This window comes from Diplotaxodon limnothrissa, unplaced genomic scaffold, assembly GCF_057381915.1.
Source record: "Diplotaxodon limnothrissa isolate DT_005_m unplaced genomic scaffold, D_limnothrissa_male_GT1.1 unmapped_scaffold_1, whole genome shotgun sequence".
In the NCBI taxonomy this organism is placed as follows: domain Eukaryota; kingdom Metazoa; phylum Chordata; class Actinopteri; order Cichliformes; family Cichlidae; genus Diplotaxodon; species Diplotaxodon limnothrissa.
The window spans coordinates 625,123-697,211 of NW_028188555.1; the positions used below are offsets into that span (position 1 = coordinate 625,123).

Sequence of the window (72,089 nt, forward strand, 5' to 3'; positions counted from 1 at the left end):
GGCACGTTTGGTTCTGGAGAAGAGTTTTACTGCCGGTGCAGGTGAAATGATCAGAGGTTACAGCCTCTGGTTAAAGTGGAGGCAGCGATCAGGACGGCTGAGCAGCAGAGGTCTCGAGGGTCCTAAAGTGTAAAAGCATCAGTGTTAGTAACACAAAGATGACAGAATGGGATCATCCACACAACACTAACATCTAAATCCACGGCAGGAACTCTTCCAGTGTCCTGAAAAATCTGTGTGCACGATGCTGAGATTAAAATCTGTCTGCTCATCTTAATGCAATATTGTGAAGTTACAATTCTTTTCTGTAAAAAGAATTTTCATTTTTGTATATAAATAAATGTTGATGTTGTGCTTTGGGATCGTGTGCTTCAATTTGACTTATAATGTGCCAAATGACTGCAACAGGCGGCTTAAGGCGATGCCATCCAGAGTAAGGATCTTGTTAGCCACAGTGTTTCTAAGATTTTTACGCCCCGTTACAATAACCTCAGTTTTATCTGAACTTAGAAGCAGAAAATTAAAGCTCATTATGTGTCTAAGACATCCTGGCAGTTTAACCAATAAAAGCGGGTATCATATGCATAGCAGTGAAAATGTATGCTATGTCTTCTAAAGCACGTATAATGTAAACAGAACTGGTCTTTGCACAGAAGCCTGTGGAGCTTCATAATTAACCTCAGTGTGTGAAGAGGACTCTCCATTTAATAATAGCTGTAATAAAATGTTCTGGCCAACGGTGTTAAACGCTGCACTTGGGTCTAGCAGGGAAGATTTCAACTTTTCAATATGAATGAAGGCTGAAAACTGATTAGATTAATGTCTGATGATCTTTTCTGTGCTTCTTCAAGTTTGTAACACCGAACATATTAAAGGATGATATAAGGTTCACAGGAAGAGTTTAATTAGACACACATTTACTATTTTTCTTTATACTCTTTCTTTCTTGACATGTTTAATATGCTTACTATCAGAGGAGAAAATGAACCTTGTGTAGTTTAAAAACTTTTTATTTAATCAAACTGTAATGTTGTTGAACTCTGACGGACGTGTCTTTTAATCTTGTCAACAAATCCTTAATCACCTAAATGTGCCATTTATCATCTTGTAAAATGTTCCCTCTGCTTCTGTTGCACATCTCCCCCGACACTCTCTGCTTCACCAGCCCTGTGCAGCTGGTCCAATCGCTGCGTCCTTAAACTGGTGTGTTTAAATCTCTTTACCTCTGTTGTGAACTTCACACAAAGTTTGTGGTAACAAAATCAAACTGAGGAGGATCTGGTTTGAAAAACACACACTCGCGAGACAAAATAAAAACAGACTGCTCAAAGCAAAAGCAGAGCTCACAGCTGGTAGCACAAAACACAGTGACAACGTGCGTATCAGATACCCTCAGTGCCAAAAGCATAAATATCAAAAAATGGGATCACCAAGAATATCCTAAAAATGGCATTGAGGGGGTGTTACAGTGAAATAAAATGAAACATTTTCAGATGAAAATGTTTCATTTTAGTAAAAACAATTCTCTGTAGTTTGATACTGTCGTTACAGACAAAGCGGATGTTTAAAGCCTTTGGACGCACATTTGAAATGCACTCATTCTCCTTATCAGCTGGAAACATTAAAGCCGTAAAATGACACACCCGCGTGTAACAAACCATCTGTTGGGGGTTGTGGATTTGACACCTCAGCATTGTGAAAGTGGGGAAACATGCTTCTGGCTGAGCTTAAGATTTCTGCTTACAACTTAGAATCTCAGCTCTAAATGTAATTCAGATGTTTTTTTTAAGTAGGGCTAATGTATTATTTGACTTCTAAGGCACACACACACACACACACACACACACACACACACACACACACACACAAGAACAACAACAACAACAACACAGAGAAGAAGAAGAGGGGGTCGTTTTACTACACATCAGAAAAACGCAATCATTCATCTTCCAACTGTATCTTTCTGTTCTGGATTAAGAATCATTGGTTGTTTACTGATCTGTACTTTGGGAGTCACACTGTTGTGATACTGGGGAGAAAAGGGTAAGGTTTGATAGACTAAACCATTACACACAAAACTTGAAAAACCTAAAGAGTGTGTGAGACTGCTAGCTGTGTCGTTCAGCAATAAACTCATCTATAAATGTGTTAGTAAAGAGTGACTTGTACTTCTGTCCCATTAAGCAACGGTTTAACAAATTTCACTGCAAACTATAAAAGTAATCTGGATTTAAATAGAGTGTGCCGGGTGGCGGCCAGGAGCGGAGGCCCTGGCGGACTGACCCCCGGCTGCCAAGACTGGCAATAGGGACATGGAATGTCACCTCTCTGGTGGGGAAGGAGCCTGAGTTAGTGCGTGAGGTTGAGAGGTACCGGCTAGATATAGTCGGGCTCACCTCTGCACATGGCTTGGGCTCTGGAACCAGTCTCCTGGAGAGGGGCTGGACTCTGTCTCAGTCTGGAGTTGCCCCTGGTGAGAGGCGGCGGGCTGGGGTGGGTATTCTAATATCCCCTCGGCTTGCTGCCGGTACGTTGGGGTTTTTCCCGGTGGACGAGAGGGTTTGTTCCCTGCGCCTTAGGGTCGGGGAACGGGTCCTGACTGTCATCTGCGCTTATGCGCCGAGTGGCAGTTCAGAGTACCCAGCCTTCTTAGAGTCCCTGGGGGGGGGGGGGGGGTGCTGGAGGGTGCTCCACCTGGAGACTCTGTTGTCCTGCTGGGAGACTTCAATGCTCACGTGGGTAACGACAGCGAGACCTGGAGGGGCGTGATTGGGAGGAACGGCCTCCCTGATCTGAACCCGAGTGGTGCTTTGTTATTGGACTTCTGTGCTAATCACAGTTTGGCCATAACGAACACCCTGTTCGAACATAAGAGTGTCCATAAGTGCACGTGGCACCAGGACGCTCTAGGCCGTAGGTCGATGATCGATTTTGTAATCGTATCAGCAGACCTGCGACCATATGTTCTGGACACTCGGGTAAAGAGAGGGGCTGAGCTGTCAACTGATCACCACCTGGTGGTGAGTTGGATCAGGTTGGCGGGGGAGGACGCTGGACAGACCTGGTGCACCTAAACGCGTAGTGAGGGTGTGCTGGGAACGTCTAGCAGAGGCCCCAGTCCGCGAGATCTTCAACGCACACCTCCGGCAGAGCTTCAACAGCATTCCGAGGGAGACTGGGGACATTGAGTCCGAATGGACCATGTTCAGCGTCTCCATTGCCGAAGCTGCTGCGGCCGCAAGGTGGTTGGTGCCTGCCGCGGTGGTAATCCCCGAACCAAATGGTGGACACCAGAGGTGAAGGGAGCCACCAGGCTGAAGAAGGAGTCCTATCGGGCTTGGTTAGCCTGTGGGACTCCGGAGGCAGCCGACATGTATCGACAGGCCAAGCGGAATGCGGCTCGGGCAGTGGCTGAAGCAAAAACTCGGGTGTGGGAGGAGTTCGGAGAGGCCATGGAAAAAGACTTTCGGACTGCCTCGAAGAGATTCTGGCAAACCGTCAGGCGTCTCGGGAGGGGAAAGCGGTGCTCTACCTGCACTGTGTATAGTGCTGGCGGAGCGCTACTGACGTCGACTGAGAAAATTGTCAGGCGGTGGAAGGAATACTTCGAGGACCTCCTTAATCCTACTGACACGTCTTCCGAGGAGGAAGCAGAGTCTGGGGATGAGGGGAATGACCCGCCAATTTCCGGGGGCGAGGTCACTGAGGCAGTTAAACAACTCCTTGGTGGCAGAGCCCCTGGTGTTGATGAGGTCCGCCCCGAGTTCCTGAAGGCTCTGGACGTTGTAGGGCTGTCCTGGTTGACACGCCTCTGCAATGTTGCGTGGAGATCAGGGGCAGTACCTGTGGACTGGCAGACCGGGGTGGTGGTCCCCATCTTTAAGAAGGGGGACCGGAGGGTGTGTTCCAACTACAGGGGGATCACACTCCTCAGCCTCCCTGGGAAAGTCTATGCCAGGGTGCTGGAAAGGAGAGTTCGTCCGCTAGTCGAACCTCGGATACAGGAGGAACAATGCGGTTTTCGTCCTGGTCGCGGAACACTGGACCAGCTCTTTATCCTCTCCAGGATACTTGAGGGTGCATGGGAGTTTGCCCAACCAGTCTACATGTGTTTTGTGGACTTGGAGAAGGCATTCGACCGTGTCCCTCGGGGTGTCCTGTGGGAGGTGTTGCGGGAGTATGGGGTGTCTGGCCCATTGCTACGGGCCATTCGATCCCTATACAACCGTTGCAAGAGCTTGCTTCGCATTGCCGGCAATAAGTCGGACTCGTTCCCGGTGGGTGATGGGCTCCGCCAGGGCTGCCCTTTGTCTCCGGTTCTGTTCATAATTTTTATGGACAGGATTTCTAGGCGCAGCCAAGTGGCGGAGGGCTTTCGCTTTGGTGGCCTCAGAATCTCATCTCTGATTTTTGGGGATGATGTGGTTCTGTTGGCTTCATCGGGTGAGGGCCTCCAGCTCGCACTGGAACGGTTCGCAGCCGAGTGTGAAGCAGCGGGAATGAGGATCAGCACCTCCAAATCTGAGGCCATGGTTCTCAGCCGGAAAAGGGTGGAGTGCCCACTCCGGGTCGGGGATGAGTTCCTGCCCCAAGTGGAGGAGTTCAAGTATCTCGGGGTCTTGTTCGCGAGTGATGGGAGAAGGGAGCCGGAGAGCGACAGACGGATTGGGGCTGCGGCTGCAGTAATGCGGACGCTGCACCGGTCCGTCGTGGTGAAGAGGGAGCTGAGTGTAAAAGCGAAGCTCTCAATTTACAGGTCGATCTACGTCCCTACCCTCACCTATGGCCACGAGCTGTGGGTAGTGACCGAAAGAACGAGATCGCGGATACAAGCGGCAGAAATGAGCTTCCTCCGAAGGGTGGCTGGCCTCTCCCTTAGAGATAGGGTGAGAAGTTCGGCCATCCGGGAGGGGCTCAGAGTAGAGCAGCTGCTGCTCCACATCGAAAGGAGCCAGCTGAGGTGGTTCGGGCATCTGACAAGGATGCCCCCTGGGCGCCTCCTGGGTGAGGTGTTCCAGGCATGTCCCACCGGGAGGAGGCCCCGGGGCAGACCCAGGACACGCTGGAGAGATTATATCTCTCGGCTGGCCTGGGAACGCCTTGGTGTTCCCCCGGATAAGCTGGAGGAGGTGGCTGGGGAGAGGGAGGTCTGGGCCTCTTTGCTTAGGCTGCTGCCCCCGCGACCCGGCCCCGGATAAAGCGGATGAAGATGGATGGATGGATTTAAATAGAACATAGTAGTGCAGGAAACACTAGTATAAGGTGTCTATGGAACAAATCTCCTTCAGCGTTCAAAATGACCAAAGTGAGGCCTACAGGCGTTTCTCTTAGTTGGTTGTGTTCAGGGAAAAAGCAGCTAAATACACTGAGACTGCTCCACATTGTTAGTGAGTTAACTCTGGATATCTGTAGGTTTGTCAAACTTGGAGTGAACAAAAGCAGAAAACAGTAAAAGATGCAGACAGTGAAAGTCTGGTTTATTTCATGAACACAATGAAACATTTTCGGCAAAGTAGCATACATGATAAATAGATACACATAACACGGACAGTGAGAAGTAAAACTCGTCGTCTTACCACATGTTATATTCTGTAAACTTAAAATAAACCACAGAAATGAGTGTTTAGTGTTTTAAAGTCATTATTAAAAACATGAGTCAACATTACTGAAGTGACACTTTAACGATGCTTCACATCACCGTGTTTATGATGATAAAACATGTTCTCTCGTTAGTAGATGTCTGCGCTGACACTTGTCATGAAAATGTCCCAAGCCAGGGTTCCTCTTCAATTACCATTGATCATTAATAGGGTCACAAAAGATTTGTCACATTATCCCCATAAACAAAATGCTTTTATAGAAATCATTGTGACACAAATATTTACAAAAATATTGCCTTTGACAAGATGGCGCGGCCACGTCCAGACGCCTTCCTGACCGCTCCGCTCCGACTATCCACTTTTCTTGTTTTTTACTTATTTTTTGCTCTGGTTTACATCCCAAAATCCTCTAGCCTTATAGTATACGACAGCGGATCACTTGTAAACATCGGTGCCAAGGTTGCACATCTAATCTTGGACACTTTTAAACCTGACCCTTCCTGGCCGCCAGAGATTCTACGCGGCGCGGAGAACAACAAAGGACGGGCCGCTCATCCGAGGCGCAGAACAAAGAAGCGCCGGGGAAAACGCGCTGGTATTAGGAACAGACTGAGACAGCAGGCGCATCGCGCACCACTGCCCAGTATCCTACTGGCCAATGTACAATCCATGGAGAACAAGCTCGATGACCTAAGAGCAAGGGTCACCTTCCAACGTGACATGAGGGACTGCAACATTCTGTGCTTCACGGAGACATGGCTGACCCCCACCGTGCCGGACCAGGCCGTAACTCCGTCGGATTCATTCTTTGTGCTCCGCGTGGACAGAACGGCAGAGTCGAACAAAACCAAAGGTGGAGGAGTGTGTTTCATGGTAAACAGAAAGTGGTGTGATGCCAGGAGCATTTCTACTCTCTCCAGCGGCTGCTCGCCACATCTGGAGTTCCTGAGCATTAAGTGCCGCCCTTTCTATCTGTCCCGTGAGTTCACCTCAGTCATCGCCACGGTGGTCTACATCCCACCCCAAGCGGACACAGGTATGGCTTTGTCCGAATTACATGATGTGCTGAGCTCGCTTCAAAACAAGGACCCGGGCGCAGCCCTCATTGTAGCAGGAGACTTTAACAAAGCGAACCTCAGACAAGTCATGTCAAACTTTTACCAGCATGTCTCGTGTCCAACGAGAGGGGATCGGATTTTGGATCACTGCTACACGCCATACAAGCAGGGCTACAAAGCTGTCTCACACCCGGCTTTTGAGCATGTTGTTTGTGCTATTCTGTTTAAAAACTATTAGCCTGTGAAACTATTAGAAAAGTGAAATCAAAAAAGTGTAGGTATTACTACTAATGGGAATTGAAGCAGTTGTAGGAATTGAAATTGATACTCAGCCCTAATCACATTGTCTCCTGTTATTTTTCTTGCAAACCAGGCGAAACAGGATTTAATGATAACATGCAGCAAAACTGAATCCTAAATCATCAAAGCAGCCGTAACAATAACACAAACAACATGTTTAAGCAGTAAAAAATATTGCGAAATAAAGAAATCACAGGATAAAATGATTAATTAGGCAAGTTTTTCTTTATTTAAAATGTTTTCTTTAAAATATTTTGTATTAATCACGTTACAATCGAACAAAAAAGGGAAAAACTAACATTTTAAAGGTGTTATTCAGTTTTTCCTCCTGCAAATCTTTAGATCTTTTTTAGAAAACCAAAGTCTTGATGAAACTGCATGAGTGCTCACTGTGTATGTTAACAATGATCAGATGAGTTTCTTTCTTGTTCATTTAAACCTGTTTTATATTTAGTTTTTTTCTAATTTGACTCGATTCACAGAAGATGAAGCATTTGAACTGAAGTTCAAACTAGAATTTCTTAGAGAGACTCCGCCTGAAAGAGTGAAACCCGCATGTGAGATTTTGTGGCCTCTGTGTGACTGTTGGTGGGTCAAAAAGGTTTCAGCTGCACAGCCAGACGTTATTGAGCGAGCCACCGGTTGAGAGGCACACTTCTCGCAGCTCCTTCCTTTCGTCAGACTTTAAAAGAAACATTTATAGGGTTTAGAGATATTAATATTGATACCACCTCTGGAGAGGTTACGGTGTTGTGCCAAAAAGTGATTTCCAATGTTTCTGTGTATTTTTTATGTGTAATATCTTTACGTACGTTGGTAAATAGACTTCGGTTGTCAGGTTAAGGCTGTGTGCAGGCAAGAGTGGAAGTAGAAGGACCCAAAGTGCAGACACTCGGAGGCGGAAAGTAACTCAAAACTCAGCTTTTATTACTGGATGGCAAAAAGTGGCAAAACGTAGTGATGTGACGTTCTGTATCGAGGCTTCGAAGCGTGTGTCGAGTAATGGAGGGGGCGTTTCCGCGAAGCGCGTATCGAGGCTTGCTTCATTTATGGGAGGAGCTGAAAATGATGACGTCCGAAGCCTCGCTGCCCGGCTGTACCACGTGACTGGTTCAGGAAGCGGTTCGAACTTTGCCGCGAGCTATGACAGCGATATAAAACCCTCAGACCCCATTCAAAATGTGGGTGTTTGATGGAGAGTTGCGGTTAGTGAGAGTTAGAGACAGTTTGGAGAGAGGTTGGAGGTTTAGGAGAGTGAGGAGAGAAAGTCAGGAGAGAATGGAGCCAGCTAAGAAGAGGAGGATGTCCTCCCCTGTGTGGGAACATTTTGATCTTATTCCTCCCAACAAGGTATGTAAATTTCCACAGAAGATGTATTTTCATAATACTGATGGTGCAATAAAACCTATGTGAAGCTGTCTGTACTTTTGTACAAGGTGAAGTGTTTGCTATGTGCCAGGGAGCTGGGATATAACAACAACACCTCATCCATGCTTAGGCACTACAGAGCTTTGCATGAGAATAAGGGGAACACCGATTGTGGAGCAAAACCAGGTGAGCCATCAAATGCCATGATAATATAGCATGCTGTAATGTTACTAAATGATATAACAATATTATACAATGCAATAAGTTATGTGTGTGATATTTATATTTGTGCTTTGTCTTTATTGTCTTTCCTCAGGAGAACAATCTCAAATAGATGAAGACCTGGTTAGCATGGTGATTGAGGACTCCCAGCCATTTAGCATTGTGGAGGACAAAGGATTCAAAAGATTTGTTAAATCATTAAATCCTAGCTATGTTCTCCAGACTAAAAAGGTCATAAAAGCAGTGAAAATTTAGTTTTTACAGAATAAAATGTGAACAGGCAGGACTGACGCCTCAGTGTGTAGCTGTCCATACCTCAACGTTACAAAAGCACAACTACTGTCCACACCCCAACCACACCTCACCTCACAGTAAATGATCATTTCCATTTTAAGCATTTCCAAATAATCATTTTCCATACTGCCACTATAAATATACACAGTATACTGCCATCACTACAATATACATGTTTTACACACTCCTTTTGTTGTTGACATTTACAGGCTGTGTGCAAAAGGCCACACTCTTCAAATTCATGCCAGCTATTATTTTTACGTCCAGTAGGTGTCCTGCTAGAGCAAATGAAGCTTCATGAAGCTTCGCGTTGGGGTGAACCAATTGGATGAAAAGCTTCAGTGCTTCATGAGGCTTCATCTGCCCATCACTAGCAAAACGTAACAAAAATCCAAATAACGTTACATGACCAGGCAGCCAGAACACACAGCATAAATGAAAGCAGATCACGACACCGACACAAAGAAACACAGGGCTTAAATACACAGAGGGAGCAATCAGGGAATGGGTAACAGGAGGGAAACACAGCTGGGGCAAATCAGGCCTAACGAGACAAGGGGAAGCAAAACCAGACACATTAACATCAGACATGGACTTTCAAAGTAAAACAGGAAACATAACACAGACTCAGGCAGGCTCTATAACAAAGGGAACAGAGACGTGGGACCAGGGCAGACACAGACACTGGCTGTATCCCAATTCAGGATCTGCAGCCTTAAAGTACGCAGCCTCAACGATCCTCAAGGGCCGCGTACTCAAAGACCGCTAAGGCCGGAAGTGCGAGGCTTGTGAAATGGGACGGTCTAGCCTCCATTGCGCTGCCCAGGTTGCCTAGCAACCATGATACCAACAGCTGGAAACGTGTCTTACAGCTTTGTTTGACAGAAATGAAGGAGAAAATCTTTTGTGCATTTGTTTGTTTGTTTCTACATGAGCTTTGATCATTCTCTGTGAGATTAAGCTCAGCTATTGAACGGCGTATATTTGAAAGTAAAGGCTTTAAAACCAAGTTAGTACAAACGTCACTGATGTCACATAACTTTGCCGACATGTGGCCAACAGTAATGTTTTAATGTTCTTCGTTATTAAACATTTGCACATAAATAAGTGACATAATATTCAGTACTTACTTAAAGTTTACTCTTCGGGCGCCCCTCATCCGCCGTTTTATTTCGGCAAAATTATCCACACCCACCGCCGCGCTATGCATTCTGGGATATGTTGGGCCACGAAGTCTACACTGCCACGTCCTTAAAATTCAGGGAAATGAAGGACGCATTTGGGGGCCTCATTTCGAGCAGCCTTCGAATTGGGACAGCCTTCGTCGCGTCGCTCTGACGTAATCGGCCTTAAAATGCGGCCCTTAAGGCTGCAGACCCTGAATTGGGATACAGCCACTGACTGGACGTGGGGATACAGCAGATAGGGGAGACAGCAACTATGGAACACAGACAGAAAACCAGAACACTAAAACTCTAACCAAACCCCACCCAGAGAACCTAAACTAAGAATAATCCTAAAACCCATAAAGCAAAGCTAGAATATAATGAAATAACAAAATCAAAGAACCAAAAACACAAAACACTGGGTCAACGACCCAGGGACCCTAACATCGGTGAACAGGGTTTACAAAGAGGTTTTATATAGAATTAAAAAAAATCTGTGTTTCAAGTGTCTTTACAACTCTGTGTTATTGTACTTACATTATAACCAATCCGCTCCTTTATCCCCACTTAAAATATTTTTACTGAACTATTGTAATATTTCCTCTTGGCCAACTTACTCTTACAAAAGACATGTTTAATGTTAATGAGATTTTTTTTAACTACATAAATAAAGGTTATATAAAAGTCGCTGCCAAAAACTGATCGCGGCTTCTACCTTGTTACACGAATGTTGTTTGTGGCTCAAGATGACTTTATGTCATCCATGAGGGAAGCATTTGACATATGTTTCACATATTATAGCCCAACAAGTTACTTATCGCAGTTTAAATACGAGCAATCACTTTTTGGCAAATACCAGAAATCAGTTTTTGGCAGACAATCACTTTTTGGCACAACACCGGTGTCTAGCAGGTTTTATATTTTAGAAAGTTTAAAGCTCAGCTTAATAGAAGTAGTGTGGTCGTGAGTTTTGCATAAACAAATTTGTGCAAACCTCAATGAAGTGAAGCAACATTATAAAGAAGAGTGAGCCTAAATGACTCCCCAATGATGTGAGAGACTGATAGTCATACAGAAAACAATGACTTTGAGCTGTTGCTGCTAAACGTGCTTCTACAAGCAACTGAATCTTGGAGTGTACTTTGGTTTGTCTGCTCATAAATTGGTGGTTCATGATGATAAATGAACTTCTGAACTGGTTTAACATCAGTGCAGTGGCTGGTCCATTCCTTGATGTATATGTCAACGTTCAAAATGAGCCATTTAAATCAGCTGTGTTGGATCAAGGACACATCTAAACCCTGCAGGACAGCGGCCCCGAGGCCTGGAGTTCCCACCCTCAGTGCAGTGGAAATAGTCTCGTGCCAGTCTTGGTGCTGCCTTTGAGTCTATATTGCCGAACACTGTGTGCACACATTTTTTTCCTTCCTAAACAAACACACATTTGTAAAGGAAAATTTAAATTGAACTCACAGTTGGCGGTTAATCGTTATATAGTTTAGATGTACACCGAGAGACGCATTTAGTGGGACTTTTACACCGCCACAGATTTTCTTCTTCTTTTTTGTTACATTATTGACATATACTAGATATTTTAACCTAAGCAGCAACAATCATGTCTCTGGTACAGGCACTTTCCACCATGCAGGTTAAGCTAAAATGTGACTTGAAACAAATTCTGGGTTTCCGTTCCATAAAGGTTCATTTCATCTGGTAAGTTAGCCCCTGAGGTAACAGTCTATGTGAACATAACATACTCACTGACTCACACTCAACTTGACTGATAGTGATTTCCTGAATTAGGCAAAGCGCACAGAGGAAATTCATTTGCATATGTTTGTTTTCACAATCACTGAAATCCAAGTTAGGCATGTTTCCCTTTGTTGTTGTTGTTCTTGACACGAGTGCTTCAGTTATTTTCTCATCAGTATGTTAGGACAGAAAGGATTCTGTTGTGGATTTATGATCATCTCACGTGTGTCCATCTTTCAAACTCTTAGATTGTGTAGACATTAATGCAGCTGTCAGACTGTAGGCCAGTTTCTTTGCACTGTAAGCATTGATTGGATGCTACTGTAGCAATCAGTGCTTACACAAAACGTCCCTGCGTAAACCCTCAGACACACAACAAACAGATCAATAGTATCTGAAATTCAGAGTACGGATCTTTTTACACATTTCTCACAGAAAATCACCTAAATCGCTTTCGTGTGAGATGCACATCATGTTTGCCTCATAAAGACTTGCCCTGTATGTATTCATTTCTTTTGACTTTCACGTGGAATTGTCACCTAATATAACAGGTCCATCAGTAAATGGTGTCTATCTTCAGTTTCTGTCTCCTAGACTTTGTCCCTGTCAGGTTACAGCTGAATAGATAGTCATATCATGCAGAGACTGCATCGTACTATAATGCTCGTATGATCGCGTTTGTCATAAGTGGACTGGTCTTGTTGAAACGTTGCATAAACCTTGCCCAGTAAACTGTGAGTGCTAACATTTCTATGGCATATGCAAATACTTTAGACAAATCCCACAGTTGTCTATATTTGTATATTTGACAGTTTAATGAAGCATTTAGAAATCAAAGGTCAGATTAAAATGCTGTATCACAATAGAATGTGATATCACACAATACAATATTTTTAATATCACACACAGCATGAAAGTTTGCTAGTGTATATTATAAAAATATTACAGTATGTTGGTATAACTTTATCCCCTCCTAGTTTTTAAGATACAAATTTTGGCCCACACTGATTTGTGATCATATTCCTCTGTCCACTAAATGAAGATGGAGGCTCTGCTCTTTATTTCTGTGTTTCTCTGGAGAATCCTGGTAACATGATGGCTTTCTGTCTCTAAACACACACGAGCTTAACTCCGAATGAACACGATCAGAGTTCATTGAACCAACTCTGATCAGTCTTTTCTAAGGGTTTCAAGCCTTTCTTGTTCGAGCCTCTCTTTGTTGTTGCTACAGTTATGTGTAATTATTAATAGTATTGCAGATGTTAGCCTCTGCCTGCAGTGTTGATGTGGGTAAAGGCTTTAACCATGGATTAGCGGCAGGTCCCAGCTTGTAAATTGTGGAGCATTAATGCCCACTCCAGCTCCTATAACCAAATATAAACAGTTGGGATGAGAGTTAGCTCAAGCCACTACAACAGCCAGCAAGAATGATCTGTTCATGCTAGCATTAACAGTGCCTATACACATAGCGACACACGGGGGAGGGGCCTAACTAATAACCAAGATGACTACAGGCTTGGAGGTGCTAAAAGTCAGATATACCAGGAGCAGTTTGGGCTTTAGAACAAATTTTGTGTAATTATAACAATATGTAAATTAGGACATGGTTACATATGATGCTGCTGATTTTTTAAATCTAATTTTTACGTTGCATTAATTTCTTTTTGTCAGACAGGGAATCAAACAAGTTCTGTTTTCTCGAATGAATCCCACTGTTATTTGTTTGTCCTACCAACAGGGATGTTTACATGGTATTCATGACTGCTGCACCTGATGACTTTCACAGCTTGAGGACTGCAAACATTTCCCAACAAGACATGAGTGGTGGGGTGATCGTTGGTATTCCTGATCAGGTGAGGATCTGTTCCCATCAAACCACCAAAACCAGTTGTTCAGGATGTTTACAGGATGAAGAATCCCCAGTTATTCTTTGTGGTTGGAATGTGCCTACATATGGCTGTGTGGGATTCTGGCTTACTTTAGGGTCAGAGCAGTTGGTATGTGGAGCAAATACTGACACAGTCAGAGTGGGCAAACCAGCAATAGGCTTGTTGTCATACCTGGAAGTCTGAAAGCTCCCGATGCTGGATGGTCTTTCTAGTTTTTAATGACAGGTCGTCTAACAAAGCTTCCATGAGGTGCTATAATGGAGACTGTCCTTTTCAAGGAGTTTCTCATGTCTTATCCTACTTTTTTCTTTTTTTTAATTAACAGGAGTGAGAATTTGAAATCCTCTATATTGACATGATTACATTTCTTCTATTAAATGAGAAGTACATTTTGAACACAGTATAGTGAACACAATATCCAAGAAGCTAAATCTGGTGAAATGGTTTCTTTAGCTGTCAGCTTGAAAGGCTGATTGGGGTATTTTTGTCACCTTGCATGCGGGTGGCATGGACACCCGACTTTTGTGTGCATTTATCAAAAAGCTTGGATGATTTTGAAGATCAGTGGCATTCAACTCATGATCAGCGTTCAAGTTTTCTTAAAATCTTGTAACATGATAACTAGAAAGAAGACAGCTAGGATTTTCAAACTGATCCATAGATGGATCTACTATGAAGCTGAGGGACAGCACTGCTTAAAAGATCCTTTTTAAATGACTCCAGCTGTCTGATTTAATGAGACCACGTGTGCTCAAGTTTCCTGCTCTGACTCGGCCTCAGAATGTCTAGAGGCAGAAATCAAGCACACTCAAAGGAAATAAGCGTATCAGTGGGCATGTGCTCAGCACGCAGAGTGGGAGTGACTAAAGGTGCCACTGCAGAGCATCGCAGTTGTTTCGTGTGATTAAGTTGTGTGTTTATGAACCTGTGAGTGTTAGTCCTTTTGGCAGGATGACTCGCATGAAGCTGTTATAATTGTTTGTGCATGTTAAAGTTATGCCTCAGTTCTTTGATACCATGTTGGTAGGATTATTTGGCACTAAGTTAATAGCAGTGGCTGTAATCTCCCGCAGTCATTACATCCAGCGGTATTACAAATAAAGGACTTTTCTATTGTTTAGTTTAACTGTGGCTAGCTTGCCATGTCCGTGCCTTATGATTGGCAATTTGTATGACGTGCTATTTAGGCAATATATGAGCTATAGTGACCCCTTGTGGATATTGTGAGATATTGCTGTGTTGAGTACATTATGTTTTCAATTGTTTTTCTAGTTATTTGTGACTCTACTAATGATAAAATTGCCTGTTTCTGTTTCCAGAAAACCATTGCTCATAGTCCCACATACTATACAATGATAAGTTCAAGTATGGCTGTACCTAATTTGGATTAAGCCTGGCAAGCACTTTGATGTAAACATTTCTTCTGTGGGACTTAAAGACAGTTAACCCAACTCCTGGACTGCTGCAGTCTTCCTGACAGAAAGCTTAGGCCAGGCTTGTATGCCCAGTATATATATTCTATAACGTGTGTAACTACTTCGTTTAGTTGTTTTTGTTTGGATTTAGTTTAGTTGTTTTTCTTTTCAGTGTATTTCAGTGTCAGTAATTTGTGTAGTGCTCACTCACATTTTCAACTGGAAAAGACCTGCAATAGAAACGTATTTAGGAGCAAACAAGTGAATGAAAAGTTTGACATCATTAAGGCCAAACAGCACCTAGTTTTCAACAAAAACACATAACATAAGAGCAGCAGTGACGATGCAGCTGACACAGATGAACCCATTTAAACTGGTCCCAGTGTTTTTAGCCTAACTTGAGCCTTGAACCATTGGGGCAAATGAAAAATTCCAGCAGTTCTTGAAAGCAGCAACTCTGTGCTTTTTTTGTGATGTTAGGGACATTATGGTAACTCGAGGCAGAACACCATCCAAATCTTGGTAAATAACACATGAAAGAACAAAACAAACAAACATGGTAAAAAGAAGCCAAACGTGTGATAACATTGTTCCATCACGCTCACTCACTATTCTCTCAACCTTTGCCTTCACGGGGCTGCTGCAACAATGTACCTGGGATTACCGTAATGATGCAAATATTAATGAAAAGTGCAGAGTTGCTGCTCTCAGGAATCATTGGACTTCTTTTAATTGAGGAAATGGATCAGGAGTTACGGTAGTTACAGATGTTTAATACAACCCTAGAAAAGAGCTTTCTGTAGTGCTGTGCGATACGGAAAGATGTTTTATGTATCCGATACAAGTAAATACAGGGCTGATATGATCTCTACTTTTTAATGTGGATGATGCATCATCAAAATGCCAAATTGTTTACATTTTCATGACCTTTACGTTGTTTTTTAGGGGGCTTCATCCTAATGATTATTAATGAGTTAAAACCGAGGACAGAAATAATAAAAGGATTTAGTTTGTAGCCCATAGTTTAAAAACAGTAATCACACATTATCCCTTTCTTTAACAGCAACACAAAAGGATCATTATATTCCATTAAATCTGAGCCATATTATATTCAGTATATTTATTTTAATTTCAGTAAATGTTTTTATTTAAATGACATGTTTCAGTGAGATAAATGTGTTATTTCAAGGTCGTTGCATCATTTTTACTTTTCGAGTTGGCTAAAATAAGAATTAGCCAGTTGCACTTTAAAGTAATATAACCAACATATCGCCACAGTTATCTACCTGGATATTCTTCAGAGCATGCTTTCTTGCATGTGACAACAAGAGACCTCTCGGTTGTCTGGTGGAGCATTTAGCGCCTCGCTACATGTTTCCAAATCGGCATTTCTTCTCAGTGAAAGCTGTCCTAGAGAAGTAAAGCAAGTTTGTAAGTTTCTCTCTCAATGTTTGTAACGCATTCCCACGTTAAGCTTAACAACCGATATATGGAGCGACTGCCGCGTCTCCTCTCCCCCTCCCTCTCCTGCTGCTACTTCAATCATGAAACTAATCAATGATCAGCTGATCGCAAGTTCCGTCTCTCTTGTTTGTTTCCCACTTTGCGCCAGAAAGAGGAAACCAGCAGATAAACCACAGCAGCACGTTTAAGCTTGATAAGCTGTTGTTAGAATTTATTTAATATTACTTTAATGCCTAATGCTATAAGTAGCTGACAGCTGGTAACTGTGCAGGGGCGGGTCTAGCACGGTTTTGCCAGGGGGCCAGCTGGGGCATTAACAGGGAAAAGGGGGGCACAAAGAAATACTTTTCTTTCTTATTCTCGTTTAAAATGTCTCGCTTTTAATAAATAATTATCTGAATCTTACAACCAAAGTTTTTATCTAATGTAAAATGTATAGAAATCTAATATTGTATATAGTAACTATTAAGTCTAATATATACCCTGGTAAGTTATAGTACTTTTTCCTTTGGGAAGATACCATCTGTGCAGTCTGCAGTTCTGTTGAAGAAAGATGTTGAATCTATTTAATTGTTGTTGAAAAATAATTGATTTCTGTGCTTTTTTTTTAAATACATGCATTAAATTAAAGTCGATTATGTCGATTAAGCATCACGAGGCAGAGGGTGGGCGATGGTTCCCTTTAGTTTTTTTTTTTGCTGGGAGTTTGCAACCCTATTAGTTAGGTTGTTTAATATTTCTGCTAAGTACTCTTTAAAATACCAGAATAGGGAGTGATAGGTTTTGTATTGTTGATTGTCATTTATGCTTAGAAATATTTACTTATATATGCTTAGAAGTATATAATCATTTGTAGATTGAAAGAATGTCTCATTCTAGGAGGTCTGTAACAACTCTGTGTAGCATGAAGAGGGGGGTGAGTTCACTCCCCTACAGAGGAGAGGTCGTATCTTCTTTTGCTGATTTATGGTATAGCAAACACATGTATATCTGTTTAAGTATAAGAGCCTTTTGTTAGATGGACCCAGACTTCTGGCACCAGCTTTGGGGAGTCTTCACAGGGTCACATCTTGACCTCACACAAGTCACACACACACACACACACACACACACACACACACAGGCAAGGTACTCTTTGTGTGTATGTAGACGTCATATGTTAATGAACCTATGCATATTCATGTAACCTCAATAAAAGAACAGTGGTACGGGAGGACAGACGAGAGTGACCGGGGTCAAGCGAAGGAATGGCGCTTTGTCCGGTCATTTCTCCCGTGCACGAGAAACATGAAGTCTTTGCCTACTTGTGTCTTGCTTTGCAGTGTAATTATATTGTCTTCAACGTTCCAGCGGATGGGTTCAAGCTACAAACCTATCAACAGAGATGCACATCACCTAATATGCTTAATTGGTAGTAGGCTTTTGAGCCTATACAGCTTGGAAGACAGCATGCATGAAGAGGATGATGTGGACAAAATACTCATTTGCCTAATAATTCTGCACTCCCTGTATGTGTGTGCGTGTCCAGGGTTCAGCTGAGACAGTGTCCTTCGCCCTGCCAGGCTAAGTAAACAGTCTTCCAGCCAACCCAGGTGGCCTTGCATGGAATAGGAAGGAACAGACTCAACACAGTCGTTATCAGGGTGTTTTTGTTCGGCTCCAGCCTTGAGCCCACAGCTGGCGCCGAGAGGGTCTCCGCATAAGTGATGGTGCTTTTTACTTTAGTGCGAACAGCTCATATGAATTTCAAAGCAGTTCTACAGTCCAACACTGGTCTCTCAATCTCCCGTTGGAGAGCCGCGAGCTTCGCCATACTTGCGTTCTGTGATGTTGTCATTCTTGTGCTCAAGGAGCCGATTCTGAGAACTCACGGCAGTGTGCCTCCCCGAGATGTCATCCAATTTGCGCCCAGAGATGTTATTCTGAGCGAGCCCTTCCGAGATGTATCCAGTCTGCAGTCAGAGATCTTATTCTGAGTATTCACAGCAGCCGTAGCCTCTCCAAGATCTTATCCGTGCTGACTCAATGAGCCCATTTTGAGAAACTCACGCCTCTCCCATCGTTCCAATCCCAGCGGGCAGCCTTGTGGGGGTTTGAACAGCCGGTTCCGCTTTCTCAAGCCAGCTCCGATCAGCCAGAACCCCGTTACCATGGTTCCGAATAGGTAGATATCTTCAGCACGCAGACTCACCCGAGCCCAAACTTCTCGTTGAGAAATTGCATTTAGGGACCAGTTTTCAACAGGACAATGACCCCAAACACACCTCCAGGCTGTGTACTAGAAGAAGTATACTAGATGGCGGCGCGCACAGACGCAGCGGCTCTATGCTCTCCACTTGGGTGCCTTTCTTTTTTGTTTCTCCACTTTTTCTTCTTCTTTTGTTTTCCTTATTGTGAAGCCAAATTTTCCTACAACCATCTGGAATTATGCAAGATTGGATATAACAGCCAGATCCCCATTACCAGTGATTATCAGAGGGTGCACAACATCCCCCCAGAGATAGCGAGAACATCGGGTGCTCCGTGGATTGTTATCGGCTCTGCCAAGAAACGCAGGCGGCGGAAGGAACGCAAACAAAAGCGGGGATGCCTGTCGGGCCTGCTGGCCAGGCTAAAGAAGCAGCCTTTCAAACCACCGCTCCCGAGCATCTTTCTGACCAGCGCACGGTCGGTCGTCAACAAAATAGACGAACTGAACCTACTTCTCGCCGCACAGCCAATCGTCCGTGACTGCTGTGTCCTGGTCGTCACGGAGACATGGCTCACTCCGCGAGGCTCCTGCCTACGACAGCCGTAACGCTCCGACAATCCATCAAGCGGTGGTAGCTTAGCAAAGTCGTACTGAAACATCTGACAGATTTTCGAGCGCCGTGCACATAAAATCGTTTCGAGGTCAGTAAACACAACCAGAGTTCATACATAAGGCACACGGGGTTATAAGGGGCTCTGTCGACTTTCAGAAAAATCAAAGGATTGATTTTAAGTGCGCCGTATTTTCCAAACAACACGGTAATAACGACGGCCCGCTAGCATGCTCTACCAAAAATAGTGCTTTGTTGTGTATCTGACGGACGAAAGCTAAACCAGTTCCACACCACTGAAGCTGCAGCATTTTTACAAACCAGTTCTGGTTCATCCGTTTCATTTAGCGATCCACTTTCGCTCTTCTCATTCTGCGTCATCATCCAATTCCACCTGTGATCTTGTGTCACCATTGCTCTCTGAGCTTTGTGTTGCTTCTTCTGTCACCTGACAAATAGGACATACATGACAATAAGAATAAAATGTGGAGCTGCTTCAGTGTGTCTGTCACTTTGTGCAGATCTTGACTGATCAGTAATGTTTGTAGGCTGAGTGCATTTTTAAAACAAGTTGTGCAAACTGCACTACAAGGTGGAATATTTGCAAAATCATAACTATGACCTATGAATACGTCAGTGCCATTAAGATGAAATTCTTGTGTCACCAACATTTTAACGTTAGGCATATAATTCTAACAGCCTCTGTAAACTAATATCCTGGCTGCTCGAGGCTGCTGTTTTCTCTGACAGCTTCACTTAGATTAGAATTAGAAACGCTGCTCTGAGACTGAGAGAACTAACAGTGCTGCATGTTGTGCTGTTAGTTTCCAAAACACGTTATTCATGGTTACATACAGTTTTAGACTGATGTGGGCCAAAGCCTAGCATAGCCTGCAACGTTATTGTGACGGACACATTTTATGTGTCAGACCCAGGACCCTGAGCAGTTATGGACTAATATTATGGTAAATGGCCTGTATTTATATAGCGCTTTACTAGTCCCTAAGGACCCCAAAGCGCTTTACATATCCAGTCATCCACCCATTCACACACACATTCACACACTGGTGATGGCAAGCTACATTGTAGCCACAGCCACCCTGGGGCGCACTGACAGAGGCGAGGCTGCCGGACACTGGCGCCACCGGGCCCTCTGACCACCACCAGTAGGCAACGGGTGAAGTGTCTTGCCCAAGGACACAACGACCGAGACTGTCCGAGCCGGGGCTCGAACCGGCAACCTTCCGATTACAAGGCGAACTCCCAACTCTTGAGCCACGATACATTAATATTATAATGTATGTATTTTGTATTGCTGTCCCTCGTTCTCCCTGCTTGTAGACGTGTGTGTGTGTGTGTGTGTGTGTGTGTGTGTGTGTGTGTGTGTGGCCCTGGCAGGTGATTGGCCACACCTGCAGCTGATCAGGCCTGTCGGAGGAGCTATTTGAGAGTGTGGTGGAGCTCTCTCCGACGCTGGATCATTGCGTGGCTTCACGTCAGTCTCTCGACCAGTTCCTAGTTTGAGTCTGCTGCATTATTGTGTGTCTGACGGCTTCCTCTCTCTTATGTCCCCAGGAGTTACGGGGAGACGAGAGGACAGCGAGCACGGGGTGCTCATCACGGAGAAGCGGAGACAGGAGCACTAGCACTGGGAAGAGGACACGTCACGGGAGTCGGGAGAGCACGGGATTTATTGTCATGTCTGTCCATCGCTGTAAATAAACGCACTGCTTGTACATAGAGCACCGCGCCTGTGTCCTCCTTCCCTACACCCCCACGGTCTGCCAGCCAGACCGTGACATTATGAGTGAACTTGGCTTTAAGTGACTTACAGGTTTCTCTGAAAAATACTTTCTTATATCCAGGTTCTTCCTCTTTGCTGCCGTCCTCCTCTCCTCCTGGGAGCGCAGGCTTGCCGCTGCTAAAACTCAACAGAGCTCCCTGAAAGGTTCAGCCAATCACATTGGCCATATTTGTCACATGAGGTAGGACTCCAGTACAGGACGTAATTTAACTCTTTCGGCACCGCTGGGTGAATGAGACGTTGACAGATCTTTTTTTTTTCTTCTTTCTATCAGGTTTGCTTTTCTTTACTCGAAGAGATCAAATTATTGGTGAGGACAATTCAATAATCGCTGGATATTGGTGGGGACATGTCCCCTCCGTCCATGCCAAATCGACGCCCTTGCCCGAATCGATTCAATCCATGATTCGATTCGATTCGATTTGGGGAAATTTTGCCTCAGACAGTCAGCAATATTATAATTTAGATCATACACCCCCCCCCCCCCCCCCCCCCCCCCCCCAATGACTCACTCAGCTCACAAGAACAGGAATGCAGAGCATTATCAAACGTTAAAATGATACACATCTCTCACTTGTTCACTTACATTTAAACGAAACACATAATTGTAAACATCTCTAACAGCCTAAGCCAGCTTTGAATAGGGCCTGAATGGATAACTTCAGAGAATTACACATCCAATCTTACACGAGGTCTCACCGCTCGACCAGATCTGGTAACAGTCCCTGTTGGTGTGAGGTGGCTCCTATTTCTCCTTAGAAAACCTGTCTGTCTCTACCACATAAGATCTGGGAGCACTGGCAGGTCCAACTACTGCTCCAGTGGTTCCTTCAGTAGTAATCCACACCTTCTGTCCTGACTCTATGTCTGCGGTTGTAGTGTTTTGCCTGCTCACGCCTCCCCTCCTCATCCTTCTCGCGAAAAGCCTGTAGGTCGGGCCACTTTGGCACCAGCTTCGCAGCAGCTTGTGGCAGAGAGGTACGCAGGTGTCTCCCCATGAGCAACTGTGCCGGTGAGAGCCCATGTTCCAGTGGGGTGGCCCTGCACGCTAGCAGTGCTCTGCTGTAGTCACAGTCCTTTCAAGTCTTTAATGGTACGATCAGCGCGTTCTGCCTCCCCGTTGGCTTGGGGGTACCTGGGGCTGCTCGTTTCATGTGTGAACTGGTACTCTTTAGCAAAGTGCTTGAACTGTTCTGATGAAACTTGCGGCCTGTTGTCCGATACCACAGTCTCGGCAACTGCATGTCTTGCAAAGGCCTCTTTTATAGCATTAATAGTGACCTCTGCTGTTGTGTCTCTCAGTTCACCAAGTACCAACGACCAGATTTGGTGTGTGGTAGTAACAGGCAAATGAACTTTTTTTTTTTAATGATTTGAATATATATGAATGCTTGTGCATAAATACACAAACAATACACATATGCTTTCATGCTTTCAATTGTGTAATTTACGTGATCTAGGTCAGCGGTCTCCAACCTTTTTTGCACCACCGACCGGTTTATGCCCGACAATATTTTCACGGACCGGCCTTTAAGGTGTCGCGGATAAATACAACAAAATAAAACTAGTACCGGTACCGAAAAAGAAGATTTATTCATAACACACGTGAAAAGACCCAGGAAAACCGAGTTAATGATAAAAACGATAACAAAATAACGCTGAAAAGCGATAAAAACCCTGAAAACCAGACATTTCACACCTGAGCCTCAACTCTCGCGGCCCGGTACCAAACGACTCACGGACCGGTACCAGTCCGAGGCCCGGGGGTTGGGGACCGCTGTTCTAGGTAGCTCTGTTTTGGAAGTTCAGTTCAAGCTAGAAATGTGCTTTGGAGTTTGTACGTGTTTTGTCTCTAGGGGCCACCACATATATTTCTATTTACATTCAGGTGACAGCAATCCATGGATGGTTTCGACATGCAAGAGGATATTTTCCCCGGTGCCCAGCGGGAGAAGACACTGCTTGCGATGTCGATGAGGTCCTGTGGCCAGACCCCAACAGACGGCGGGATCCATGAGCCCACGTATGCACAATTGTCATGATTTTTTGTGTGTACAGTATAGTGTTTTTTCTATTACTGTATTATGTTTGTGTTTTGCTTTATCTGAATTGATGGTGCTGCAGTGGACAATATTGAGTAGGCCTATTTGCTTTTTTTGGTTGTTTGTGTCTCCTGAAAATGTGCCTTCAGAATAAACAATGACAATGAAAGACTGCAGTGTTTTATATGAAGTAGACTAGTGTGTCCCCCTGATCTGATCTGCATGTGATGCAAGTATGTGTCATTTTGTCAACAGAGTTACATCTTGACAGAGGAATGTTAGGTTTTGACAGCAGAGTTTCAGTTTGGCACAGATGTGAATGGTATATTTTGATGTGTCATGTTTACTTGTGTTTAGAGTTTTGGCACAATGAGCGACGTTTTGCAAAATGTGTTCAAGCAACGGGCAAAAACTGTAACATGTTTTTCACCAAAGATTTCAGCAATTATAAAAATTCAACTCAAGCTATTCAGCTATTAGCATTCACACTGCATTTTCTACAGGAAGTACATTTTATATACCAGTTTCAGTTCAAAGTGCATTAAAAATAATAAATAATTATTAAAAATAATACCATCAATATGTTACTGCACTACACTTACTGGACTTGTGGAAGTATTTTGAGAACCATAAGAGATTCTTACAAATGTTTGAAAGAAAAAAAATCTTTAACATAGCTGGAGACTCGTGTAGAAATATGAATGAGTTTATAAAGTTTCTGTCATGGTGTGCTGTGACAGGCAGGTAGTAGGACCCAAACACAGGACTCTTACGTGGAATGAAACTTGAATCGGCAGCTTTTATTGCTGGAAACTCAGGTGGACTCAAGAAACTACAAACTAAGAAACAAGAACTAGGAAAACAAATCAGGAACTATGAACAAGAATCAAGTAAAGAACACGGAGGAGAAAAAACACCCAGCCCACTGAAAACTAAAGAAACCCCCAAAAACATGAAGAACAATCATTAAGGAACATATTTACATATTTAGAGTTACTGCAACACCAACACTGGGTCACAGCTTCAGTGTCAGTCGGTGACTTTTGGTCTGCAACAGCAGCAGAACAGACTTCTCAGTCTTTTGAAGAAGCCCTTTTTCTTCTTCTTGCTCTGACGGTCTTCGGACTTCATGCTGGCTTCAGGTTCTGGAAAAGGTTCCTCAAAGGGAACATCAGGAACCGGCCCAATTTCAGAACAAGATCCGTTGATCATATGATCTTCACCTTCAACACAGGATTTGGACTCGCCATAGGGTTCCTCACAGGGAGCGTCGGGCTCTGCAACACTTTCTGACAGAGCTCCTTCGATCGTAAGGTCTCGAGTACTCAGACTGGATGCCCTTTCAGAAAGAAGTTCCTCACAGGGAACGTCGAGCTCTGCAACACTTTCTGACAGAGCTTCTTCGGCTGGTGGAACATTTGCCACTGAAAGGCCGTCAGAGGAGCGCTCACCATTTGTGCTCTTCACATCAGGACTTGAAGGGGGCTCAAAGATTTCACATATCCGGATCCTTGCTACATCAGCAATGGTCTTCAGCAACAGGGGTGCAAAGTTTGCAACTTGGATAGACAGAATTTCTTCAGGAAATTTCTGTCTAATCTCCGTCAGGATGCTGTCGACCAGATCGTCTCGGATAGAGCGGGTGAAGACGGCCTGTGTTTCCATCGCCGTGAGGCTCTTGGAGACACGATCTAAAGTGGCCTTGGTGACACTGGTGGAGAGGATACTTAGACTCTGGGAGGCCATGTTTAGGAGGGGACGAGGAGGAAGCTCCCAGAAGCCCTGGAGAACGCGGGGAACTACCTCGACCACTACCTCCTGCGCGGTGAGCAGTTTGCTGTTAGGCTGTTCCTGCTGCTTCTTTTTCAGGATTTCAACGTAATCCTTCACCGCGCTGAGGAATTTAGGTGCTCTGTAGAAAAACATGATAAGAGTTATCTGTTAAACATATTCAAAGCATCATTTAAATATTGAAACACTGTAGCTGGACTGTTAACCCTGTAACCACCTTTGTATCATACATGAGTTTCTGAGACCTCGATCTCATCAACATGATCAATACTTGCTATAATTTCTAAATGTTGTGGACAAAACTCTTTTTTAGTCTAAAGTTAACATTGTCGTTAACACAAAGTTGCCAAAAACACCCAGTGTATCAAATGTGATACAAAAAATAAATACACAATAAAAGTAAATCATACACAACATGACATAGCAAAGAACTCATGTGTGGCTTTTGTTTAAAGGGTTGATAAACATCTCAGTTCCAAAGAATCTGAATTTTCTGGCTGTTTTTTGATGGGTTGGGTCTTACAGGGTTAATAACTGTATGTTACATGTGACTCACTGAAATTTAGGAGGTACGGCCTCTGGGAACTGAAGAAGCAACCTGGCTTCAAATTCAACGTCCCTCATTTTATTGCTGACGTTCACCGCCCACACCTGAAACAGAAAACACATTTACAGTGCGCTTATGTGTAAAGGTTATGTGCACGTAATGAAAAAAAAGTCTTGTGGGTTTTCTCGTCTTACCAGCCTTAGAAGAGGTTTGGCTTCCTCTTCGTCAAAATCCTCTAACTCAAACTCCCACAGCCTTCAAAAGAAAGCAAAGCAGAGGTTTTCTCTCAGCACTTACACGTCACCACAAACAGACTTTCAGGTGTGACAGTAACTCACTGCTCTCTGAGCGTCTCCCTGCTCTTCTCCACCAAAAGATCTCTCAGATCTTCAGCAGTGAGGTTCGGTGGAATTAGATCTTCCTGCTGAAGTCTGAGAAACTCCGTCATTATCGCAACCTAAAAGTAAAGGAGACATTTAATCACCACCACTCTCAGGTCCTCAGAAATGACCTGATATTTTCTGTCAGCTTTGGTTTGCATGAATCTGGGTCTAACCTGAGCCTTGTAGCCCGGAAGATACCAGCAGATCTTTACAGCTGTTTCATAAATCGGTGTGTTGAACAACACCTGTCAAAGAAATAGCAATTTAGTCATTGTTACTTAAAATGATTTTCAGTTTGTCAACTTTTAAAACGACATCAAATTCTTCAAATTACTGAAATGCAGTAAAAGCAAAAGCGTCACATACCCTGATAGGCTTATAGATTCCTTGACTCTTTTCCATTTAAACGTGTTCAAATCAAAGTCAGGAAGAAAAATGTCAACTGCTCTCCAACGATGGCGTACGGGGGATCTGGACCTGAAAATGCTCTCAGCTCGGTGGTCTCGCACAGATGAGCTCTTTTGACAGTCTGATGTTTATTTATGAATGCAGAATTTCTTGAGCAGTCACCATGGAAACTTGATGCAGCTTCATGTTGTTAAATTAAAAGTAAACACTGTGTATTTTGCACTCCACTCCACTAAACTTATCATATAAGTAAATAAAGTGTGGGTTAGGTCCCTCCTGTGGAAAGAGCCACACAAACCGATGGATCAGAAAAGACAAAGTCAGCTACAGCATGCCTTTTCATATTATGTGCCTGCTTATCTCCATTTCTTTACAGTAGATGGGAACTTTTGCAGTAAAGCAATGGCTTACAAACAGTGGACTGTGGACTAATGCAGACATCTGAAGCCTGACAGCAGCTGGTATATACACAGCTTTGGACAAACTGGCCCTTTAAACAGCCCAGAGGAAGAAGAGACCTCTGCGTTATCAGTGCAGCCTAAAGCACAATAATAATAATACTATTAATATGATTTTTAGAGCAATAATGCCCCAAATAATGAAGTCATTAATTACACATTCATCATGCTTCACAGGAGGTCAGGAGTGACCGATGAACGTGATGCTACATTAGAGTCTGTCCTATGAGTTCAGCAGGAGGAGGTGAACCCACAGCTGGGACCAGTTCTCTAGTGGGTCCAGTATCATACTTGTGTTCATCCTGGTCTGAACCTGGTCAGAAGAACTGACTTCACTTTTGAAAATTCAATACTTATAAAAGGTAACCCCAAACAGTCTACAACGGCTGTTTTCTGTCCACCGAAGCAAATTTGATTGACGAGGTTTTTGTACCTTCACTTCTCCAAAAAGCAAATAAAGAGATTAAACAAAGATTTACTGAACGACCGTCAGAATTCCCAGAGCTAACGTAGATCGCTTTATGCTCTTGAGTCAGGAGGGATAAGAAAAGTGACTGCAAACATTGTGGAACGATTCATAGCGTTTGATTGCTTGTGTGAATGTATTAAACAGGAAACCAGGAGCTGCAGAAACCCAGTAATGCTGAAGACGCATGCGTGTGCGTTTATTACAGGTTTTTCTGAATGCTTAAACCCTAACTGTGATTCTTACAGCACAATTCCTAAAACTATTGATACTTATAGCAAAACCACTCACTGAGTGTGCAAAACTAAAAGCACAAACACTGCTTTGCACTCAGTTTGCCATTTTGTAACACACACTTTGCAAACCTGTAGCTACAATCCACTGCACAGCACTCTTTTTGCAGAACTGTAAACACAACTCACTGCTTTGCACTCAATTTCCAAATGATCAACGCACTCCTAGCAAAACTATACACATTTATGGCCATTATTTACACTATTTTGTCAACTGTCTGGCACACTGCCACATGTGAAAGCTTTTTTAGATAATTAGTTCACTTTGCAATCAGCCTAAGCACTATGATACAGGTAAGCTCTGTGTGTGGAGTACAATGGAGGGAGCAGGAAGAGTGAGAGGAGGCCGAGGAAGAGGACGTGGAGGTGAAGAAGTAGGATGAAGAGGACGACAAGGACAAGGAGGAGCAAGAGGAGGACGAGGAGGGGGGAGAGGACGGGTAAGAAGAGTAAGAAATAGAATTGCTGATGACATCAGAGCTACAATAGTGGACCATGTCATCAACCGTGGAGTGACCCTGAGGGAAGCTGGCCAACGGTTTTTTTGGTTTTTCTCAAACTTAAGTAACTGAAACCTTTCATTGAACTACAGCAGAAACAGATTGGAAATGCCAAGTTATTCTAACACTAGTGGACTTGTTAAACAAAACATTTGTTTCACTTCTTTCTCAACATGCAGCACCATTAAGAACAGTGGACCAGCATAGTTGGTCTGCATGAGCACACTTACTGCAACAGTTGTACATGCTGAAACTGGTTGCTGGCAGCTGATGTGAAGAAATGTCTGGACACATCAAAAGTTTTCTTTTTCATTTTTTTCCTCCCTTGGATAACATACACATGGCAAATAAAAACATGTAACTAGGGTGACGTGAAGTGTGTATCATCAGGTTTAACTAAAATATAATGAGGCTGTCCATCTGTGAAGTAATCGTTCCTTCAAAAACCACTGTGACAACAGATTTTATTTCATTCATTTGATGGTTTTCTATTCTGTATACTGGAACTTTTTAATAGCCCCCCTGTCCACACATCCTTGACATGAGACTTTCTGCAGAGTTGCACATGATGAATGCACACAAAACTTAAAGTGTTGCTGTCATATTTTTTTGGATGTGGTTTGTTGTCATAATCAAGAACGTGTCTTATTTTTTTATTTGTTTTGTTGCTGATCGGCCATTGGACTGCTGAGCCTGCAGTGAACAGCGAGTCACTGACTCTTGATGCTAGAGCAAGGACAACTGAGCTCTCTCTCTCTCTCTCTCTCTCTCTCTCTCTCTCTCTCTCTCTCTCTTTTAAATAAATAATACGTTCGAGCTGTTTATGTTTTTGACTTGTTATGGACTATGACTGGCAATGGGAGGGCTGGCGGACTCATATTATGGAGGTGGAGGGTAGACACATTTTGTGTGCAAGAGACCACATACTACAGTGGCGATTGACACAGACTTCAATGGACATTTAGGTGAAGGGAACAGAGGTTATGAGGTGTTGGGTAGGTGTGGTGTTTAGGAGAGAAATCTAGAAAGACAGATGTGGGGCAGATTTTCCAAGTGGAAATGGCCGTGGTGCACACATACTTCAAGAACAGGGAGGAACTTGTAGAAATATATGAAAGTGGAGGAAGCTGCACACAGGGCAACTAAATATTATGCAGAAGGTGAAATCAAAAAGACAGGAGACAAGGAGGTGTCAGGGAGAATGCAGCTATGCAGCATCAAATGGTAGTTTGAAGGATGAGTTTGGACATCAAGAAGAGGAAGTGAGTGAAGGCAGAGACATGCAGGAGTATAAACAGGCTCTGGGTAGTAGGGAAGACTTACCAGATGGCTGGGATAGTACAGCTTTATTGAGATAAACTGCCAAGAAGGGGTTTGACGTCTTCTCTGCACAGAAGAAAGGGAAAAAAGAAAAGTGATTTTGAAAGTATTTGAAGGAAGAGATTTACAAAGAAAAAGAAGTGTAGTTAGTGAAATGAAGAAAATAGACCAAGAAACTGGGAGGCTAGGCATGTAGCAGAAAGAGGTGACAAAGGAAAAGGCTCAGTGCCACGTATGTGAAGCTGGACCCCAAGGAAATGAGGGAATGAGACTTGCTAGGCAGAGAGTGAGTTTGAATGGATGTTCAAACCCCCCCAAAAAAAGATATATTCACATAACATAGATTGAAAGAAGCTGCAGGTGGCACAGCAGCTTTAATGTCTTCCAGACAGGAAGTTTTGGAAAGAAATATCATCATTTCCCAGATTTTACTATCTTAGTGTTCTGTAACAAAATCACTGTTGTGCGCATGGTGTTAGAGATGATGATGATTACAAAAAAACTTAATGTGCTAGTCGTGCTTTTCTTGAGGGATTTGTCCTTCGACCAGTTTTCATGTCATTGGAATCATTTGTATTCACTGATTCTGGCACTTATTTCATCAAACCAAACTCCAAGTAAATACTTTCGGCTTTTTGGTTTTGTCAAACGAACTAATGTAAAGAATGCCTGGCTGTGCACTACACCACGCAGTGGGAATTTGTCTTCTCCAGTTAAATTCAGGATTAACTTGCTTTATAACACAGACCTCAAAAGTAACCGTTATAACCCCAAACACAAGAAAATGTGATCTACAGCACAGTGAGAACTGGCAACGCTTATCTGGAGGGGTCAGAGTGAATGAACTGGACACCTGTAGAAGCAGGATTTGATTTCCACTGATTTCCTTTCCGATCCGATACCAAGTAAAATTCAGGGTGGTATCGACGATACTGATCTGATACCGATACTCTGAACAAAAACGTATTTTTTTTACTCTATCTTTTATTTTATCTCAAATTATAGCGTCGTAATGATCACAGGACATCAGATTACTTGTTCTTATCACTTAATGATGCAGAATTATCATATAGAAATGAAAAACCTGAAGTTGTGGCTATTTGTTGCCTGCCTGCAGCATTAAAGGACTCCGTGAGAGACGTCTGTCTCGCCCTGGCAGCACCTCTCCCTCTCCTCCTCTTCAGTTCCCCTCAACATACGCTCGTCATATTCTGTGATATGATTCACTCTGAGGTGTTTGACCAGGTCAGCGGTGTTACCACAACACCTCACATTCTTGCCACATGTATGGCAAACCACGTCTCAGCTGTTCGTGGAGGTAAAATACGTCTGCACATGACTCTGTTTACGCTCAGCCATTGTTGTGAGTGTGCACGCCAAGGGGCCGGACACAATGACGGGTATCGGAGGAATCGATATTTCAGTATTGATCCGCACATCACTAGTTGAGATACGTTTTAAACTGGTCCAAAAAACAAATGCATATTTTCCCGAACCACTGTTCCTTGACTAAGGTGGATAACGTGATGAGGTCAAGGAAGGGTGTGACGGAGATTTGATTGAAAAACTTTGTCGTCCGTTAAAGTTTCACGTTGGCTTTTTCATCTTGAAAGCCCTCTCTGCTCGTGTCCAACCCGTGTGAACAATCACAGATGTGAGAAATGTAAACAAACCGTCGGCAGAACGCTGATCAGGTTATTTTAAGCGCAAGAAAACAAAAACGTTGCGCTCACCGTCGGCGTCACGGACGAGGCCTGGGGGTCCGGGCCCGTCCACAAAGGTCATTGTAACACAAATCATACGATTGCTAATGAAAATGCTATAAAGCTACATCGCAGATAAGTCTCTGGAGTAACAATCAAGGCCATGTTAGTTATTTGATGAATAGTATCTGTGCCACTCATGGCGCATGACTGAGGAGGACGTTGACCTCTGCAAGTCAGGAAAGTCTGCTACTCATTGTATAAATATGAGATTTTTTTCAAAAACCAGCCATCATCTCGGAGGCTGACTCCAAAGTACCATCTCACTTCAAACTTGCAAAACAAGTCGAGTCGATGCGAGCGCACTGCTTGTTTCTAGTTAGTCTTTAAGGATGACAGCATTAGTCTGCTCCTTTGTATGAAATAAAGTGAGTCGAGTCCATGTGGTCTGGCACCCACCCACATTTCTCTGCTAGTGATCCATGAGGACTCCACCTTGTTGCCAGTTCTCTTGTGTGGAAGCTTCAGGAAATGACAGCTTCACTCTGACGTGTGTGAGCTGTGTGAGGTCTGTGGTTAGAAGTTTACAGTGTTTGCTCTTTGTGTCGTCTGTAATATGCTCTATGGCTTTAAAAAAATGGCCACATGTTTCTGTAGCTGAATTTGTCCATCTCTGACCTTCTGAGACTGTATTTTCAAATAGGGACGTTCTGACTTTTCTTCACCTTGTACTTCATTCTGCAAATGTTTCATACTCTATTAGAGTTATTACATTATTCTGTTATGCTATAAAATCAACCCCCATATAAGATCGTACTTAAGAAATACATTTCAAAAACCTTCCTGTGCAAATAACCCAAGTTATCTAGAAGAAATAAAAACTGCACCGCAAACCAAACTCAGGTGTTCGACCTGTTGAGCTCGGGAAACTAACTGGTGTTTCATTTTAGTGAGTGCTTTGTTAGATTCCTTCATTTGAACCAAATGAAGTTGATTAAAGTTGATGCATTGATGTGTTTGAAGTGTTTTGTTAGTTGCGATGGATTTCCTGCTGTCTTTTTTCCTCATTATTAAAAGAGGATTTCTTTGAATTTCAAACATCCATTTCCTGTTTATCTGGTCCCGGGTCACAGGTGCAGCAGTCTAAGCAGAGAATCCCAGACCTCCCTAAACAACCACTTCCTCCAGCATATCCAGGACAATACTGAGGCATTCCCAGGCCTGCTGAGAGATATAACCTCTCTAGTGTGTCCTGGGTCTGCCCTGGAGACTCCTCCTCATGGGACATGCCCCAAACACCTCACCCAGGATATTTTTAATTAAAACATCACAAATAAGTCGTCAGGTCTGATGGTCACATTTGTGAGATTCAACCACCATAAAGCAGAGATCACACAGGACACACTGTGTAACCCTCAGCTCAGGTGTGTTCAGGACATTTGCTTGGAAGAAGCCGTCTGTGGATAAATCCTGCTCTCCACCTCAGCTGTCAGGTTTATCCAGAGAACGGCCGTCCTGACTTCCAGCAGCCCCACAGTCCTCGTTTCTAATAAACTGGCATCACTGAAATGAACTGTCTGCCTCGCTGTTCAATAATCTGCTCTTTGCCAATTTCCCAGCAGAACCTTCCACTCATATCAGCATTTTTCTGTGATTCTCACATGAACTAAACATAAAAAGCTGAAGCCAACCTCAGAGTTCCCCGTAGTGAGGAAGAGTTTCCTCTGAGCCACAGCTGAGTTTGATGCGTCCACAAAGGAAGACTGACGGGAGGACAGACTCTGGGAGAAAGGCAGATATTAAAAGATATGAATACAAAGTACGGTGCAACAAACAGGACAGCAGATTATGAAGAGCGGTTAGACCTTCATGTGTCAGTCATTGAAATGTGATCAAAGTTACCTGTTTGACATCCTGATAGAAGAAAATCAGCTTCTTGGATCCGTTTGCAGCAAAGAATTCATGGATCAGACTGAACTGGAAGAATCAGACATTAATGACTCAAAGGTTCAACTCTGAGGAAGGATCACGTCTCTGAACTTACTCTGTCATCAGAGACGATGGCGTCTTCCACCGCCGCCTCCTCCAGGCTGCCGGCGTCGGCCAGCCTGCTCATCAGGTATTTATGTCGGGCATCCAGAGCTGCCCGCCGTTCCTCCTTCACGGCTCTCGCCTGTTTGGCTACTTCTCTCCTCGCCTCATTGGACAGCAGCATCGTCCTTTTACCAGACACCTGGAGAAACATCAGCTCAGTCTACAGACGCAGAGACCAGTGAGAGCTTGGCCCAAACATCTGCAGGTTTCTGAGGACCACGTTTGACCCTGACTGGAGGCATCGATTCTGAGTGTGACTGCCTAAACTGAGCTACTGTCCCCCCTCCACTGAGACGTTGTCCTGTGATGTGTCATGGGGGGAAGTGTTCCTCACGGTTGGACTCGTGAGAAGTTCAGTCAGTTTATTCAAACTTTAAAAAGACGCATTTTCAGTCTCTGGATTTCAGCAGAAACAAATGTGAACACAGCACTTTTTGATTGAGTATAAAAGGATGAAAGAGTCAGTGATTAGTAACATTGTTGCTGACTGATGCTGTTGTAGAGCTGTCTTTGGATCCTCACCTTCCTGGAAGCCTTCCCTGGATTGCTCATATATCATTAACTTGTTTGTGTTCAGTAGAATCAGGTGTTGTGGATGCAGGTCGTAGCTGTGTGAGGCCTGTACAGTCAGCGCTGTGTGAGCGCTGTGTAACGTTAGCTTAGACTTCTTTCTGTTGTTATCATCCTTCAGGTTAATGTTGTTTTCATTATGCATCACAGGAAGTGTGGGTGGCTGTTAGCCTCACAGCTCATGGAGAGTTGCTGCTGCTCTGCCTCCTTTTTGATGTTTCTGCTCTTTGTGGCTTTGTGTTACTTTGTGTCGTGTCTGAAACAAAGTGAGTCCATGTTACTAACTGTAGTCGGCTCTCTGTCTCGTGCACAGCTGACTGTTGTCTGAATGAAAGTGTTTTTGTACTTTGTGTAATCTGTTGGGTCTTTGAGCCCTTTTTAAACAGCATATGAGCCATATGTATGTGTGTATATGAAAGGTTGTTTGTAATACATCAAATTGTTGCTTATTCTAGAGCTGCTGCTGTGCCTGATTGGTCTACTCGCTCGAAACTGAAGGTTGACTTGATTCTTTTGGTTTTTTACATTTTGTCAATAAACCAACTTCTTTATGATTTGAACGGCGTCTCTGACGTGTCACAGGCCTGTCAGCTTTCTTGGTGATTGGTGTAGTTTTGAGCTTCGTGCTCTGGCTGTTGTTGGGTTTTCCTCTTTCATATTAAAGCTTTTGTCCTACATTTGGCTCTAAAGTCTAATTCTAATCCCAGCACTGTGTCTGGGTGTGTGATGCTTGTTTTCCTGCTCTTTCTCATGAAACAGTCACAACATTCTCAGTCCAACTTTCACTCTTTGCTGCGTTTGCTGCAGCTGCAGTGAACATGGTGCCGTTTGCCTTTAAGAAAGTTGTGCACAAAGGCTTTTTCTCTAGCAGACAGCTGTGTGGCTAAAAGTCAGATCATTTTTTACCACCTCAGTCACACTGGACTGAAACAAGAGTGAAACTAGGAAGAATCAGAGTTTGTCCAGTGACTGCACTGATTTTCTTCATATTCACAAACTGATTCTAAGTAGTTGCATCAGCTAATCACCCGGACACTGAGCGTCCAACACGCTCCCTGAAGGGAAACGATTACATCCTCCAAACAATCACAATCTGTCTCTGAACGACTGGAATTATTCTCTGATTTGTGAATAACTGGAGTTTATCAATGCAGACACGTTGCCAACATGATGAAGTCAGTCTGAGTCGCATCTCTTTGGCTAACTTAACTCAAGTGGTTGCCGACTATTCTGGTTCTATTCCCATATAACAGCAGGGTTGCTGAGCACCTCTGTCACTCTGCACTTATGTTCCCAGTTCTCTTTTGTGGAGGAATTTTCCAGGAATTCCTGGGACCAGCTTTCCATGAGAGACCCGATCAGGAGCGACTGTCCTGGACACTCCCAGCATCACAGGGACTCACAAACCCGTCTACCACAGTGAGAAGACTGATGGTCACAGGCCCACATGTAGCTTTAGATCACACGTGTGCACTTCCTGTGGTCACTGCTGTAACTCTAGACTCACCGAGGGGCCAGTGGTTGGTGAGGCGGCAGCAGCTGAAGTCATGTGACTAATGGCTCTCAGCTTCTGTCCTCCTATTCGCCGGTGTCCTTCACCTGTCACACCTGGTCAAGAAAGAGTGAGAATGTTCAGAGCTTTAATGGAAAAGAATATTATTACATATAAAAGGCCTCTAACAAGTATTGTAGTGTTAATCAGGATGAAGTCCATCATGAACACTTCAGAGTGGTTCAGACAGTCGGTGTTTCATCCACAGAGCCTCCAGTCTGCATATCAAAGGATCCTGAGGAATGACAGTGAACCCGAGTTCCCCTCATTACATTCATGTGTGTGACTGTGAGGAAAAGGTGATTGTATGAACGTGTGTGAGCGAGTGAATGAGGCTTGTATCAGAGTGGAGATAATGTCAGCGGCACAAGCTGGACGCTGCCAGGTGTCACATGTGAATCTGTGCATCAGTGTCTGCACCTTTGTGGAGGTGAAGCTCAGGAGGTTTGGATTTGTTCAAAGCTCTGTCTGCTCCATCTTTCTTTCCCTCAGGCCTCTCCAGATCAGGAAGGAGGTCCTGTTCTCCTTCTCCCTCCTGGATTTCTGGATCCAGGGAAGGATCAAAGTCTCTCAGCCCAGCATCAGAGCTTCTGGCTGGGGGAGGACTGGAAGTTTCAGCTGGAGGCTGAGAGCCTGGATCTGCCATCTGAGTCACAATTCAAATATTCTCAGTAATCTCAAAAAGCAACAGAAAGGTGCCATTTTCATGAGCAGTGGGTTATCCAGCAGTTTGATTCATGTCAGCAGCATTTAGTTTGTAACTGCTGACTCACCTCTGGCTGTGTCCTGCTCTCAGGGTCACAGTGGACACTGTACCTTTGACCGAAGCTGCAAAGACAGTCAGCAGGGGTCTGGATGCATTCAGCACCACGTCCTTGTTGGGCAGACACCTTCAGTGACAGGACAGTTTATTATGCTGGTAACGTTAATAAGTCTGTTCACCTGTAGAGCTCATTTAAACACATCAGCTGTAGAACATCATGTGTCATGGCGTGTCCAAACTCACAGGCTGCATCCTCCTGAGGACCCGGCCTTCAAGGTCTACGTGGGCCGGGTCCTCCAAAGGTCGGGTAGGCGGGAAGTGAGCGGCTGTGACGGTCTGGCCTTCAGATCCGCGTCACCGCTGTCTCGGTGGAGTTTAATAAACTCAGCCGTCTGCTCCTTGCTGTCTAAAATCTAACAGGACACTGGAGTAAACTCTCGACCGCCTCACACTTCTGTTTAATCACTTTTCTGTTTGACGTTTATTCAGCTGTGTGAAAACTGTAACTTCAGCCAAACCAAACAAACAACACTGAAAAAAGGCAAACGATAACATTTTTACGTGATCTAAGTGACTTATATATCATGTTTAAACCTGAACAGCCAAAGGCCGTGGGGGTCCAAAAACGATGTGCCGGGAGTCCGCTGTTCTCGCCGGCTCTAATGACCCTCGACCTCCCGGTTAGCTATCAAGATGGTGGGTAACAGACGTCTCCAAAAACGTCAGAGCACTTTTGCAAATATGTGATATCTTGACAAACCGAGCAGATATTTGAAATTTACACTCCTACATTCTCAAACAGGAGCCCCAGCAGAGATGGATGGCTGGCGCGGCTCTCCGGAGCCCCCAGTCAGAGCAGATGCAGGGCCAGCAGGTGTGGAGACCCCTGGCTGAGGCAGCTGAAGCTGTGGGTGGCTGTCAGCCAGCTCAGGATGCCTTTTGGGCTGCAGCAGCATAAAATCCTCAGCAGGCTGGGTAAGCTTGCGTGAGCTCTCTGTGGAGGCTGTTGCAGCTGAGATGGCTCACCCGAGCGGTGCAAACTTAGTTACCTTCAAGGCTCCAGAGTCAGCTGAGGTCAGCAGCTCAGCCTCTGGGGAGGTTACAATCCCTGGAACAGCCAGGTCTCTACAACCAGAAACAGTCTTTGCATGTGCAGCTTCAGAACCAGACTTGAAGTTCCAGTTAGTGTCCGATGTCCCAGAAACACTCAGGTGCTCACTGAGCAATCTCTTGAGGCCAACACTCAGAAAATCAAACCGTCTTTGAGCCTTTGTGGGAACATTTATCGTCTCTGCTGGAAACATCTGGGAGATGCAGCCTTAACACACTGGGCTTCACAAGTCCTTGGAGGCAGCTCATTAAACTCAGGGATGCAGACAAAATCAGCACTTGCAGGAACACAATGTGCCCTCTCACAATGAGCTTGGAAGCATAAACTGAGTTTTCCTCACTGACTGTTTTAGACAGGATTGTGGGAGCAACACAAAAAGCAGCTTCAGCTGGAAACACACAGTTTAGTGTCTTTGCTGCTCGCTTTAAGTCACAATAAACAGGAAACTCATTGTGTCTCATGTCAGAATCACTCATATACAGGAAAGGAAGAGGCGGAGCTTATTTCCTGCAGGGAGAGGTTAGCAGTCGGTGTCTTTCTCATTTCTGACTCCTAAAGAGCTGAAAAACACAGGCTGTTATTGGCTGGCTGACACTGGGATTAATGTCCTTGAAGCCAGCAGTCTTTAATGTCCAGGTTCAGAACGGGCAGGTGAAAAACAGTCCTTTATGTCCTCTGATGTTCAATAAACTGTCCTGATTACTGAGGGAGCAGAGAAAGTGTCTCCATCACTCACCACAGCTGGATGCTCTGAAATCCTGGAATCCAGCTGTGGAGAGGAGCGCCGGCGGCGTGGACACAGTTTAGTAATCAGGGAACGGGAGGCAGGAGGGAAACACAGCTGGGACCAATTACACACACGAGACAGGAAACAGTAACACAGGACTGTCAAAGTAAAACAGGAAATATAACACAGAGTCCAAAGTAAGGAGACGTGGGACACAGTGAAGACACAGAAACAGAAACCAGAACTATAATCACAAAACAAACTCAGAAACATAGTGAATCAGCTGATTCAGTGTTTGTGACAAAAACATGGATCCTGGTTAATAACTTTTATTTGTTTGTTTCTGTATTATTTTGTGTATCGTTCTTATGAGCTGTTGTTTTTTCAGTGAAATATTATTTCATTGTTTTAAGCTTTTTGTTGACTTTGAAGTGCTTAAGTTGATATTTTTGAACATTTAATTTGTTCGATTATTGTCGAGTCGATAAAACTGTCAAACGCACAGCTGCTTCCAGCACGGCCGGAGGAGAGGTGGCCGAGCAGACGCACAACACACACAGCTCACAGGTTTGCATTTCTAGATATTGCAGATGTTGCAGAAATTGAGAGTAAAGAACTCAGAGATCCAGCGCTGTCTCCTGCCCCTTATTTATACACCACAACACAACGACAGGCGTAACTCACACAAACGGGTAACATGAGGCTCAGATGCTTTGGACGTGTTCACATATACTGGACACAGAATGATGAAGATGGAGCTGCAGGAAGGAGGAAAAGAGGAAAAACACAGAAAAGATTCACAGATGTGGTGAAAAAGGACACGACAGCTTCTGTTTGTTAGTTTGGTTTTTCTTTATTTGGTAAAGATTCAGAAATAAAGAGAAGATCACATGTTTGAATATTATATTAACGTTCTGTAATTACAACAAGTTGTAAAATCTTTCCAGAGTGAGACAGAGACTGTGCAGAGACTGTAGAAGGACAGAGCAGCAGCAGAGCAGTCCAGATACACTGATGATCCTCTGTCAGATCCAGAGGGACACACAGGGCTGATGCTGGACTCTACATTGTGTCTGACAGTGGAGCTGTTCTCAGAGCAGTTCACTCTGCAGCACTGACAGTCATCTGCACTTCATTCCTCTGTCAGTCACTGCTGGATGAAGCTCTCCTCTCCACCTCCCAGTAACATGGCCCAGTCAGAGCGTCTCTACACACAAGCTGCTGCTGCTTCAACCTCTCTGGATCATCAGGACACAGCTGCTCCTCTCTCAGCACACACACCGTCCTGTTTATTGCCACGACCTCCACCTGCAGAGAGAAGGAGGAAGAGCAGAGGAGATAAACGAGTGTTTCCAGAGACTCTTCATCAGCTGTCAGTCAGTGATGCAGCACATCCAGTATAAAGAGCAGCAGGGACGTCAGTGCTGGGACTGTACTAGGACTCATTGTTGCTTCACTTTTTCTAATCTTTGGATTTTTATTGAAGTTGCTGAAAATGTTTTTCCCTCCTAGTTTGAGTTTGGACTTTCATTCATTAGAAGAACCTTGGTGTGTCCACTCTGAGCTCTGTAGGAACCCCAACAACAAGCCCAACAATCCAGATGGACGGTTCCAGCTGTTAACTGGAGGAATTCCATCCAAACATCTGCTCTCACTAAATTCTTCCTCACCTACAGACTGTGTTCTTCACTGCTTTAAACTTGGAAATCAATGCAGTCATTGGTCTGCGTGCTGCTTTGTTCAGAGAGCTGATTGGCTGTTGACAGTGTTTGATCAGAGCGTGTCAGCCGTTACTATGGTGACCATAAAGGTGAGAAACAGGAAGTGTTTGTGTCCAATCCTGAAGCCTGTCACCGTTCTCCTCTCACAGCTTCACTGAGAAGCTGCAGCTTTACAGGAAACACTGGATCTTTGTTTCATACTGACTGTGTTTAGTACAATACTGCTGACAGCACCACCCACTCACTCCATCACTCTACTGACCTCAGAGTCTCCAGTCTGTAGTCTGGACTCTGCTGAAGATCAGACAGCTGCTTCACATCTGGATCCTTCAGGTTGTTGTATCTCAGGTCCAGCTCTCTCAGATGGGAGGGGTTGGACTTCAGTGCTGCTGCCAGATAATCACAGCTGATCTTTGACAAACCACAGTTCATCAATCTGTATAAAGAATGAAAGATGTAAGTTTATTAGACAAAGTGCTTGAAATCATTCAGTGTTTCATCATCTGTTCAGAGCTGAAGAAGGTTCAGAATGTAGAAGTTTAGAAAATGGAAACTCCAAACAGCTGAAGCCAACAGGAAGCAGCTTCAAACAGGAAACTGTGCAGAGTTTCAGACTATATGTCCTGATGCAGCCAGTTGGATTTTGGAGATTTGAATCTCTGTTCTGTGACTAAGTCCTTGAATCATTTCTTCCAGTTGGTCCAACAAGACAGACTAAGTATTGGACATGTGTTGTGGCTCCATCAGGGGAGCTTCTAAATGTGATGTGATGGCCCCTCTGGGTCTGTCAGGTCACAGCACTGAAGAGAGCTCAAACTGGGCACACAGTTGTTCCAGTCTGGACCAAAGACTCTATACTGGGACTGAGGGACTGCTTTGACTGCACCCACTGGGACTTTTGAAAGGCTCATGTTCTCACTTAGATCATCGATTTCTACTGACATTTCTTTCTGGGAAAAATGGGGATTACTTTGGAAACAGGAAGTATTTTCCCCAATAAGCAGCCCTGGATTAGTAAATCACTCCAACATGTTCTCAGGCAGAAGAAGCTGTCTTGTTATGAGGGAGAGAAGAAAAAGATTGAGGCACAGAAACCTGTTGAAAGAGAGATAAAGCAGCTAAAATCAGGTGTAAAAGTAAAGCAGAGGATGAGCTGAATAAAGGACACTCAAGGCTGGCTTGGAAAGGAATGAAGTCCATGGTGGGGATGCAGAACAAGGAGCAAAGATGAATGTGATGCTGAATCAGCAGAAGACTTGGACTCATTTGATTCCAGCTTTGATATCATTGATTTCAATGAAGAGCTTTGTGATTGTAGCAAAGGGCTGGTAGCTCTGAGAGTCCCACTGATGAGGTGTTTGTGTGGAAATCTCTTAGTGGGACCAAAGAGAGAAAAAGCCCTGGTCCTGATGCTGTGGGAGGGAAATGATTGAAGTGTGCTGTGAGGAACTGACTGGGAGATTTTCACACATTTTCCAGTCCTCCTTGGAACAACAGGAAGTTCCCAGCATATGGAAACAAAGGTTAAGTGTCCTATGGCACTCAGTGATGATGGTGCTGTGGCCCCACCACCTCCACCTCTTTGTAAAGGAACTAACTGTAATCTGAAGCTTCAAATGGAACTAAGACTTCCTCCACTAGGTGGCAGTGTCTGATGAGAAAGTGTTAGTGGAGCTGGCCTGGAGTCAGAAACAGGAAGATGCAGGATTTGGGCTGAAATGGGCAAAAGTGGTTAGCACTAGTGCCTTAGAGCAAGAAGGTTGTAGGTTGAAGCTTGTTGGTCAGCTGGGCCTTTCTGTGGAGGTTGGATGTTCTCCCACAGTCCAATGAAATGCTGCTTAGGTTCATTGGTGCTTCTACATTGGCTGTAGGTGTGGATGTGAGGGAGTGCTTCTCTGTCTCTCTGTTGGCCCTGTGATGGACTGCTCACCTGTGCAGGTGGACCACGCCTCTTGCCCTATGACAGCTAGGGCACAGGCTGCAGCCCTGTGAGCCTAAGCTGAATAAACAGTTAGCAAAAATGATCCATAGATGGCCTGAAATCCCCCAGTTAGCAGTTTGGTAGATAGCTATGACATGCTAATCCCATCCAGCAGCTGTATTCTACCTGTAAGCTGATCCCTGCTGAGCCAAAGCACTTTTTCATATACAAATTACAACCTTTAATAGAAACCTATTGGTCAGCATCTTATTAGCCTGCTGTTAGCTTCATTCCACAGAAAACTGAGAGAAACTAACAGAGTTGATAAAGAATAAAGAGAAATGTGCTGATTTAAAGCCTTTGAAGTGCTTCAGATGATCTCTGTCCACTTCTGTCCACTCATTCATTCATGTAAGCTTTCTAATGCAGCTTTGATCTTCACAGTCTGCTTGATGAAACTCATTCTAACCCTGAATGTCAGAGTGTTCCTCCTTCTCTTTCCCATCATTCATGCTGGCAGTGGAGGAGATTTGGATGTTGGACTGTGTTTTGGATGATGTGTGTATGTTTGTGTTGGACTGCTGTCTGTAAAGCAAACGCACATTTTGCTTTGGATTTCAGTGTCAGACAGACTTTAAGGTGCAATGAAGAGTTTGAGAGTTTCACAGTGAATTTTCCAGTGGAGGATTTTTCTTCTTCTTTGAAGGTTTGAAATGTGAACATTGTTCTGCTGCAGTCAATGGACTAAACCAGAGAAGAAGAAAACAGACTTTACCATGAAGATCCTCAGTGTGGATCAGTATAATATCAGCCTGATGTCTGCAGTTTAGTGTCAGCACAACTTTCACATCATATTCATCTCAGCACAACTAAAACATGCTGACTGACCTCAGAGTTTCAAGTTTACATCCTGGACTCTCCAGGAAACCACACAGATGCTTCACTCCTGGATCCTTCAGGTTGTTGTTCCAGCTCAGCTCCAGCTCTCTCAGATGGGAGGGGTTGGACTTCAGTGCTGCTGCCAGATAATCACAGCTGATCTCTGACAAACCACAGCTCTCCAATCTGTATAAAGAATGAAAGATGTAAGTTTATTAGACAAAGTGCTTGAAATCATTCAGTGTTTCATCATCTGTTCAGAGCTGAAGAAGGTTCAGAATGTAGAAGTTTAGAAAATGGAAACTCCAAACAGCTGAAGCCAACAGGAAGCAGCTTCAAACAAACACAACAAGAGAAAAAACTCTGAATGTTTCACATTAAACTGTGAGGAAGAAGCTACACAGTTAATCAGGGTCCCCTCTCTCTGAATCAGGAAAGGTGGGCAGGCCGCGTGTGGGCCGCGGGCCATACGTTGAGTATCACTGTTTGAAATGTGAACATTGTTCTGCTGCAGTCAATGGACTAAACCAGAGAAGAAGAAAACAGACTTTACCATGAAGATCCTCAGTGTGGATCAGTATAATATCAGCCTGATGTCTGCAGTTTAGTGTCAGCACAACTTTCACATCATATTCATCTCAGCACAACTAAAACATGCTGACTGACCTCAGAGTTTCAAGTTTACATCCTGGACTCTCCAGGAAACCACACAGATGCTTCACTCCTGGATCCTGCAGGTTGTTGTCGCTCAGGTCCAGCTCTCTCAGATGGGAGGGGTTGGACTTCAGTGCTGCTGCCAGATAATCACAGCTGATCTCTGACAAACCACAGCCCCTCAATCTGTATAAAGAATGAAAGATGTAAGTTTATTAGACAAAGTGCTTGAAATCATTCAGTGTTTCATCATCTGTTCAGAGCTGAAGAAGGTTCAGAATGTAGAAGTTTAGAAAATGGAAACTCCAAACAGCTGAAGCCAACAGGAAGCAGCTTCAAACAAACACAACAAGAGAAAAAACTCTGAATGTTTCACATTAAAGTCGTACATTTCTCATAAAAACAGGACAAAGACTTGAAAAAGTCGTGTTTTTCCTTCCAGGAACCACATGGCTTCACTTTTAAAGGTGAAGTGTGACAGAAATGGACATATTTGAAGTCCAACACCTTTTTCCAGTCACATTATTAAAGCAGACAAACTACAAGCTCATTTTCATTCCAACAAGTCATCTTCTGACCTGGACTAACAACACTGGTCTCTATGTGCAGCTGGCTGTGAGACCAGTGCTCAGGGAGCGTCTACAAAGTGCAACACTGAAAGAACATCACACACTCATTTGCTTCCAGCACTTTCACACAAACATCTACTGTCATTATTGTCACCAAACTCTGTGGATCCTTTATTGCAAATTCAAATGGGATCAAATGGTCAGACAAAAGAGGGTTATGAGGAAATATGATGAAATGTTGTGTATTAGCAGCAAGTTATTGAATCATTTTCCTCAGAAACCAAACAAACTGATTGACAAACATGTTTTTACAAACTCAGTGTTGGACTTGGATCAGCAGGATAAGCTGATGTTTAAAGGCATTTGAGTCTCGCTGTATGAGAGTCCAGTTCTTACTCAATATTTATGGATGATGTTCTTTCAGTGTTGCACTTTGTAGACGCTCCCTGAGCCTCACAGCCAGCTGCACATGGACCAGCTGACATTACCCAGCATTAGAGGCGGCTGTAAAAAATTCATGTTCCCATTTAAATGGTTTTAATTTGAATAAAACGATGTTGATTCATTCAATCCTGAATCGATGTTTCATATAAATGTATTTTGCCAGAATCTCAGGTTAAAGCTCACAAACTATTTCAACAAGCAGCAAACAGCTAAAACAGTAAATGAGAGCAGCTAAACACACAAAGATGGAAACACAGAGCGTGGATCGTTCACTCGACGGCACGTACACGGACACGCCGTCGGGGCTGAAAGTGGACAGCTCACAGATCCTGAAGCTGCAGGTTTCATCTGTCTCCAACCAAAACTGAGTGAAGCAGCAGCAAAAGAAGATCCAAACTCTGCTTCACGTTTGATAAATATGCTCATGAATTCTCTCTGACTTTGGCTGTTCCTGCCTGCACAGCTCTCTCTCTCTCAGTGTACTCCAAGAACAGCTTCAAACATCTGTTTCTGCATCATTCACTGTTTATTAGCCACCAGTCTGCTGTTGTGTTCAGTGCTGTCGGCCTCTGACAGTAAAGCCTCATTTCTGCTGTTCCATGGAAACTTTTTAAAATGATGACAGATTACAAACTCTCAGCTGTGTCTGTAATCAAACCTCTGTAACTTTGCTTCACTTCAGCAGCATCAGCTCATGTTCACATGTTGCTTCATGGTTTGCTTCAGTTTTTGATCGACTGCAGAATATTTTGAAGGTTATCTGCTATAAAAAGCCAGAAGAGGAAAATCTGCTTCATGTGTTTCTGTTTGATCCTCAGTGACTTTGACACAAAGGCCTCTGCTGTGATGATCACACCTCTGATCAAGTCTCACAGTGTCACAACTGATAAATGATCAGAGTTAGAATATTTCTGACTGTCTGCTGTGTGCCGTGACCTTTGACCTGCTAAAGACAGTCAGCTGTGGATTATTCATTGTTGTGTCTGATACTTAGAACTGTGAGGAAGAAGCTACACAGTTAATCAGGGTCCCCTCTCTCTGAATCAGGAAAGGTGGGCAGGCCGCGTGTGGGCCGCGGGCCATACGTTGGGTATCACTGTTTGAAATGTGAACATTGTTCTGCTGCAGTCAATGGACTAAACCAGAGAAGAAGAAAACAGACTTTACCATGAAGATCCTCAGTGTGGATCAGTATAATATCAGCCTGATGTCTGCAGTTTAGTGTCAGCACAACTTTCACATCATATTCATCTCAGCACAACTAAAACATGCTGACTGACCTCAGAGTTTCAAGTTTACATCCTGGACTCTCCAGGAAACCACACAGATGCTTCACTCCTGGATCCTTCAGGTTGTTGTTCCAGCTCAGCTCCAGCTCTCTCAGATGGGAGGGGTTGGACTTCAGTGCTGCTGCCAGATAATCACAGCTGATCTCTGACAAACCACAGCCCCTCAATCTGTATAAAGAATGAAAGATGTAAGTTTATTAGACAAAGTGCTTGAAATCATTCAGTGTTTCATCATCTGTTCAGAGCTGAAGAAGGTTCAGAATGTAGAAGTTTAGAAAATGGAAACTCCAAACAGCTGAAGCCAACAGGAAGCAGCTTCAAACAAACACAACAAGAGAAAAAACTCTGAATGTTTCACATTAAAGTCGTACATTTCTCATAAAAACAGGACAAAGACTTGAAAAAGTCGTGTTTTTCCTTCCAGGAACCACATGGCTTCACTTTTAAAGGTGAAGTGTGACAGAAATGGACATATTTGAAGTCCAACACCTTTTTCCAGTCACATTATTAAAGCAGACAAACTACAAGCTCATTTTCATTCCAACAAGTCATCTTCTGACCTGGACTAACAACACTGGTCTCTATGTGCAGCTGGCTGTGAGACCAGTGCTCAGGGAGCGTCTACAAAGTGCAACACTGAAAGAACATCACACACTCATTTGCTTCCAGCACTTTCACACAAACATATACTGTCATTATTGTCACCAAACTCTGTGGATCCTTTATTGCAAATTCAAATGGGATCAAATGGTCAGACAAAAGAGGGTTATGAGGAAATATGATGAAATGTTGTGTATTAGCAGCAAGTTATTGAATCATTTTCCTCAGAAACCAAACAAACTGATTGACAAACATGTTTTTACAAACTCAGTGTTGGACTTGGATCAGCAGGATAAGCTGATGTTTAAAGGCATTTGAGTCTCGCTGTATGAGAGTCCAGTTCTTACTCAATATTTATGGATGATGTTCTTTCAGTGTTGCACTTTGTTTGGCACAAAATGAAATTATTTGGCCTCTCAGATGCTTTTAGAGATTCCCAAATGACTGATGATGACATCTCTGGGGTCTGATTAATAGAAAAAAAATCTCTTTGAGACCTTTTGTAACTGACAAACTCTTCATCTGCTAACAACACTGAGTTGAATCTCCATGGCTGATAGTTGGAGCAGGCATCAGGAATACACATTGAAAAAACAAGAGGAGAAATCACCAGAGTCTTATAATCACATTCTGTAACTAAAGGGAGACGTTTTTCTATACAAATATATGTTTTATGGACATTAGAAAAAAAAAAAGAGTATTGATGTGAAGCAGGATTATGAAATCTCCATACATCAGCCAGCCCATAATTATCAAGAAAGCTCTGAATGACGCATGCTGAGTTTGGACTAAGTGTACTTTTGTGTGAACTGTGGTCCATAGCAGATAATGAGCAGTTTAGGTCTCCCTCAAAGATGATATTGTGTGATGACATATTGGGGAGCCGCGCAAAGACATTAGTGAAAAATCTGTGATCGTCCCAATTAGAGGCGTAGATATTTGCTAAGATCAAATGAAAACCATAAACTATATTTTCTGCACTTAAAATCCTGTAATTTTCTCATAAATCGACAGTGCGCCTTATGGATGAATTCTGGTTGTGCTTACTGACCTCGAACCGATTTTATGTGCTACACGGCGCTCAGAAACCTTTCAAAAGATGTTTTGGTACGACTTTGCTCAGCTACGAGGCCGCACCGCTTGATGGATTGTTGGAGCATTACAGCTACGAGGAGCCTCGCGGAGTGATACGTACTCTGCTTCAACGTAATATTACTGTATTGAGTGTGTATAAGGACCATAAATGGCACCTGTAAGAGACACGGTTACAAAGAGGGTTTCAAACTCCAGGCTGTCAGTCACGCAGTAGAACCTGGGAACAGAGCAGCTGCTTGTTATTATGCTCAGCGTCTGTTTACATTTTGACTGCACGATTGTGAGCTTTTTGTTATGCACAAAAACAACATTGTTTTCTTTTATTTATGGAGCATTATTATTTAATAAATGCTGATCATTTATTCCTGAGTAATTGTTTCATGTACATCTACGCTGTATGTTAATAAATGTGCCTGTGTGAGATTTGGGACACAGCTTTGACTAAGAACTCTCTTTTTGTTCGTACTTTCTGGCTTTAAAAATATCGAGATATATATCGTATATCGCCATCCAGCTAAAGAATATCGAGATATGAACTTTGGGTCATATCGCCCAGTCGTAATATTGCAATAGGTTGTCCGTTAAACTCAAGCGGGGCTTGGGCCCTGGCACGGCGTAGCCACACAATCCTGGTAGTAGTGACGCTCGGCTATGACGGCGTGCGGGTCACCAGCTGGCTTTCTCAGGATAGGGCTCCTGTGTGAGCGGTCGACAATAACGTCTTTATCCATACCCAGCACTTCACGTAGTAGCACGGATACGGCCGTGGAGGAGCTCGAGTCCAGGCCCTCTGGGATCCCTATGATGTGGATGTTAGCTCTCCGCTTCCTGCCTTCATCACATTTATCCTTCAGGTCAGACAGCTCCTCCTTCATACTCTCTACTGTAGACTGCAGGGTGGTCACCTCATCGCTCCACATTGACAGCCCATCCTCAGCTTCTTTCACTCTAACCTTTACTCCATCAACTTCGCTGCACGTCGCCGCCATGCTGTTAGCGATCTCATTTCTCAGTCCTTGCACGTCAGCCCTTATATTGTCAAAATCTTCTTTCAATGCATTTCTGAGTTCTTCTTTTAACAGCGTACTAATGTCCTCTTTAATGGATTGAAGAAGCTCCAGTTTTAGAGCAGTAGGATCCACATCACGCGCGTGTGACGCCCACAAGTGTATGGTCACAATTGTAATTTTGTTGTGAATTGTTTTTGATGTAAAAGACCTGATTTTATGGTGGTATTGCACTTTTCATTTAGCGTTATGGAAAATGTAATTACGTGGCATTGCCACAAGGGGGAGATAGTGGTGAGTGCGATAGGCTGTTGCAACGCGTCTCGGCCTCAGACGAGGAAGAGCCTGCAGACCGAACGCAACTGATGTCTCCTGTCTCTGCTTTTCTGTTAAAAAAACAGGTCAGTAGTTCAAGTTTGCTCACCACAATGTACATATAAAGGCAAGAAACCTTTTTCTGTCTTAGTTTAAAGACCGCAAATGTTGTGAGAGAGTGTGTTTTCACTGATTGAGAGAAAGCTAACTATACCGCCATTTGTAATGGCAGCCGCCATTTCACTCGTAGTCTAAATAGGCAGCTGGTCTTATTACCTGTTTTATTTTGTGACAAATGGAGCTCTTAGACACTTCTTTTATCCTGGCATTATTGGAAGTTACAGTTGATTAGGACCTACCCAGTTCTTATGTGTCAAATGTAAATAGTCTGATGTATACTGTTTGTGGATGATTGTGAACTGTTTGTGAGCAAGGGAAGAATATTTTTGTTTATTGGTTACAAATGTAATATATTGTTTGAATCTGTTAAAGTATAAGAAAAGTATAAAGGTGACATAAGCGGGTTAATTGCAGTGTTAGTGGTGCTGCACAGAAATGTTTTGATGCTGAAATGCAGTAAAATTGGTTACAGATTTATTGTAAATAAGGACGTTCATATACAATGATTATTTTGTAAGTTTATTCTTGTGAGAGTGCAAGGTAACCAAAAGGGTTTGAGCTATGGACCTAATTGAATGTTTGTGTTGTTAAAAGCGAAATGTGTGTGTCTAAATGAAAAGAAAAGGACGTTGTTAAACTCTGTTAATAACTCAGACGAGGAAGAGCCTGCAGACCGAACGCAACTGATGTCTCCTGTCTCTGCTTTTCTGTTAAAAAAACAGTTTAAAAACAGACCCCATCGAAGGCCTGTAACATAATTTTGGTGGCCCGTACGGGGATCAGCATGCTACGTGGGTGACTGCTGATCCTTTAATCAACGAACCAGAGACAGCCATCACAGGGCAGGCGTGTTGGAACAGCAGACGTGCAACTGAGGCAGCAGCGGGACCTGTGTCGAGGAGGGGAACCCCTGCTGGAGAGGTGACGGGCTGCGTGTTTGAGCTGACTGCACTGTGAGGAGTGCTAGCCAAAAGACACAGAATGGAGGACAGTGAAAGAAAAGAACTGGCTTGGCAGATCAGAAAGAGTCTTTATGCACTGACAGCAGAGGAACTCTTCCAGATTGCTACAAACATCACACCAGTACCTGATGTGGACCCCGCAAGTGTAAGACGTGGTGATGAGGAAAGTTGTTTTGATTATGTTTGTGCTTATCTACGCTGTAAGACATTGCTTGACTTAGAGGATCAGGGGTTTTCACACCTACTGCTGTTGAAAGATGCTATTATTCATCTCATTGATAGTCATGCCGCTGAAGTATCTCACCCTGTAGTCTCAGAGGAAAATGTTGTTACTCTCACAACACTTAAGCACCCGGAACAGAGTGATGTACTTACCTCAGCTATATTGCCTCTTGAGTCTGTTAATCCACAAATAACAGAGTATGAAATGCTAAAGGCTAACTACGAGGCACTTGGTAAAAAGTTAGCAGATTTACAAGTGACATCTGCAACACAAGACACACCCACCCCCACTATTACACAGTCACTCCAGCCTCGAGCTGAGAGCGTGACAAACAGCCGCTCCACCACAGACATGCGACAATCTAAGCCTGATCACATGGTTTCCCTAAGAGACCTGCCATTTTTGCAACGCAGAGAGTTTAAAGTACATGGTGGTCAGGTTGGGGACATTGCATCTGACATTAGCTACCATGGACTGTGTAAGCAGATTGAGGAGGGGCTCAAGGTGAAGCACACAGAGGGAGAGATCATTCAAGGTGTGCTCCGTATTATCAAGCCTGGACAGTTTAAGGACATGTTGATCAGTAAAGATGACTTGACCCTCATTGAACTCAAAAGCTTACTACGTTCACACCTGAGTGAGAAGAGTGGGAGTGAGTTATTTCAGGAATTGTTGAGCACTAAGCAACATGACCATGAAACTCCACAACAGTTCCTCTACAGGATGATTGGACTTAAGCAGAAAGTCATGTTTGCATCCAGGCAGGATAACATGGACGTTGCGTATGAGACACGTACGATCCAAAATGTATTTCTACGCACCATTCATCAAGGTCTTCTACCAAAATATAGTGACATTCGTAATGAACTCAAGCCACTACTATCAGACTACAGTGTGTCAGATGAAGCCTTGATAAGGCAAGTGAACAAAGTGTCAAGCGAAGAGAGTGAGCGACAGCGAAGACTGGGATATTCCACTCGACAAAAGGTAACACATGCTCATACTGCTCAACTTGAACCTGCTAAAGACACTGAAATGACTGACTGTAAATCTAAGAGTAAGAATAAAGTCATAGAAGAGCTGGCTGCGAAGGTGGAAACCCTGACCAAAGTGGTTGAGTCTCTCACAGCCAGTCAGGCTCGTGAACCCACTTGTCAGTGTGCACACCCAAAGCAGAAGCCCAGACAAACTGGAAAACAGTATGGCTGTCCCAAGTGTATTGAAAGTGGGGCTACTTCATGCACTCATTGTTTTATCTGTGGGGAGACAGGTCACAGGGCAGTGGGATGTCTCAAACGAAGCCAACCCAGAAGCTCTAGTTGGCCTCCTGCTGATACACACACGCCCAGAACCAGTGGACAGCCAGACCCAAAATCACGAGGTATGTGCTCAGAAGAGTTTGCTCATGTCAGAAGTAGTTGGGCGACCCTTCCAACGAAAAATGCAGACACAGGGGCAAGTGAGAGAGTGGCACAGCTTGTTGGGAAAAAATGTAAAATCAAGTGTTACATTCATAGCTTTGCAGTGGACTGTTTATTGGACACAGGTGCACAAGTGAGTCTCATTGATCGCCAGTGGGCAAAAACCTACCTCTCTGACCACAAACTCCGGCCACTGACAGAACTTATTGGAGATAAGGCTCTTAGTGTGCTTGGTGTTAATGGCCAGCCATTACCCTACGACGGCTGGGTGGGCGTGATGGTGAGTCTCCCAGAGAATAGTGACCCAAACTTGACTGTACAAGTCCCCTTTTTAGTAAGCAGTGTGCCCATGGACTGCCCCCTGATTGGTTTCAATGTAATTGAACAGCTGATACTGGGGCCAAATGCTAGTACAAACCTCATACCCACCATTGTGAGCCTCCTGCGCAGCGCGATGAACCTCCAGGATGACACAGCGACGGCACTGGTCAACTTCATCCAGACCAAGCTTACCAGTGATAACGTGGTCAGCCAGAGTGTCCTAAAAGTGGGCCTGTATGATGTAGTAATTCCAGCTGGTCAAGTTAAGTATGTTAAGTGTAAAGTCTCCTCTACGGTTGACAGGTCCAACCCTCTCGTGCTCTTTGAGCCAACTGAGAGCAACCCACAACTGCAACAGCTTGATGTTGGCAACAGCCTCCTCACACTTTGTGATGCCAGAGTCCCATATGTCAAAGTACCTATTGGCAACCACACTAAGCATGATGTGACCCTCACCGGCAGAGCAGCCCTTGGAACTATTGAACCAATAGCAGGAGTCGTACAAACTGACTTACCAAACCTCAATGAGCCCAAAGTGACTCAAGATGTCGACCCTGATGTATCTCAAATACCCCAGCAGTGCGGTGAAGATCAAGCAACACAGGAATGGGATCCACCTGTTGATGTTAGTCACCTGACTGAAGACCAACAGACTGTTGCCAAGAAAATGTTAAGGGAAGAGTCAGGGGCTTTTGCACGTGATGAGAATGACATGGGGTGCATTCCCAGCTTGGAAATGACAATAACACTCAAAGACACAACCCCAATTCAGAAATCGTACACCTCAATTTCAAAACCCCTCTATAAGGAGGTTAAAGAGTATATTGAGGACCTCTTGGCAAGAGGATGGATTGTAAAGTCTAGATCCCCTTACTCTGCGCCAATAGTTTGCGTGCGGAAAAAGGATGGCTCCCTAAGGCTCTGTATCGACTACCGTCTCCTGAACCAGCGCACAGTACCTGATCGCCACCCATTACCAAGAATCCAGGACCTCATTGACACCTTGGGAGGGTACAACTGGTTCTCCATTTTGGACCAGGGAAAAGCCTATCACCAGGGCTTTATAGCAGAAGGATCCCGCCATCTGACTGCATTCATCACCCCCTGGGGCCTTTATGAATGGGTGCGAATTCCCTTCGGTCTTACCAACGCACCTGCTGCATTCCAACGCAGTATGGAAGAAATGCTGGCTCCCCTTCGGGATGAGTGCTGCATTCCATACTTGGATGACATCTTGTGCTACGCCAAGACTTTTGAGGAACATGTGGAAGGGCTGAGGAAAGTCTTGAGAGCCCTGCAGAACTACGGAGTCAAACTCCGGCCGACAAAATGTGACCTATTTAAAAGAGAAGTGAGGTATGTTGGGCGCTTAGTGTCAGCTGAAGGAGTACGCATTGACCCAAAAGATCTCGAGGCAGTGTACGCCCTGAAAAAGGAGACACCTGCCACAGTGGGAGATGTGAGGAGGATTGCTGGGTTCCTGAGTTACTATCGCTCATATATCCAGGATTTCTCGAGAATAGCAAAACCCATCTATGAGCTTTTGCAACCCAAGAAAACCAAAGAGGAGCATCTTCTGGGGAAGGTTACAGGACAGAAGGGGAAAGGCGCACAGTTACCATCCAAAACACCAGTTGAGTGGGCAGAGAAGCACCAGGGTGCCCTGTGTAAGTTGATTGATATGTTGGTAAACCCCCCTGTACTTGCCTACCCGGATTTTGAGCTTCCCTTCGTCCTTCATACAGACGCATCTGATAAAGGACTTGGGGCCGTTCTCTACCAACATCAGAGTGGGAAGCTAAGAGTGATTGGATACGGCTCCCGAACACTGACACCGGCTGAAAAGAATTACAGACTCCACTCGGGCAAGCTTGAGTTTCTCGCCCTCAAGTGGGCTGTCTGCGAGAAGTTCAGGGATTACTTGTTCTATGCCCCGTATTTTACCATCTACACAGACAACAATCCCTTAACTTATGTCATGAGTACCGCCAAGTTGAATGCGGTTGGGTTCAGATGGGTGGGAGAGCTATCAGATTTCAGGTTTGATATAAGGTACAGACCTGGCAAAGTAAATGTTGACGCAGACACCCTGTCGAGGAGTCCCCTTGACATTGACAGATACGTCACTGAATGTACAAAAGAGCTCTCCAAAGAAGCTGTTGCCGCTACTTGGGAGGGATGTGGAGCAGGCAAGCATGGAGATGTCGCATGGATCGCTGCTCTGGTTTTAACGCAAGGTGACCAGCTTGAACCAGTAATCCAAGAAATGGTCACGCCCATCAATTTGGATGAACTACAAAGGGCTCAAAGAGCAGATCCTGCGATAGGTGAGATCATGAAAATGAAAGACTCAGATCAAAAGCTGACAGATGACATGAGACGGAATGTGAGAGGTCCGGCAAGGAAAATGATGCATGAGTGGACAAAGCTGAGCTTAGAAGACGGAGTTCTGTATCGTAAGACTGCAGAAAAGCGCCAACTAGTCTTACCAGCTAGCTTCAAATCCCTGGTCCTGAAACATCTGCATGATGACATGGGGCATGTCGGGGTAGAAAGAGTTCTCAGCCTGGCGAGGCAACGGTTCTACTGGCCATACATGAGGCGAGACATCGAAGCCTATGTCACCCGGCAGTGTCCGTGCATCAAACAGAAGAAACCGGTGACACATGTCCGAGCTCCCATGTCCAGCATTACCACAAGCTCACCAATGGAATTGGTTTCAGTTGATTACCTCCACTTAGAGCCAAGCAGGGGCGGATATCAGTATATCCTAGTTGTGGTAGACCACTTTACTAGGTATGCCCAGGCCTATCCAACCCGCAACAAGAGTGGCAAAACTGCAGCTGAAAGGATTTTCAGTGATTATATCCCCAGGTTTGGCTACCCTTTAAGGCTGCACCATGATCAGGGGCGGGAGTTCGAGAACGAGCTTTTCCGGACTCTACAACAGTTGAGCAATGTGGGGCACTCTCGAACAACTCCGTACCACCCTCAGGGCAACCCAGCTGAACGCTTTAATCGTACCATCTTGCAGATGCTGAGGACCCTGAGTGAAGAAAAAAAAGAAAGATGGAGAGAATATCTCCCACAGATGGTTCATGCGTACAATTGCACTCGCCATGAAGCAACGGGTTACTCGCCATTCTTTCTGCTTTTTGGTCGACATCCACGAATGCCAGTAGACCTCCTGTTCAAGTTGGTTACTGATGGAGAGCCACAAACTGCAAGAGGTTATGCTGAGAAATGGAAAGAACGAATGACTGAGGCTTACAGGATTGCATCTGGAAACAGCCAAAAGTCAAGTGATTGTGGAAAGAAACACTATGACCGGCATTTGAAAGGAGTGGTACTCCAACCTGGAGACAGAGTACTAGTGCGGAACCTGACTGAGAGGGGTGGTCCTGGCAAGTTAAGGTCCTACTGGGAGAACACCATTTATGTGGTGAAGGAACAGATCAATGACAGCCCAGTGTACAGAGTGACCTCAGAGGCAAAGGGGAAGAAAGTGCGTGTTCTGCATCGCAATCTATTGCATCTTGTCAATGAGCTTCCTGTGGACTTGCCTGCTGTAGATAAGGGGGACGGGCCATCCGCCGTCAAGAAAAAGAAACCAAAACCAGCTCAAGGAGAGACAGAGTTTCAACCCCACTCTGACGCAAGCTCCGATGAGGATGAGAGTTCCATGTATTATGAGTTGAGGTATGATTTGAGAAGTGGGAACAAAGAGGATGCACTACATACCTGTAACCATACTGTTGGACCCCCAAGAGGAACAGCTGAGTTCAGCAGAGTGGTCAACTGTGGAGCACCTCAGCCAACAGAAGCAACAGATGAATTGAGGGAACAAGGAATGGAACAAGATGGTGGACACCAAAGCACTGAACTTGACAACGACATGGGAGAGGAGGAACATGAGAGGGTACAGGAATCAGGAGTCACTGAAGTGCCTTTCACAGTCGACGAAGGAGAAGTTGGACTGCCGCTTTCAGAAAGGGCACAGTATACACCTAACGTGGCCCCGCCGACTAATGAATCAGTTCTAAGAAGGTCTACTAGAGAACGACGGCCTGTTACACATTTCACATATGACACCCTTGGCCAGCCCTCTCTCCGGGTGCATCCATCAGTCAGTTGTGCTGAAGTGCACGAGTCACCAAACACAACACACTACACCATGCCACCATATCCCCTGTTACCTTACTTCCCCCTAGTGCCATATCGCATTCCAACATCTCACTGTGCACACCCAGGCACCTTCCCTGTATATTATAACTGCCCAATCTATACATGTTAGTACACAAGGAATGTGGGTATGTGGGAAGGGGATGTGATTTGAGTTGTTTGAGTAATGAGTATAATGAGTTTTAAAGGGTAAGAGGTTAAATGTCAGGAGCCATTTTCTTTTTGTTGGGGAGTGTGTGACGCCCACAAGTGTATGGTCACAATTGTAATTTTGTTGTGAATTGTTTTTGATGTAAAAGACCTGATTTTATGGTGGTATTGCACTTTTCATTTAGCGTTATGGAAAATGTAATTACGTGGCATTGCCACAAGGGGGAGATAGTGGTGAGTGCGATAGGCTGTTGCAACGCGTCTCGGCCTCAGACGAGGAAGAGCCTGCAGACCGAACGCAACTGATGTCTCCTGTCTCTGCTTTTCTGTTAAAAAAACAGGTCAGTAGTTCAAGTTTGCTCACCACAATGTACATATAAAGGCAAGAAACCTTTTTCTGTCTTAGTTTAAAGACCGCAAATGTTGTGAGAGAGTGTGTTTTCACTGATTGAGAGAAAGCTAACTATACCGCCATTTGTAATGGCAGCCGCCATTTCACTCGTAGTCTAAATAGGCAGCTGGTCTTATTACCTGTTTTATTTTGTGACAAATGGAGCTCTTAGACACTTCTTTTATCCTGGCATTATTGGAAGTTACAGTTGATTAGGACCTACCCAGTTCTTATGTGTCAAATGTAAATAGTCTGATGTATACTGTTTGTGGATGATTGTGAACTGTTTGTGAGCAAGGGAAGAATATTTTTGTTTATTGGTTACAAATGTAATATATTGTTTGAATCTGTTAAAGTATAAGAAAAGTATAAAGGTGACATAAGCGGGTTAATTGCAGTGTTAGTGGTGCTGCACAGAAATGTTTTGATGCTGAAATGCAGTAAAATTGGTTACAGATTTATTGTAAATAAGGACGTTCATATACAATGATTATTTTGTAAGTTTATTCTTGTGAGAGTGCAAGGTAACCAAAAGGGTTTGAGCTATGGACCTAATTGAATGTTTGTGTTGTTAAAAGCGAAATGTGTGTGTCTAAATGAAAAGAAAAGGACGTTGTTAAACTCTGTTAATAACTCAGACGAGGAAGAGCCTGCAGACCGAACGCAACTGATGTCTCCTGTCTCTGCTTTTCTGTTAAAAAAACAGTTTAAAAACAGACCCCATCGAAGGCCTGTAACACGCGTCTGTTGAGTCTGCTCTTCAGCGGCCGTAGAGCTGGACGCTGCCCTTTGGCCATCATCGATACTCTCGCCCGAGATCGCACCGGGGCTAAAATATTCACCTGCTCAGCTGTTTTTGATCAGTTTGAGCCTGTGTGGTTTGATCAGGTGGAGGAACGATGTGATGCTATAAAGACATCATCTTGTCCAAATGATGTTGTTCCAACACGTGTTTAAAAAGATTTTAAAGGTTGTTGGTTCCGACATCTTAGCGATTTTTAACAGCAGTCTTAGTTCAGGTGTTGTACAGCCTGTTTTAAACATGCTGTTGTACAGCCTGTACTAAAAACCTGATCTGGATCCTCTGTCCGCTCAAATTTCAGGCCTATTTCAAAGCTTCCCTTCCTGTCGAAGATTTTGTAAAAGATTATATTTGTTCAGCTGCAATCTGTTGTAAAGGTTTCAGTCTGGTTTTAAAGCTCTTCACAGCACTGAAACTGCACTTTGGAAAGTTCTTAATGATCTTTTATCAGCCACTGATCAGGAGACTCCGCTGTGCTTTTGGATCTGACCGCTGCCTTGACCACAGCATCTTGACCTCACCATTGGAGCATGGCGGCATCAAGGGCGCTCTATTAGACTGGTTCAGCTCTTTTATTAAATCGCATCCAGATTCAACGACCTCCACCACACCTCTCACCCCCCTTTCCTCCTCCCTGAAACTCAGAATACACACTCAGGATGTGAGCCAACAGAAGCCCAGGAAAGCCCCCGGACCAGATGGCGTCTCACCCTCCTGCCTCAAAACCTGTGCTGAACAGCTTGCTCCCATCTTTACTCGCATCTTCAACAGATCCCTGGAGCTGTGTGAAGTTCCCTCCTACTTCAAACGCTCCACCATCATCCCTGTTCCCAAGAAACCCACCATCACAGGACTGAATGACTACAGACCTGTCGCCTTGACGTCTGTGGTCATGAAATCCTTCGAACGACTGGTGTTAGCCCATCTGAAAGACATTACAGGCCACCAGCTGGACCCTCTGCAGTTTGCCTACCGGGCAAACAGGTCGGTGGATGATGCAGTGAACATGGGGCTGCATTACATCCTGTAACACCTTGACCGCCCGGGAACTTATGCCAGGGTCCTGTTTGTGGACTTTAGTTCGGCTTTTAACACCATTGTGCCTGAACTTCTCTCCTCCAAACTCTCCCAGCTCAGCGTGTCACCAGCTACCTGTCAGTGGATCACCAGCTTCCTGACAGACAGAAAGCAACAAGTGAGGCTGGGGGAGATCACCTCTGAAACCCGGTCCCTCAGTATTGGTGCCCCTCAAGGATGTGTCCTCTCACCACTACGGTTCTCCCTCTACACTAACGACTGCACCTCCAAGAACTCGGCTGTCAAACTCCTAAAGTTTGCAGATGACACCACTGTCATTGGCCTCATTCAAGATGGTGATGAGTCTGCATACCGGCAGGAAGTTGAGCGGCTGGTACTCTGGTGCAGTCAGCACAATCTGGAGCTGAACACTCTTAAGACTGTAGAGATGACAGTGGACTTCAGGAGACATCCCTCAACTCTGCTCCCTCTCACCATATCAGACAGCCCTGTGTCAACTGTGAAGACCTTCAAGTTCCTGGGTACAACCATCTCCCAGGACCTGAAGTGGGAGACCAACATCAACGCCATCCTCAAAAAGACCCAGCAGACGATGTACTTCCTGAGACAACTGGGGAAGTACAGTCTTCCACAGGAGCTGCTGATCCAGTTCTACACTGGTCATTGAGTCTGTCCTGTGCTCCTCCATCACAGTCTGGTATGGAGCAGCCACTAAACAGGACAGGAGCAGACTGCAGCGGACTGTACGGGCAGCAGAAAGGATCATCGGCACGTCCCTGCCCTCCATCCAGGATCTGTACCTCTCAAGAACCAGGAAACGGGCAGGGAAAATCATCACAGACCCCTCACACCCTGCACACAGACTTTTTGATCTGCTGCCCTCTGGCAGACGGTACAGAAGCCTGCAGACCAGGACCACCCGACACAGGAACAGTTTCTTTCCCCTCGCCATCTCCCTTCTTAACCATTGACCTGTCACACTGCTCCCACTGCCAGACTGCAGCTGCACCTTATGTACATTTTGTAGTATTCATTCCACCTCATTCATTTCTGTATTTTATGTATATAAGTTAAGATTCGTTATTTACAGTTGGTTTACACAGCTTTGTGTATGTATGTGTAATGTGTATATATAGACGTGTGTGTGTGTGTGTGTGTGTGTGTGTGTGTGTGTGTGTGTGTGTGTGTGTGTGTGTGTGTGTGTGTGATTTACATTGCTGTGCTTGAGAGCCACCATCTACCGGAACCAAATTCCCTGTATGTGTCTGCACATATACTTGGCCAATAAACACGATTCTGATTTTTACATTTGGGGCTTATATTTGACGGCAATGTGACCTTTGAAAAACAGCTGAGCTCAGTTGTACAGCGGTCTTTCTTCAAACTGAGGCTTTTATCTAAGGTGAGATCATTTATATCTTTTAAAAACCTTGAACGGGCGATCCACGTTTTCATGACGTCCCAGCTGGATTATTGTAACTCCTTATATGTTGGAGTTAGTGGGACCTGCCTGGCAAGACTGCAGCTGGTCCAGAAAGCTGCAGCTCGTCTTCTGACACAAGCTCAAAGACATTTATCGTCCCAACAACCACATATACGCTGGTCCCTCGCTGTAACACAGTTCACCTTTGGCGGCCTCGCTGTTTCGCTGATCTTTTTTGTGCAATTTTGCATGCTTTTGTTTTTTACAGCGCGTTGTGTTCTGCGTCCTGATTGGCTGTAGACCATTGTCAGCCAATCTCGTGCCGTGTCTCCTGTACAGTACAGAATGTGTTCAAATTTACAGCAGTGTGACTCTGCAGTGCTGCACTGTATGTTTGTACGTTTTGTCCCAACAAACAACAATGATGACGAGACGTTTTGCACCTGTGGTAGCAGCCAAAGGCAGAGGAAGATGCTGACCATCATAGTTTCAACAAGGAGGCAAAAAGGTTGTAACTGTCCACAACAAGAACATCGTAAGGATGGAGTCAGCTTTGGCTTTGTGGCTCAGTGACCGCAGGAAAAAGAACATCGTGCTGGACACCAACATTATCTGCATAAAAACTCAAAAGCTTTATGAAACTTTACCTGACAGCGAGGAGCCCAGGCCATGGACGAGTGCTCCTCACACAGAACCAAGCTCATTTAATGCCAGCAAAGGCTGATTTGACACATTTCAGAAACACTTTGCTTTCACTCTTTAATAATGAACTTATTTTTCTATGAAGGTTTGAACTTTGTTTAAACAAGAGAGAAAAGTGTGAAAATGTTCATGCCTGTCTGAGAAAAGTGTAGAAAGTGTGCAGTGAGGGTTTAACTGCCTTAAAACTTCTATAATACTTGTAAAACATAAAGCTGCTACTTCATTCTGAGACTTATTTTTAGAACGTAACTCGATAAACCAGCGACCGCAGTAATGTATTGTGTTTATTTTGAAAACTCTCAACAGGATCTTCAGATTTATTTTGAAAGCTTTATCTGGAAAACACAAACACATAAGCAGGAAACAAAGAGCGTGATATGAAACGATAGACGTTTTCATATGGTCATCATATATACATCGTTCTATCGAACAGCCCCAGCTCCTGCTGTCAGTCTCTGTAAATCTGCTCTGAAAACACATTTGTATTCACTGGCTTTTAATACAGCATGAGAGTTATTTGATATTTGATGTGTGATATTAATATTAGGAGTTATTTTAATAGTTATCTTGGATTCTTGTACAGCACTGTGGTCAACGCTGCTGCTGTAATTAATGTGCTATAAACACATAAACAATCTGCAGTTAAACATCCAAAACTAAAGATGTGATCGCTGCCTTTAGAAAATGTGCTGATGCACAAGATATCAGCTCCATTAAGGTGGAATGTGGCCGTGTTAGAAACATGTTGGAAGAAGTTTGAAGCTGAAACTGTGAAGCTGAGAGTGAAAGAGCTCCAGCGTCTGTCACAGGAAACTTTCTTATTTCCACACTGATGAAAGCATCAAGCTTTGATTTCCTGCTGCTTTTATTGAGTCACACTGTGAAACTGAGCCACAGCTGAACCAGCATCCCTGTACAGCAGACACTTACAGCGCTTGGCTGCTTCCATTGGACCCTCTGCACAGAGCTTCAGTTTCCTCTTCTGGTCCCAAAGTGCAGAACAACAAGGTTTCAAACAGCTTCGTTCCAGCAGCATCAGCCACAGACATGCAGAGAGAATCCTTTGGTTGTGTTGTGTGTTTGCATATCTGCTGTCTGTGTTGCTTTGTGAGGATGGATCATCTCCTGCAGCTCCAGATAAACAAGCTGCACCTGAACCTGGTAGCTTCACTTAGAAGACACTTGTGACGGGAACGTGTGAGAAGTTTTGTGCAGACAAGTTTGGATTTAGAGTGTGGGACGAGCTCTCCACAGTCTTTGTGGAGATCCACATTCTGCATACTGCCTGTGAGAAGCTGCAGACATTTGTCCTCCAAATCCACTGAGCAGCTGCTCGTGGTGGTATTAGCTTCATGTGTGCGTGTTAGCATGAAGCCTCAGTCACACTCTGCTGTGGACACGGTCACGGACAGCTGGACGCCTGATGGACGAGTCGTCCTTCCTGTTAAACTTCTTTGAGCATGAGAAGCTCAGTGGACACTGTTCAGTGTTTTAACTCTCGCTTTCACTTCAGCTTCACCAACAACAGCACAAGCAGAGCAGCCCACTGCCTGCATGGCTGGGACAGCGCCCCCTGGTGACTGTAAACCACTACAACATGTAGACGGCCGTCTGCAGGCTGGATGTAGCACCACCGCAGAGACGTGCTGCAGCTCTGTTTAGTTACCCAGCTGACAGCAGAGGCTGTAGTTTACTGTTACCAACATGGAAAACTGAAGCTTCACCAGCTGGAGCTACAGAGCTGGAGAACAAAGGAGACTGAGAGGCCAGAATGATGTGGGAGGAAACATCAAGAGCCTGTTTGAAAGGAGACACATGTGGATGCTGTGCCAGTCTGTGGTCTGTCAGAAGTCAGCTGAGTCACACTGCAAGAAGCTGCAGAATCTCAGAGGAGGAGATTTGGAAGTGTTTGTGGGACAAACTGGACTCAAAGAAAGAAGATGTTTGTGAAGTCTTTGGTGGAGGTGAGCAGTGTGAAGCAGAACACATGCAGATGAATCAGGAGGGAACAAACTGAGTGGGCGGAGCTGCCTGAGCCCCGCCCACACAGACACAGCTCCTCTCTGGAGCTAAACTTCTGCTTCATCTCTGCCTCTTTTCTTCATCCTCCACCTCTCTTTTCTCTTCTTCAGTGTTCTGCAGCCACGGAGCCTCACAGCCGTTAGCACGCCCATACCTGAGCAGCTAGCATTACCCAGCATGCCGTGCAGCAGTGTCAGTTTGTAAATGTGCAAGAATTCCTGCTCCAAACTGTTTCACAGAGTGCTGTGTGCCGTGACCTTTGACCTGCTAAAGACAGTCAGCTGTGGATTATTCATTGTTGTGTCTGATACTTAGAACTGTGAGGAAGAAGCTACACAGTTAATCAGGGTCCCCTCTCTCTGAATCAGGAAAGGTGGGCAGGCCGCGTGTGGGCCGCGGGCCATACGTTGAGTATCACTGTTTGAAATGTGAACATTGTTCTGCTGCAGTCAATGGACTAAACCAGAGAAGAAGAAAACAGACTTTACCATGAAGATCCTCAGTGTGGATCAGTATAATATCAGCCTGATGTCTGCAGTTTAGTGTCAGCACAACTTTCACATCATATTCATCTCAGCACAACTAAAACATGCTGACTGACCTCAGAGTTTCAAGTTTACATCCTGGACTCTCCAGGAAACCACACAGATGCTTCACTCCTGGATCCTGCAGGTTGTTCTTAGTTGAAGAAGAGGAGGAGTCATTACTCAGGTCCAGCTGTCTCAGATGGGAGGGGTTGGACTTCAGTGCTGCTGCCAGATAATCACAGCTGATCTCTGACAAACCACAGTCCTTCAATCTGTATAAAGAATGAAAGATGTAAGTTTATTAGACAAAGTGCTTGAAATCATTCAGTGTTTCATCATCTGTTCAGAGCTGAAGAAGGTTCAGAATGTAGAAGTTTAGAAAATGGAAACTCCAAACAGCTGAAGCCAACAGGAAGCAGCTTCAAACAAACACAACAAGAGAAAAAACTCTGAATGTTTCACATTAAAGTCGAACATTTCTAACAAGAGTGTTTTAAAGACAGAGTCACTGATGATCATCTTCTGCCCAGTAAAACTTTGGTTTTCCACATGTGAGTGTTAATGATGCACAAAGACTGTGAGTGCAAAGAGGGAGCGAGGAGGATGACAGAGAGATGGTACAGGAGCATCAAGAACCCGGCGAGGAAATGAGCAGAAGGACTTTGGAGCCTGTTGGATTGAAGCTTTCACAGAGACGTGTTTGACTGGACACCACCAGGACAGACTTTTAATCCCAGGATTTGGATGAGCTTTCTGTCTTTATGGTCACAAATGATGCTGTAACTCTGTGAATGTCCTGGAACTGTCAGCAGTGTGGTTACGTCCTTTTGACCTGAGTTTCCACAGCTCTTATAACAGCAGTGTACATTCAGACTGAGACACGCTTCAGTCTGTATGGACCTGTTTCTGTAGCTGCCACCATCATTCTACGGTCGTGTCCAAATTCATGGGCTGCATCCTCCCGAGGACCCGGCCTTTGCGGTCTACGTGGGCTGGGTCCTCAGAAGGTCGGGTATGCCGGAAGTAAACGGCTGGGGAAATTGGACGGTCTAGCCTTCTGATTAGCGTCACCGCTGTCTCGGTGGAGTTTAATAAACTCAGCCGTCTGCTCCTTGCTATCTGCAATATAACAGGACACTGGCGTAAATTCTCGACCGTCTCATACTTCTGTTTAATCAGTTTTCTGTTTGACGTTTATTCAGCTGTGTAAAAACCAAGGAGGAACCCACCTGGGGGATTAATAAAGTTTTATTTTATCTAATCTAATAACTTTAATCTCAGCCAAACCGATTTACTCACGAACAAACAAAACACTGAAAAAAGCCAAACAATAACATTTTGAGGTTGTCTAAGTGACTTATATATCACGTTTAACCTGAGCAGCGAAACTCCGCGGTGATCTGAAAATGATGTGCCGGGAGTTGTGCCGTTCTCGGCGGCTTCAGTGACCCTCGAGCTCCCGGCGAGCTATCGAGCTGGTGGGTAGCAGACGTCTCCGAAAACGTCGAAGCACTTTTGCAAATATGCGGTATCTTGATAAACCGAGCAGATATTTGATGTTTACACAGCTACTTTCTCGCCTGAAAATATGTTAAAAGTTTATTTTGTGACCGAAAAAGATTAGTATGAGTAATTTTAAAACTTAGTAGCGGCCGCCATTGTTGGAAACTGGAGTTTGGCTGGGCCGCGCTATGAATTCTGGGATATGGTAGGCCACGAAGGACACACCCGACCCATCCTTCAAATTCGGGGAAAAGGAGGACGCATTTGTTGGCTGCATTCGGAGGAGTCTACGAATTTGGACAGCCTTCGACGTGTCGCTGTGACGTAATCGGTCTACAAATGCGGCCTCAGGAGGATGCAGCCCATGAATTTGGAAACGACCTACATGTTTGTACATCAGCTTATCAAATACTGTCTGCTGTCTTCATTTATTACTCTTCACCTGCTTCACTGTCACTGTGTGGGCGGAGCTGTCTGAGCCCTGCCCACACAGACACAGCTCCTCTCTGGAGCAAAACTTCTGCTTCATCTCCGCCTCTTTTCTTCATCCTCCACCTCTCTTTTCTCTTCTTCAGTGTTCTGCAGCCACAGAGTCTCACAGCCGTTACCACACCCATACCTGAGCAGCTAGCATTACCCAGCATGCCGTGCAGCAGTGTCAGTTTGTAAATGTGCAAGAATTCCTGCTCCAAACTGTTTCCCAGAGTGCTGTGTGCCGTGACCTTTGACCTGCTAAAGGCAGTCAGCTGTGGATTATTCATTGTTGTGTCTGATACTTAGAACTGTGAGGAAGAAGCTACACAGTTAATCAGGGTCCCCTCTCTCTGAATCAGGAAAGGTGGGCAGGCCGCGTGTGGGCCGCGGGCCATACGTTGAGCATCACTGTTTGAAATGTGAACATTGTTCTGCTGCAGTCAATGGACTAAACCAGAGAAGAAGAAAACAGACTTTACCATGAAGATCCTCAGTGTGGATCAGTATAATATCAGCCTGATGTCTGCAGTTTAGTGTCAGCACAACTTTCACATCATATTCATCTCAGCACAACTAAAACATGCTGACTGACCTCAGAGTTTCAAATCGACATCGTGGACTCTCCAGGAAACCACACAGATGCTTCACTCCTGTGTCCTTCAGGTTGCTGTAGGTTCCACTCAGGTCCACCTCTGTGGGATACGAGGGGTTGGACTTCAGTGCTGCTGCCAGATAATCAAGGCCAATATCTGACAAATAACAGCTCTTCAATCTGTATAAAGAATGAAAGATGTAAGTTTATTAGACAAAGTGCTTGAAATCATTCAGTGTTTCATCATCTGTTCAGAGCTGAAGAAGGTTCAGAATGTAGAAGTTTAGAAAATGGAAACTCCAAACAGCTGAAGCCAACAGGAAGCAGCTTCAAACAAACACAACAAGAGAAAAAACTCTGAATGTTTCACATTAAAGTCGTACATTTCTCATAAAAACAGGACAAAGACTTGAAAAAGTCGTGTTTTTCCTTCCAGGAACCACATGGCTTCACTTTTAAAGGTGAAGTGTGACAGAAATGGACATATTTGAAGTCCAACACCTTTTTCCAGTCACATTATTAAAGCAGACAAACTACAAGCTCATTTTCATTCCAACAAGTCATCTTCTGACCTGGACTAACAACACTGGTCTCTATGTGCAGCTGGCTGTGAGACCAGTGCTCAGGGAGCGTCTACAAAGTGCAACACTGAAAGAACATCACACACTCATTTGCTTCCAGCACTTTCACACAAACATCTACTGTCATTATTGTCACCAAACTCTGTGGATCCTTTATTGCAAATTCAAATGGGATCAAATGGTCAGACAAAAGAGGGTTATGAGGAAATATGATGAAATGTTGTGTATTAGCAGCAACTTATTGAATCTTTTTCCTCAGAAACCAAACAAAATGATTGACAAACATGTTTTTACAAACTCAGTGTTGGACTTGGATCAGCAGGATAAGCTGATGTTTAAAGGCATTTGAGTCTCGCTGTATGAGAGTCCAGTTATTACTCAATATTTATGGATGATGTTCTTTCAGTGTTGCACTTTGTAGACACTCCCTGAGCCTCACAGCCAGCTGCACATGGACCAGCTGACATTACCCAGCATTAGAGGCGGCTGTAAAAAATTCATGTTCCCATTTAAATGGTTTTAATTTGAATAAAACGATGTTGATTCATTCAATCCTGAATCGATGTTTAATATAAATGTATTTTGCCAGAATCTCAGGTTAAAGCTCACAAACTATTTCAACAAGCAGCAAACAGATAAAACAGTAAATGAGAGCGGCTAAACACACAAAGATGGAAACACAGAGCGTGGATCGTTCACTCGACGGCACGTACACGGACACGCCGTCGGGGCTGAAAGTGGACAGCTCACAGATCCTGAAGCTGCAGGTTTCATCTGTCTCCAACCAAAACTGAGTGAAGCAGCAGCAAAAGAAGATCCAAACTCTGCTTCACGTTTGATCAATATGCTCATGAATTCTCTCTGACTTTGGCTGTTCCTGCCTGCACAGCTCTCTCTCTCTCAGTGTACTCCAAGAACAGCTTCAAACATCTGTTTCTGCATCATTCACTGTTTATTAGCCACCAGTCTGCTGTTGTGTTCAGTGCTGTCGGCCTCTGACAGTAAAGCCTCATTTCTGCTGTTCCATGGAAACTTTTTAAAATGATGACAGATTACAAACTCTCAGCTGTGTCTGTAATCAAACCTCTGTAACTTTGCTTCACTTCAGCAGCATCAGCTCATGTTCACATGTTGCTTCATGGTTTGCTTCAGTTTTTGATCGACTGCAGAATATTTTGAAGGTTATCTGCTATAAAAAGCCAGAAGAGGAAAATCTGCTTCATGTGTTTCTGTTTGATCCTCAGTGACTTTGACACAAAGGCCTCTGCTGTGATGATCACACCTCTGATCAAGTCTCACAGTGTCACAACTGATAAATGATCAGAGTTAGAATATTTCTGACTGTCTGCTGTGTGCCGTGACCTTTGACCTGCTAAAGACAGTCAGCTGTGGATTATTCATTGTTGTGTCTGATACTTAGAACTGTGAGGAAGAAGCTACACAGTTAATCAGGGTCCCCTCTCTCTGAATCAGGAAAGGTGGGCAGGCCGCGTGTGGGCCGCGGGCCATACGTTGAGTATCACTGTTTGAAATGTGAACATTGTTCTGCTGCAGTCAATGGACTAAACCAGAGAAGAAGAAAACAGACTTTACCATGAAGATCCTCAGTGTGGATCAGTATAATATCAGCCTGATGTCTGCAGTTTAGTGTCAGCACAACTTTCACATCATATTCATCTCAGCACAACTAAAACATGCTGACTGACCTCAGAGTTTCAAGTTTACATCCTGGACTCTCCAGGAAACCACACAGATGCTTCACTCCTGGATCCTGAAGGTTGTTGTTGGAGCTCAGGTCCAGCTGTCTCAGATGGGAGGGGTTGGACTTCAGTGCTGCTGCCAGATAATCACAGCTGATCTCTGACAAACCACAGCTCTCCAATCTGTATAAAGAATGAAAAATGTAAGTTTATTAGACAAAGTGCTTGAAATCATTCAGTGTTTCATCATCTGTTCAGAGCTGAAGAAGGTTCAGAATGTAGAAGTTTAGAAAATGGAAACTCCAAACAGCTGAAGCCAACAGGAAGCAGCTTCAAACAAACACAACAAGAGAAAAAACTCTGAATGTTTCACATTAAAGTCGTACATTTCTCATAAAAACAGGACAAAGACTTGAAAAAGTCGTGTTTTTCCTTCCAGGAACCACATGGCTTCACTTTTAAAGGTGAAGTGTGACAGAAATGGACATATTTGAAGTCCAACACCTTTTTCCAGTCACATTATTAAAGCAGACAAACTACAAGCTCATTTTCATTCCAACAAGTCATCTTCTGACCTGGACTAACAACACTGGTCTCTATGTGCAGCTGGCTGTGAGACCAGTGCTCAGGGAGCGTCTACAAAGTGCAACACTGAACGAACATCACACACTCATTTGCTTCCAGCACTTTCACACAAACATCTACTGTCATTATTGTCACCAAACTCTGTGGATCCTTTATTGCAAATTCAAATGGGATCAAATGGTCAGACAAAAGAGGCTTATGAGGAAATATGATGAAATGTTGTGTATTAGCAGCAACTTATTGAATCTTTTTCCTCAGAAACCAAACAAAATGATTGACAAACATGTTTTTACAAACTCAGTGTTGGACTTGGATCAGCAGGATAAGCTGATGTTTAAAGGCATTTGAGTCTCGCTGTATGAGAGTCCAGTTATTACTCAATATTTATGGATGATGTTCTTTCAGTGTTGCACTTTGTAGACGCTCCCTGAGCCTCACAGCCAGCTGCACATGGACCAGCTGACATTACCCAGCATTAGAGGTGGCTGTAAAAAATTCATGTTCCCATTTAAATGGTTTTAATTTGAATAAAACGATGTTGATTCATTCAATCCTGAATCGATGTTTAATATAAATGTATTTTGCCAGAATCTCAGGTTAAAGCTCACAAACTATTTCAACAAGCAGCAAACAGCTAAAACAGTAAATGAGAGCGGCTAAACACACAAAGATGGAAACACAGAGCGTGGATCGTTCACTCGACGGCACGTACACGGACACGCCGTCGGGGCTGAAAGTGGACAGCTCACAGATCCTGAAGCTGCAGGTTTCATCTGTCTCCAACCAAAACTGAGTGAAGCAGCAGCAAAAGAAGATCCAAAATCTGCTTCACGTTTGATCAATATGCTCATGAATTCTCTCTGACTTTGGCTGTTCCTGCCTGCACAGCTCTCTCTCTCTCAGTGTACTCCAAGAACAGCTTCAAACATCTGTTTCTGCATCATTCACTGTTTATTAGCCACCAGTCTGCTGTTGTGTTCAGTGCTGTCGGCCTCTGACAGTAAAGCCTCATTTCTGCTGTTCCATGGAAACTTTTTAAAATGATGACAGATTACAAACTCTCAGCTGTGTCTGTAATCAAACCTCTGTAACTTTGCTTCACTTCAGCAGCATCAGCTCATGTTCACATGTTGCTTCATGGTTTGCTTCAGTTTTTGATCGACTGCAGAATATTTTGAAGGTTATCTGCTATAAAAAGCCAGAAGAGGAAAATCTGCTTCATGTGTTTCTGTTTGATCCTCAGTGACTTTGACACAAAGGCCTCTGCTGTGATGATCACACCTCTGATCAAGTCTCACAGTGTCACAACTGATAAATGATCAGAGTTAGAATATTTCTGACTGTCTGCTGTGTGCCGTGACCTTTGACCTGCTAAAGACAGTCAGCTGTGGATTATTCATTGTTGTGTCTGATACTTAGAACTGTGAGGAAGAAGCTACACAGTTAATCAGGGTCCCCTCTCTCTGAATCAGGAAAGGTGGGCAGGCCGCGTGTGGGCCGCGGGCCATACGTTGAGCATCACTGTTTGAAATGTGAACATTGTTCTGCTGCAGTCAATGGACTAAACCAGAGAAGAAGAAAACAGACTTTACCATGAAGATCCTCAGTGTGGATCAGTATAATATCAGCCTGATGTCTGCAGTTTAGTGTCAGCACAACTTTCACATCATATTCATCTCAGCACAACTAAAACATGCTGACTGACCTCAGAGTTTCAAGTTTACATCCTGGACTCTCCAGGAAACCACACAGATGCTTCACTCCTGGATCCTGAAGGTTGTTGTTGGAGCTCAGGTCCAGCTGTCTCAGATGGGAGGGGTTGGACTTCAGTGCTGCTGCCAGATAATCACAGCTGATCTCTGACAAACCACAGCGCTCCAATCTGTATAAAGAATGAAAGATGTAAGTTTATTAGACAAAGTGCTTGAAATCATTCAGTGTTTCATCATCTGTTCAGAGCTGAAGAAGGTTCAGAATGTAGAAGTTTAGAAAATGGAAACTCCAAACAGCTGAAGCCAACAGGAAGCAGCTTCAAACAAACACAACAAGAGAAAAAACTCTGAATGTTTCACATTAAAGTCGTACATTTCTCATAAAAACAGGACAAAGACTTGAAAAAGTCGTGTTTTTCCTTCCAGGAACCACATGGCTTCACTTTTAAAGGTGAAGTGTGACAGAAATGGACATATTTGAAGTCCAACACCTTTTTCCAGTCACATTATTAAAGCAGACAAACTACAAGCTCATTTTCATTCCAACAAGTCATCTTCTGACCTGGACTAACAACACTGGTCTCTATGTGCAGCTGGCTGTGAGACCAGTGCTCAGGGAGCGTCTACAAAGTGCAACACTGAAAGAACATCACACACTCATTTGCTTCCAGCACTTTCACACAAACATCTACTGTCATTATTGTCACCAAACTCTGTGGATCCTTTATTGCAAATTCAAATGGGATCAAATGGTCAGACAAAAGAGGCTTATGAGGAAATATGATGAAATGTTGTGTATTAGCAGCAACTTATTGAATCTTTTTCCTCAGAAACCAAACAAAATGATTGACAAACATGTTTTTACAAACTCAGTGTTGGACTTGGATCAGCAGGATAAGCTGATGTTTAAAGGCATTTGAGTCTCGCTGTATGAGAGTCCAGTTCTTACTCAATATTTATGGATGATGTTCTTTCAGTGTTGCACTTTGTTTGGCACAAAATGAAATTATTTGGCCTCTCAGATGCTTTTAGAGATTCCCAAATGACTGATGATGACATCTCTGGGGTCTGATTGATAGAAAAAAAATCTCTTTGAGACCTTTTGTAACTGACAAACTCTTCATCTGCTAACAACACTGAGTTGAATCTCCATGGCTGATAGTTGGAGCAGGCATCAGGAATACACATTGAAAAAACAAGAGGAGAAATCACCAGAGTCTTATAATCACATTCTGTAACTAAAGGGAGACGTTTTTCTATACAAATATATGTTTTATGGACATTAGAAAAAAAAGAGTATTGATGTGAAGCAGGATTATGAAATCTCCATACATCAGCCAGCCCATAATTATCAAGAAAGCTCTGAATGACGCATGCTGAGTTTGGACTAAGTGTACTTTTGTGTGAACTGTGGTCCATAGCAGATAATGAGCAGTTTAGGTCTCCCTCAAAGATGATATTGTGTGATGACATATTGGGGAGCCGCGCAAAGACATTAGTGAAAAATCTGTGATCGTCCCAATTAGAGGCGTAGATATTTGCTAAGATCAAAGGAAAACCATAAACTATGTTTTCTGCACTTAAAATCCTGTAATTTTCTCATAAATCGACAGTGCGGCTTATGGATGAATTCTGGTTGTGCTTACTGACCTCGAACCGATTTTATGTGCTACACGGCGCTCAGAAACCTTTCAAAAGATGTTTTGGTACGACTTTGCTCAGCTACGAGGCCGCACCGCTTGATGGATTGTTGGAGCATTACAGCTACGAGGAGCCTCGCGGAGTGATACGCACTCTGCTTCAACGTAATATTACTGTATTGAGTGTGTATAAGGACCATAAATGGCACCTGTAAGAGACACGGTTACAAAGAGGGTTTCAAACTCCAGGCTGTCAGTCACGCAGTAGAACCTGGGAACAGAGCAGCTGCTTGTTATTATGCTCAGCGTCTGTTTACATTTTGACTGCACGATTGTGAGCTTTTTGTTATGCACAAAAACAACATTGTTTTCTTTTATTTATGGAGCATTATTATTTAATAAATGCTGATCATTTATTTCTGAGTAATTGTTTCATGTACATCTACGCTGTATGTTAATAAATGTGCCTGTGTGAGATTTGGGACACAGCTTTGACTAAGAACTCTCTTTTTGTTCGAACTTTCTGGCTTTAAAAATATCGAGATATATATCGTATATCGCCACCCAGCTAAAGAATATCGAGATATGAACTTTGGGTCATATCGCCCAGTCGTAATATTGCAATAGGTTGTCCGTTAAACTCAAGCGGGGCTTGGGCCCTGG

The 72,089-nt window shown here is 44.1% G+C and overlaps 2 protein-coding genes across 2 annotated transcripts in view; both read right to left on the minus strand.

Annotated features, from left to right (window-relative positions):
* Nucleotides 1-24,204: 24,204 nt before the first annotated feature.
* On the minus strand, nt 24,205-26,298 carry LOC146606967 (uncharacterized). Its single transcript, XM_085349123.1, has 6 exons — nt 26,263-26,298; nt 26,070-26,141; nt 25,852-25,970; nt 25,708-25,768; nt 25,523-25,617; nt 24,205-25,087 (listed from the first exon to the last, which is right to left on the minus strand). Exons 1-6 carry the CDS (start codon nt 26,296-26,298, stop codon nt 24,205-24,207), a joined length of 1,266 nt encoding a protein of 421 aa, XP_085205249.1.
* A 9,731-nt stretch (nt 26,299-36,029) lies between these two features.
* LOC146606968 (NACHT, LRR and PYD domains-containing protein 12-like) overlaps nt 36,030-72,089 on the minus strand; it is a 48,850-nt gene continuing 12,790 nt past the window's right edge. Inside the window, exons 5-13 of the mRNA XM_085349142.1 lie at nt 69,780-69,956; nt 67,496-67,672; nt 45,330-45,506; nt 43,049-43,222; nt 42,392-42,568; nt 39,845-40,018; nt 38,546-38,619; nt 37,050-37,317; nt 36,030-36,150 (exon numbers count right to left, since the gene is read on the minus strand). Coding sequence (XP_085205268.1) covers nt 36,030-36,150; nt 37,050-37,317; nt 38,546-38,619; nt 39,845-40,018; nt 42,392-42,568; nt 43,049-43,222; nt 45,330-45,506; nt 67,496-67,672; nt 69,780-69,956 — 1,519 coding nt within the window. The remainder of the gene's footprint in view (nt 36,151-37,049; nt 37,318-38,545; nt 38,620-39,844; nt 40,019-42,391; nt 42,569-43,048; nt 43,223-45,329; nt 45,507-67,495; nt 67,673-69,779; nt 69,957-72,089) is intronic.

Bases quoted from the DNA above. Each gene is read 5' to 3' on its own strand.
- LOC146606967 (XM_085349123.1), bottom strand. From the start codon at position 26,298: ATGGAAAAGAGTCAAGGAATCTATAAGCCTATCAGG. The intron at 25,618-25,707 runs GTAAGACGAGAA...TTTCTGTTTCAG, and splicing joins CCAAACCTCTTCTAAGGCTG to GTGTGGGCGGTGAACGTCAG. The intron at 25,088-25,522 runs GTGAGTCACATG...GTTTTTCTACAG, and splicing joins GCCGTACCTCCTAAATTTCA to AGCACCTAAATTCCTCAGCG.